General features: G+C 42.8%; 2 protein-coding genes across 3 annotated transcripts; one reads left to right on the forward strand and one right to left on the reverse strand.

Annotated features, from left to right (window-relative positions):
• Positions 1–3,351: 3,351 nt before the first annotated feature.
• On the reverse strand, positions 3,352–36,153 carry RNFT2 (ring finger protein, transmembrane 2). The gene is made up of 11 exons (XM_005147832.3): positions 36,108–36,153; positions 35,168–35,354; positions 32,555–33,038; positions 29,099–29,577; positions 27,908–27,984; positions 26,257–26,357; positions 23,633–23,786; positions 13,325–13,474; positions 9,045–9,110; positions 7,910–8,011; positions 3,352–6,662 (listed from the first exon to the last, which is right to left on the reverse strand). Exons 3-11 carry the CDS (start codon positions 32,635–32,637, stop codon positions 6,528–6,530), a joined length of 1,347 nt encoding a protein of 448 aa, XP_005147889.2. The 5' UTR covers positions 32,638–33,038; positions 35,168–35,354; positions 36,108–36,153; the 3' UTR covers positions 3,352–6,527.
• A 59-nt stretch (positions 36,154–36,212) lies between these two features.
• SPRING1 (SREBF pathway regulator in golgi 1) lies at positions 36,213–42,407 on the forward strand. Of its 2 annotated transcripts, none has more exons than XM_031047870.2 (5): positions 36,213–36,513; positions 36,939–37,095; positions 38,269–38,447; positions 38,921–39,034; positions 40,046–42,407. In XM_031047870.2, exons 1-5 carry the CDS (start codon positions 36,403–36,405, stop codon positions 40,127–40,129), a joined length of 645 nt encoding a protein of 214 aa, XP_030903730.1. In that variant the 5' UTR covers positions 36,213–36,402; the 3' UTR covers positions 40,130–42,407. The 2 variants fall into 2 exon arrangements, with proteins under 2 accessions (XP_030903730.1, XP_005147888.1); XM_005147831.3 differs by having other exon boundaries at positions 38,269–38,420.
• The last annotated feature ends 29,183 nt before the right edge of the window (positions 42,408–71,590 follow it).

A 71,590-nucleotide genomic window follows, 5' to 3' on the forward strand; every position in this document is an offset into this window, starting at 1 on the left:
CAATGTGTTTTGAGCCCCTGCACACATCTTCATGGGTATTGATCCCAGTCAATTCACAAACAGCAGAAAGGGCTATGCTGAAAGAGCAAATTGTTCCTAATGAGTAACCTTGCCCTACTTTAGATTATGTGCAGCGTTGGGAGGGATCATGTAGCTATGTGTAGTTTGTCTATTGATAGAGTTTCGATGGTCTCACAACCATGGGGACCCACAAAACATTTTCCTACCACTTGGGGCCTGATGCTCAGTAATACTCAGCATCCTGTCCCTATCCTGCCTCAGCCTACTGCTGAGAAAAGGAAGAATTCTTGTAGCAAAAGGAGGAGCCTCAGCTGATTTCAGCAGTGTTGCAGGTGCTGGATCAGGCATAGTCTTAAAAATAGAACTTTCTGTAGATCACTCAAACGAGGGAGTGGAATTGTGAGTACAGTGTTGCACAGTCAGGTTGGAACAGGACATGGAGAGGACGGGACAGGGAACTGCTCTACAGGACATGCAGCCTGCAGGAGGCCTTCCCTCCCCTACACCATCCTCCCTCTGCATATGTGTACCCCATGTACCCAGAGGCAGCCTTGTGCCAACCCATCTGGCACAGGATCTGGCTTCCATTTCGCAGTGCAAGACAGAGGCCTCTCTCACGTATTCCTCACCTTGAACAATCATTAGCTCCTGAGTTCTGAAGGTTTAATAAACTTCTCACCTGGAATATGCATTATTCCATTTGCTCTTCCATCTCTGGGCATGCAGGATGTGCTGCTGCTGGTTCTCCTGCTGTTGGGGTCTGCAGTCAGGGGACTTCTTGAGGCATTTTCCTCAAAGAAATTCCCTTGAAACAGCACAGAGAAGGAAGAGGAAAGGAAGTTCTGTCCTTGCCATGAGTAAGGTCCTTACCTTGGGAAAGACCCTTACATCAGTGATCAACCTCAGTAGCAAAGTGATGGGCTCATCTGCCTCCATCCTAACCCTCCATGAACAGGCTTTTTGGTAAAACCCCCAAGCCTCAGAACTCGCAGGGATCTGTGTCCTCCTTGGTGATTCTTAATAGTCATCAAAACCATTAGGAGACACATGCTGCCCATTGCTACTCTTACGAACCAACCAAACCTGTGGTGTTTCCCAAGTGAAAACAAGAGCAGGTCCAGTACCCCAAGTCCTGCTTTAGTCTTGATTTGCTTCACTTTTGTCATTCTAAACAGGATGTTTGGTGTGAACCACGGGTTAAGTTTTGGAGCCTTTCATCTCTTAGTTGCTGGGTCAAGTGAGCTTTGCTAGAGCAGCAGCTTACCAGCACTTCACAGCCAGCATTCACTGTATATAAATTGCATTACTTACTAGAAGGTACATATTTGTCAAAGCCTTACATTTTCTGGTATAATTGCTATTCTTGAATGCCTCCATTTTTTGACAAGGGGTGTTTTTATCCTTTTTAAAGTCCTTGCTTGAACCCTGATTGATGTTTGTACTGCAAAAGCAAGCATGCTGTGTACTCCCCTAGCGCTGTTCTGACTGCATTGCAGCAGCTGTGTGAGATGGTGGTTTCTGGACCGTACTCATGGGTAGGAAACCAGCACAGTTCCTCGCTCGTGCTCCTCTGCTTTCTCCCTCGCAGCAGCCAAGAAGTCATTGATTGTGATGAGCTCTGCAGTTGTGCCTCTGTAAAGAAGGGGAGTGCTCTCTAAATGAGAAAAGACCTCATCTTAGGTTTCAGCAGCCGGTGTGTGTGAAGGCCGAGGAGGAGGTTATGAGATCATAGTCTATACAGAACACCACATAATGTGGCCATGAGGAAAGTCGTTATTAATTTTTAAAGCTGCACTCCACCAGGACAGCTCCCAGCACACACTGGAACTTCACACTGGAATAACAAAGCTGCTGTGCACTGTGAAGCTTCTCTCCCCCAGCCTGTTGTTAAAACAAGTCCTTTGGCCAAATTAATCCTAGGATAGCACCGCTGTCTGCTTGCAGGTTACACCCAGGCCAGGATGAGGCCCATTAATTCCACATTCCTTCATCTTCTCTCTTAGGATTTTTTCTTCAGTAGTTAAAAAAACATGGAATGGGACCAAGCCTCCTGCCATACACTTTCATGTGCCCAGGAGAGGCATCACCCAAACCAGTGAGTTGTCAGTGGGGAAGAGTGAGAAGCCCATTGTGCATCTGATTCAGGCATACAGAAGTGACCCTGATTCAGCTAAGCCCCATCCTAAAGCAGTTTCCTTAAATCAGAAACACCTGTTAAATCAGTTTAATCTGATTTGGGAATTTGCTCTGTTTCTGTATTATGCTAAAATGATGAGAGACTTAAATCAATTGCAGAAGCAGCTCCTTTGAAGGAAATGGATTACAATCTGTTTTGGTCAACCTGAGGCAGTTTTGATGTGCACATGGGCTGTGGGATCAGCCACTTCTCCCTGCTGCCTTGTAAGATGAAACTGGTAGAATGCTGTTTGGTTCTGCAGGCTGAGCAGGGAGAGGAGAATCACACAGGTGACAGGGGAATGGCAAATGGGGAAGCCCAGCTGAAGGAGATCTTTCTCTTCCGCACAGCTGCACTGCATGTACACAATGGTGAGGACAGAACAGGACATCTACCTTAACATCCAATGTTAATTTTCCTGCACGTGGTTTTGAAACATCTGTGATCTTGACAGACATCTAAGATACATGCAACAAACTACCTGTGGCTCCAAATTCAATCCCGGACCCATGGTTTTTGTCCATGTGAAACCCTGGCATCCCTGGCAGTGTTCAAGGCCAGGTTGGATAAAGCCTTTGGTGATATGGTTTAGTGTGAGATGTCCCTGCCCATGTCAGGGGGGTTGGAACTAGATTATCTTAAGGTCCTTTCCAACCCTAACTATTCTATGATTCTACTCCACACAGGTGACCAGGATCTCCACATCTTCCCTTAGAGCAGATTTGCATTCTGTGATAACACTGGGGTGTCAGGTGGTCTGCGTGGAGCAGAGGAGTCCTCATGCGCTGCTCCTACCTTGGCCTTCTAGTTCTGCTCTGCTCTGAAGGTGCAAGCCCTTTCACTCTGAAGGCCTTCTCTGATGTGTACAGGTGTATATCCCTGTTCTCAGGAGACGCTTCGGTGCTTCTTCCCTCTGCCATTCCCACTGGCTTGAACCACGCTCCATCTGCATAACACAGATCTCAGTCAGCACATACCCCACTGCACTGCCTTGCTTGGGCCTTCCAAACCACAGCTCTGCCTGTGGCAGGGTGACTGTTCCAGGCAAAGCTGCAGGATTTCCACTCCCCATCTGCAAAAGAAAGTTACAAGCTACAAAACAGGCGATTTTCTTCCCCCTGATAATATTTATTTGAATCCAAGAGTGAATTTTGATGTTATTCCCATCAGAGTCCTTCAGAATTCACCCTACTCAATACTTGAGGAATTTAACAGGTTTTTCTAATATTTACAGAAAGTGACTTTGGAGCTTGATAAATATTCACTGAAAGCATCTGGGTATTGAACTGCAATTATTAGTTACAGTTACTAGCTTCAGATGCCACCCAAGTAGAGAGCAAGGCCAACTGCAGTGGGATTTGGTTTTCATGGGTACTCACATTTCCCATCAATGTGAAGTCCAAACTTGATTCCCCTCACCTCTGGTCCACAGGATGTTGGCAGCATCTCTAGCCTGCAGCCAGGCTCCAGGAGGTGAAGTGCAGCGAACACACAATGCTTTGACCATGGCTGGTTTGGATTTAAACCCTGGCAGAGTCACTGTGCACGTTTCCACCCTTACCAAAGCAAGAGCAAAATGAAGCTCACTGCTGAGCCGAGTTCAGGAAGGCTCCTCTTTGTGATTGGATGGGGCTTCTCTCTTTTGTAAAAGGAATTTCTTATGCTGAGACTCTTTGTACATATTTATAATGACTTTATTAAAAAAAAAAACAAAAGAAAAATAACTGTTCAGTGGTGAAAAAGGCTCCGGGTTTTCATTTCCTTTCTGAAACTGGAGAGAATAATTCCTTTCGCAGCCATGGAACTCCACTGTGGTTCCTCATCAGCTCTTGCTAGAGCTGAAGCTTCCCCTCTATGTTCTCTGGTCCAAATGTCCTATTTGAGGGTGGAAGCATCCTGCCTCCCAAAGCCACCACGTCAACAGGTCAGGAGCAGCACCGGCTGTTTCCTCCCCAGAACAGGGACTGAAGGGAGTTGTTACAATTTAACAGTTCTATAACAGTGGTCTGTGGTAAATTCCTCATCTTGCAGGAATTAAGGTGATCTCTGTAATGCTTCCAGTAGAATAAACATCCACCATACGAAATTTCACATATTTAGCACTAATTCACCTTAATTCACTTTAGGGAAGTGGAGCACTGGGTGGCCCAGCACTCGAACCTGGTCAGAGGGAGGCACCTTGAGAATGAAGGTCTCCCATAGGATCGCAGTGCTGCATCTTGTCTCTGAGGTACCTGAATAGCAACTCTCTGCCAACTGGTAAAGAACATTCAGTAACATAAGAAAAAAGACTGTAAGAATGCAAAAACTATCCCTCACCTGTCCCTTTGATCACCTTCATTATCACCAAAGGAAAACAAAAACCATTGGAAATGGGATCAACCGCTACCTGTCGTGTTAGGCTCATACTGACCTTTCCATACACTCCTCCAAATACATTTTCCAGGAGCATGTAGGAAAAAGATCAGAGTTAGAAGTGGCTTTTCAAACACTTTCAGGGCAGGTATCACCAACCCTGTAACAAATGCGCATTGCCTTGCAAGCTGGTGCTCAAACCTTTGTAAATCCCTTGCTACAGAACCAGTAATTTTCCCTTTTCCCAGTGACTGTACATCACTACCACACTATCATACACAACGTTTCTGTGCCCACTGAAAACCTTCCTTCCTGACATCTTTTTTGCCATCCCCAAAAAGGCTGTTCCCATTAGAGATGGCCACTGGATTCTTTGGCTTGTTTCCCCACTTCCATGGGATCAATTTGACAACAATCAACTCACTTTCTTTTGGCAAGTGAAGCTTTTCCTCCTCTGCTTCCCTGTACCTCTCAAGCCAGATCTGGACTATCTTCCCCACTCAGGCTCTGCCTCTCCTGTTTCTCCTCTGGATGTACTGAACTACTATTCCCAAAGAAATGTTGAGCCCTAATCCTGTTACCATTAGCTCCTGTTTGCTTTAATTCTCCCTGGGGAGTTTCACAGCAGGAGGGAAGGCAGCAGCCAGTACATACACACAGGCTCATTTCCCCCAGGTACAGCTCTTCCTGATGATCCACTCAAGTGGATTGTAACCTTACAGCCATTTCCATAGTAATGAGCAGGGAAAATGCCACAGTTGCCTAATGAGGAGCTTTCCCTGGGCATGCAGCACAAAGCAGAGGTTGTTCAGTGAAGGAGAAAGCTCCATCCCACGAACAACAACTCTATTTGTGTGGAAGATGCCATGCCAGCAGCCTCAGCAGAGATGGGAACTGCATCGACATGAAGTGTAGTCATTCACCTGTTTACACCACAAGGTATCTCCTCAAAGAGCTTTCCCTTTCCACCACCACAGGTGGATTATCCAGTTTATGTTTAAACCAGGCTGGCTCCTGAAGCTGCTGTGCAATTCTGCCCTCAGGGCAGGCAGCCTCAAGAAACTCAACCTCCCTGATGCCCAACCACCACTGGTGCTGCATAGACTCACATGTTTCCTGGGTTTGGAAGCAGGCAGACTCTGGATGAAGCCACTTAGCCTTCCTCAGGGACTGTACTGAGAAGCATATTACAGAGAGATCTGGATCTATGAGATGCTCTGGGTTAGGAGCTTGACTTTTCACCTGATAAATCTAGCTTGACTTTAACCTCTCTCTGCCTCCCACTGTTCTCCACATATGCTAAGAAATCAGTCTGATCATGAAAAGTAAAGAGGAAAAATACTCCAAGTGTCATTTCCAGTGTCACTGGCATGGTCTTTCCCAAGTTCCTTGAGATTTTCAACCCATGCCATTTGTGTAATCAACTCCAAAACATGGCTGCTGGGAAAGGACATTTCTCCAACACGAAATGAAGTGGGGGCAGGAGGTTCTGAAGAACTTATTTGAAGGAGATCTCAAGGGAAATGTAACAGCAACAGCATAATTCTATGAGGTTAAAGATTCAGGGATGCTAGAGCTAATTCATGTGAAAAATCTCACAGTAGTTTGAGCCAGAGGATAGCTTTTCCCCCATATATCAGTTATACACATGCAATTCACAGTACTCTTGCCTTATACATGCAACATTTAGCTATACTAAAAGGAGAGAAATAAAGGAAACATCCTAGGCAGTTTACAAGCTCTTAAGTTCAAGGCAAAATCTTGGCTGTAGCTTAGTCATGGAGTTTGCCATAACATAAACCACCTCTTCCTTGCCTCTGAGGATAAAGTTTCTGGATAGTAACAGTTGTTGTTCTGTGGCTCCTGGAGAAATAGAGCTGCAAGAAAGACGAAGATAAACCCATGGGCTACTAAACAGGGGCCTTGGGATCACCAGATTTTCCAGCTTTGTCTTCTCTCCACACATGTAATGGTTTTAATACACCTGGAAGTGAGCAGAGGTGGTGCCATCCTTCCAGCAACGCAGGGTTTCAACGGTGACAGAACGACAAAGAGGACAGGTCTTCTCCCGGTCAAACCAGAGGCATAGGCATTCTTCACAGAACACATGCTGTGGAGACAAAAGGGCATCATCAGGATGAGGCCAGGAGGTCCAGCCTTGTCACACTCAATAGGACAGCCATGGGAGCAAGGAATGATTCAGGTTCAAGTGGACAGTGGAGCTGGTTACCAGCATTCACATGATAAGAAATATAAATCCCAGCATTACTACTATTTCAGTTGGCCAAAGCTAGTGATATATTTACTGTTTCTTACTACAGCAGTAGAAACATTAAAAAGGCAAACATTAAAACAACATCTGGGCTAAAAAAGTGGTTGAGAGGGTTTTCTCTACCATTTTTCCATCCTCAGTTCCCTGCCTGTACTTAGCTCAAACAACCCCTTCCCTCCCCCTACTCATTGCATTTGCTTTTCTGGGCTCACACAGAGTCATAGAAAGGTTTGGGTTGGAAAGGGCCTTAAGATCATCCAGTTCCAACCCCTTGCCATGGGCAGGGATGCCTCACACAAGACCGTGTTCCCCAAGGCTCTGTCCAACCTGGCCTTGAACACTGCCAGGGATGGGGCAGCCACAGCTTCTCTGGGTACCCTGTGCCAGTGCCTCAGCACCCTCAGTTTCCCCTTCTCTGTAAATGTCATTTTTCACTCCTCATCTTCTCTCAATTCAACACTGAGCCACAACAGGACTCTCCCTCCAGCCTGCCTTGGGTACAAACAGGGATCAGGAAGGATGACTGCCCAGTGCACACCACCATCTAGCCCCAGGCTGTAAGAGCAGGAACAGAGCAAGAAGAGAGAATTGAGAAGTTATAAGAAGCTGAGACCTCCACAGCACATGTGGAGCCAGCAGAAATGTTACTCATTGGAATCTCAACTCTGATAAACACATACCAAGATAGAATCTCTGGGGCTGACAGCTTGATAACATCTGCACAGATGTTCACAGGAATAGTAAGAGGCACTTTTGATTCACTGTGACCTACTTGCTTTAATTTGATAAGCCTTTTACAAAGCAGATAAAAATGTCTTGTATTCTAGATCCAAGATCTGGACTGTCAACTGCAGTCTTTGGACTACAAGGCTAGTCTTTTCCATCACAATAGCTGGGATCAGTCTCTAAAGAGTGTCAGTAATCTTCAATCACTGCCTGTTTGGAAGAGGGTAATAAATATCCACAAAGACACGGATTGAGTCCCAGTAAATTACTGCAGAAGTACCCAGGCTGACTGTGTTTCTCCCCAGCTGCAGAAGGTGAATGCCAATGGGGGAACCTGGCATGGGAAGCTGGGGTCTTACCTGGCATATCAGGATCAAAGGTTCCCTGAATTCTGTTTGGCAAATGGCACAGATATCACCGGCTTCAGTGCACTGCTGGCTGGTGGCACGAACTCCATAGGTCTGTATGGAGAGGTGGGAAAAAAATGCAGTGTCAAAGGGTTTGAAGATATTCTGGGTTTGGCTGCATGTATATACAGACACTGGTTTTCACACCCAGATTCCCTGCATGACCTGGGCAAGACACCTGTGTTATGACGCTGTGTATGGGGGAGAGAAATCTGGGCACCAGCACACAGGAGTCTGGAGCTCTGTGTTCTGTTTTGTCTTCCCCTCAAGCTGACTCCATCTCTTAGTGCCTCCACTTGGAGCAATGATAATGGAACGTAATGAGCTCAACAGGGAGCTGAAAGGATTAATTCAGCATCATTTACAGAGGTGTTTAGATAGTAGGAGGTATTATTATTAGCAAGTTAGACAATAGAGGAAAGAACAACAGCAGCAGCACCCACAGGCTTCCCACTTGTCTTTTTAGATAAGTGGAAGGTAAATGTTGCTTCTCCTATTGGAACAGTAATAGAGGAAATGGAAATATGCTGAGGAAAACTGCCCAGCCCAAGCCCACAGAATAAGCAAGGCAGCTCCAACAAATGTCAGTGATGTTCTATGTTCTTTTCCTTCACAGGAAAGGAACATTGATTTTACCACTTTAAAATATGCCACAGTATTTCACTGCACGGATCTAAATATCAGGACTGTATAACGTGATGCCTGGGATAATTTCTGTGCATTGCAGCATCTCTTTTAAAGTCACTGCACATCAGGAGCTACATCCTTCTATTCAAATTCTTTCTCATACTCTGCACTGCAAAGTTTTGTCAGCTTCTTGCAGTTTTGGCCTCAATGGATTAATCCATATCACACAGTGTTTCCAATCAAACCAGCCAGACTAGCAACAATCTCTTACCATAGCTGGGACAGGGCAGATACCAGAAAAGATCCCTAACACCCCTGACAAGAGATACAGCTTATCCAGCCATTGGACAACAAAAGACTTCATTCTGTGATCCTGATACACTGAGCAATTTTCAACTCCATCGGTCAACAGTAACAAAGTTCCACCTATGAAACTCCTCTAATGTGTGTGACTACTTACTTGTGGGGTGCAGAGGACCTTCAGTGCCTTCCTGACACTTCCCAGACGACCACAGATGTCAAAAGACTGCAATAAAGACATTCCAGTTTAGATACTTTTCACAGAATGTGTGTGCATGCACTTGTGTGGACAGTCCAGAAACTCAGGAAACAGTGGCTCCAAATGGATACTCAAAGGGAGCAAACATCCTAAGTAACGATGGTGCCAAAAAAGACCTCATGGTGATCATGAAATATGTAATAAATGGGAATTGACAGTGAAGAATGGTGGCCAAAAAAGCTCTGGTTACAATGGACTGCAGGGCAAAGACTTTACCAACAGAAAGAGGAGCAGACAACAGGGGGTTGTGGTGGGGTAAATTGTGCAGCCCTACTAAGTAGGAAAGAGCTAAAATGGACCCATTCCCACCATGAGAACTGAGGACCTGAGAAGCTCAGAAGTGAGCTTAGCTTGTGAAAGAGGAAAGGAAAAGCAGCTTTTTCACATGGAAGAAAAAGAAAGCAGCTTTCCTCAGCCTCTGGGAAAAGGGAACTGCCATACAGCTTGACACTTGAGGGCCCAGATGATACTCTGCCTGTCCTGCTGCTGAGAATGATTTAGGGGAGAGCAGCGATTAGCTGCTAAGAAGAGAAGAATGACCTGAGGAGTGAGGACCAGGACTGAGGCTGGGTTGCTTGCACCCACCTAAAGAGTGAGAACCTTCAACTGCTGGGAAGGGGGTGAGTGTCCAGCATATTGGTGCTTTGCAGATGCCCAAAGATGGCCAAAAGCAGGGGCAACACCAGGCCCTGCTCTTTCCCCCTCCCTCTGTTGCACAGCAAACATGATGTAACTACACGTGGTGAGCAGCCTTCATTCTGGGCTCCTCATTAAACACTGAAAGCAGTTCAGAGAAGGGCAGAAAATGAGTTTGCAGAAAATGATTGCTGAAAAGAGACTAAAGGACATAAATATGTACGACTTGGCAGAATACAAAAGTGGGGGGAAAAGATGATAAACTGCCTACAAGTATCAAAGGGCTGAGCAAGAGAGGAGACACTCAACATTCCTAAAGTGAAGACATGGTAAGTAGCTTCAGCTTCCCTATCTGCTGTCAGAACACAGGGAAGAAGACACTATGAACACTAGGAAGATATGAAGAAATGACAGCCCTGCATTAGTTGGGAGAAGAGACAGATGATATAACAAGACCTTTCCATTTTAAACCTGCCTCAGTGAGAAGCAGGTATGAGGGCAGCGTTGATGTGAAGCAGGACATGCAGAGCTGCACCAGCTCTGCATGTACAAAGGCTCACCAGTACAAAGGCACCAGAATGCCTGGAGTTGGCTTTCTATTGTTTTCCCTTTTTGGTTAGCATGATTAAGTGGGCTCACTGCAGGGAATGCCAATGAGATCATCAGGCAAGAGATGTGGAATCAAATGAAGGCACCAATAATGCTTCCAGTCAGCACGTAAAAAGGCTCCCATGGTCCTTCTAGTAATGTTTCCAGTCAGCAGCTAGCACTTGAGGCTGCCCACTACAATGCTTTATATCATCTAACAAGGATAAGGATCAGCTCTTCCCTACAGCCCAATTCAGAGCTTTTTCTGGTTGCTTTGCTTATAGCATGACTTCTAACATCCCTGCTCTGGCTCTGATGTCTCCTCTTTTCCCAGCCCATTTATCCCGCTTCAGTTTCTTTTCCTCTGGAGTTTTCTGTAACCCCAAAAGATGCATCTTTCAGTTGTCTAATATCCATTTATCACCCCATGCACTGAAGCTGCATCAGTCATCTTTCTAGTGATACGACTGCAGCAATTGGGTTCACAGTGAGTGTTTCTGTTCAGGACAGGAAAGAAATAAAACCTGATGTCCTTACTGATGAACATTTGGGATTTCCTTGTCAAAATCACAGACCCGTGCTTATACAGTCCAGATAGAGACACCAAGACAGCTCCCATCAGCTGTGCTATATACACCCTTCTCCAGGTTGAGCCTGCCCTTTGTGTAGGGAAAGGGGATGCTGAGCCCTGGATTTCTGCCAGCAGCACAGAAGCTCTGAGTGCCAAATTGGCTTCTGTGGTTTTTCTAATGTGGTTTGTGGCTTTGCTAATGTGGACTCCTCTGGGTATACTTTCAGTGTCTAAGACAAAGAATTAGACCTGCAACTCCCGTGATTGTAGATGGGATGCACACACCTAATGTTTCATGATCTGTATGAGAAGCGTGCTCCCACTTTTCTTCCACTTCCAAGTGAAGTCTCTCATGTGCAGAGGTCTAATCCTAACCTGGACACATGTGTGGTACTCAGCAGTTGCCACATAATGACCTGGGACATGTTCCTGGACCTTACACCCTTCAGCTGGCCTATGTTTCTGTGGACATCTTTGATGAACTAGATGAATTAAAAAACATGAATGTCAAAGGCACAGGCTGTAGCCAAAGCACTTTCACAAAGTGTGCACCTCAGTCCTATCCTAAGGTATAGCCAAGGCTGGTAAATAGCTGCCCTCTCCTCTTCTAAACAGCTGATCATCAAGACTTTCCAAAATGGGGTTGCTTTTCCAGTCTCGATCATCACAACACCACCTATGAAGGCTTCACAGTACAGAAACACCAAGTTAAACCATAAAGAACTGCTGGCACCTATGTGTCAGGGCCCCGAGTGCATTAATAGGCCTGCATGGCCCTGACAAGCCTCACCTGGGGTACCCACCTACCATCCCTGCCCATAGGGGCAGGAGCTCTATTTAAGCTCAGCTTGGAAGCACCAGTTCATGTCTGAGCTATGCTATGTAAGTAGTAGTTTCCAGTTCATCCACAGCCATAGGTGTGCCAAGCTACAGATTCCGCTGACCTGGCCACCCCAGCATGTGGACTGACTTCCTACCCTCACCTTGAGACAAGGAACAGATGGCCCTCACTGCTTCTCCACACTCTAAGGGCTTCTCTAAGTATCAGAAATAGCATGCAGAACTACAGGTAAGAATGCTTTCTCCAGGTGTTGAGTAACTCTTACAAGAAGGGACACAATCTCTCTTTGTAATTGTGATCTGTGTACCTGACCTCACAAGCTAGAAGGGTTGGATATTGTCCAAAATGGAGCCAGGCAATGACATCTATGAAAGGGGAACAAAAATCTCCAGCAGGACAGAGTACAGACCAGAAAATATACAGCTGAGAGAATGGATGGGGGTGTAGGGGATTCCTCTGGCCTCAGGTTCTTTCTGTTCTGGCATAGTTTGCTGTGCACAGACCTGCTGTGACCAAATCATTTCTCACAACTTCTTCTGCCTACCTTGCTTACAAAAACTATGTTTCTTGGCAGCAGAGGTTGCAATGTTCCATTCCTATACAACATATAGATGCAACTCCAGGCACATCTTGCGTAAGATCTATTTTATGGTTTAGTTATGACTCAGCAATCCATTAGCCTCTTTAAGCTGTTTTCAGCTCAGCTGTCTTCTGTTCTTCAGTCTGCTTCTGCAAAGCCATAGCCCCTTTTTCCTAGGTACAGACAAGTATCAGGGCTGCAGCAAGCTTGAATCATCTGGCCTTTCTCAGAGATGGACAATATAGATATAGATCCTTATTCAGCTACTGCTTTGCCTTTAGGCAGGGTTCAGTACACACAATTAGACATACAACTATTTCTAGACCTCAAACTCAGGACTCTAAGTAAATCACACTTATTAATTTCCAATTGTACAGCCAGACTTTGTGCTCTTAATGCTTGTGAGGAAACATTACTCTTGTCCATTGCTAAGATCCTGGACTTGTATCAGCCAGAATGGGGCCAGAACTACCTCTTTTACTTCATAAGGATTTGGATGACTCTTTCCCTGTTCCATTGAGTATTGTGACTAACAGAGTACCTGTCCTGCCTGAAAGGCAGAGGAAGGCTTTGAGAGAAACATTTAACTGTCTGCAGTCCTCCTTCTGGTGTTGCATCTAGAAGTTTAGTGACAGTTAACATCTCTTCCAGTCCTGGTCCCCAAGACTCCACTCCCATTCTCTTCTAGCTTTTATAGAAGGGTATTAGAAAGCAGCAATGACTTCATAAGCCTGATGCAATGCTACATGAGGACTCACAGATTTTCCTCTAGCTCATCAGTGCCCACATACTGGTAAAGCAAAAGGCTTTTGGCAACTAAAGCACATGGTGTTCCCATCTGCTGCAGCTTCCCTTCCTGCCTAGTGCTAGCAACAATCAAGAGGTACATTTGCTCCCTTCAGCTGTGCTTCTCTCTCTGCTCTTGCTACAGCTCCCATAGAGGTTATTAGGGAGGTGCTACTTACCTTGCAGAGGCTGTATAGGATAATCAGGATCCCACCAAGGAAGTAGCTGCTGGATGGATCATCTCCCATGATGTATTTATACCATAGCTGGATGGGGACAAGTGAGCGGAAGAGCTGGCTTATCTCCTCTATGATCAGGTAAAACTTCCCCTGTAAAACCCAATCAAACAAGGGGCACATCATTACTATCAGGAAGGCAAAACAACAGCACTTAGGTGATGTAGGGCTTGTGGTCCCTGTCTATCTGCACACTGCTAAATGGTGCAGAGACCACTATTCATGACATGTAGCTTTCTTTGCAGCCATTTAACTTGGGGTGTAGAAAGGATAACTCCATTGTTTCATAGTGTTCTTCTTGCTCTGCCACTTACACAGCTATTCTACACTTTTGTGTCTTAAAACTCTTAGAGCAAGTTATGGATATAAACCTTATTGATGACGTAGACAAAGCTAAAGAATGCTAAAAGCAGGCATTAAGACTTACAGGAATTAATATGGCATAAGTTGTAGATACTGTTAATGCAGGGTAGGTGTCTCTGATCCTGTACCCCTTCTGAAGCTACAGGGATTAGATGGAAGGTGGCACTGCTCTTCCTGACAACTTTCTAGACCATGCCAAAGAATCGAGTTCATTATCTATTTGCCAGCATCCTTCCACTCAGGTGTGTGCTGGTGCCAAAGAATCAAGTTCATTATCTATTTGCCAGCATCCTTCCACTCAGGTGTGTGCTGGCTCTTGTGTCTTGTACAGCACACAGATAAGACTGGTGCCGAAAGAAAACCCAAACCCTCAAGACATTTTAAACTCGAAGACAACAAACCTTCCTGAGGGCCTTAAGGAAGAAAAAAGAGGGGGGGGAAGAGGGAAGTTGAAACACTTCTCTCTCAAAAGAGTCTCAAAGAATGGGTGTCATCCTTTGTAAACCTGCACCAAAGCTGTCCCTGCCATTCTGGTGTTTACGCCCATAGAAAGCATTCCTTCCTTGAAGGACACCTGCAGGGTAACAAACTCCCTCCAGGCTTACACAGCCATGAGATGCAGCAACTGAAATGGCTCTTTATTACCACGTAATTTCTATTAAAAGCACATAAGATTAGGAAAGCTGGCTAAGTAAAGCTCTAATTTAAACACACTCCAACCCCCTACTCCTATTCTCAGTCTTAATGAGGATCCTTTATGTTCTGTCCCACACTGTTTAAAAGGGAGAATTGGTGACAGGGCCCCAGGTCAGGGCAAGCTGTGAATGCAGAACTAGGCTTAACCTCCACTGACACTATTAGGACTGAAAGATTCGGTTTTAACATGGCCAAATTATTTTCTTTAAGATCATGGAGCAGGGGAAATTCCCTTGGAATTCTGCTGTGCTGTCCCAGTCAGTACTGTCATCAGTGATGTCATCACAGGGCAGTTGTTAACTGGGGAGATTTGGAGTGGAGATTAAGTCCTGTGCAGCCCCTAAGCAGCAGCGAGTGCCCTTCCCCAGGGGCTCAGAGATGAGCTCACTCCTCAGGCCGTCCTGCTGCACTGAGCAAATCGAATCCTTCAGAGGGCTCTGGCATGCTCATGATCTCATATCCCCCCAGGGACAGGGAGTGAGGTCACACCAGCGGTTGCTAACGGACCTGGGCTGCTTTCTTCTTCTCTCCCATCCAATCCCCTCCTCCTTGTTAATCCCAGGTGGCATCACATAGCAAAAATGGAATAGCAACAATCTGGAGTCCTAAATGCAAGCAATTTATTAAATTAGCACAGAGGTCTCTATCCAGCCTCATGCTTCAATGCAATCATCGTTTATTTCGGGTGCCCTTGTGACAGAGGGTCACAGTCTGCTAATGACTATGCTGTCACTTCCTTCCCTTCACACAGGCAGTTCTCTGCCTCCCCCTCCTCAGCCAGCTCTGATGAAAGCTACAGCAAGTTAAAGGCAGCAAACTGCTTTCTCTGACTCGTTCCTCCCATCAGGCTCACACTCATCTGCTGTTATTCAGCCCTGGTTCCCTGGCAGGCTGGGCTGGGACAGGTCACTGCTTGCTTTCTCATTGCATCAGACAGAGCTTCTGGATGCAGGATTTGGGGCATCAAAGCTGAAATTCTTCTACAACAGAAGCTTTTGAGGCATGTAAACACCAGAACCCACAACAAAGCATATGGAAAGATGGGTCACAGGCAGCCCTAGAGGTCCAGACAAGCTGCACAATTGGAAATGGCAGTGTGCGGCTCTAAAATAAATATGCAACAAGCGACACACTTCAATTTTCTAACCACAAAATCTCCACCCTTTACAACGCTTTCAAAATCCCTTTATCTAATGCAAACCTTCAGTTCTCAGTGGTAACTGCAGGGTATCAGAATTCCTTGGCAGCTAGGTACTTATTTACACTGTCACAAGAGTGAAGTCAAGCTTTAAATGGGTGCATCTCTCCATCCAGCCCCTTAAAACCAGCCACCTGACCATTGATAAGCTTGGAGTGATTACAGCTAGGAGGAGGGAAGCAATACAAAGGAGCTGAGCATCATTTAGAGAAGTAGTGCTACAGTAAGTACTTCTAAAAATGTACTGTCCTGCATCTCAGTCCTCAGAGCAACACACCAACCCTTTTTTAAACCAGGAAAGGTGCCTAGAAAATCAGCATTAATTCTACAGTGGACTGCAGCAAAAATAGTTTTCCTTCTGAACCTAAAGCTTAGAGAACAGCGATTATTCCCTACAATTCCAGCAGCAAAATCTAGCCTTCTGATAGCAGTAACTTAAAGCAGATGGCACCCATCACTGGGTGGAAGCACACCCAGTGTACCTGTCTGTCATCTGCTTTTCAACTTTGTTATATCTTGGATATCTAGGTTGAAGCTTTCAAAGTCAAATCTTTGTCTCAAGCTGTTTTTTGTCTGAAAACCTCAGCTAGAAGTACTTCAGCTATTTCTCATTAGGATAAGGAAGAGCTGTCTGTTATATTAAGCACAAATACGACTATTCCTCCCATACATCTGACTGTGAATGAAGCTTGAAATAAGGCAAGGCCTGCTTCTGTTAGGTGACTTCCTATTTCATAAAAAAATCCATGTGAATTTGGGAATCTTCTCTTGTATACACTCTACAGAAGTTGAACAGGTCTTCAAGATCAGCAAAAGCTCTTTTTTTGAGAGCCTGTGAGCCTGCCCAAGTGCATGACTGGGCTGTGCAGGAGCACACCTACCTTGCTGGACTACAGAGATTAAATAGCATGTTACCTGGAAGTATACCTGGATGGAATAAAGCCACATACCAGAGAAGTCTCTGTTCTGCTCTCATCAACCTCTTGGAACAGGTTGGAGTTAAGCCTGGCTAAAAAGGTAGTACACTCCTTACCCTGCTTCCTCAGTTACTATAAAAACTGACAGTCATCTACTACTGTTAGCAAACACTTCATTAGCATAAGTGGCAAAGGACTGTGCTGTGGATCCAGTTACAGCTACTCTGATGGGCCTTATGATACCATGTGGTGAAACTATGATTTCTCTTTTTTTCCCGGTTACAAACTAAGCCAGTAACTTGTGTACAACCCTCTATTTTTCTCTATCTCCTTCAGCCCATAAAGACCATTTTTAGCCTTTAAAGCAAGCACTTATTATGAGAGCAGAATTCAGGATTTCCATACAATTGTGATTTTTCTCTCTGTACATGCAATACATTATGGTCTGTAACAATGTGATCACTCTATTTTTTCAGTGTGAGTGGTACTAATTAAACATATAACTTGTGAGTATGGTTTCCCCGCTACTTGAAGGCAGATCTGCATCCTATTGCTTCATGTTACCTGAGCATTAATCAGAGTAGCCTATCACTAAAACATCTTCACTCTCTTTATGATACCACTGCAGTAAAAGATGTTTTAAACCCCCATTACTTTCACATTGTTGGCTGACATAAGGGACAGCTATTTTCTCTATTTTCTAAATGAGAGCTCAAAACACACAGACTAAGGTTAAGGTAAGTTTTTTTTGGTGTCTAAGTTGAGATGTCTGGGAGTAGACTTTTTATAAAGCACTTAGTTTTATAGCTCACATTACCATTAAAAGCTAAAGCACTGACTTCAGTTTGCAGCTGTACATGACTCTTCTAGAATCACACAGGAATTATTTGGCAAATGAAGGATGGAATTGAATTCTCCAGTGTAGCATTCAACTTTAACTTGTAGAATATTCCTCCTCTTCCAATGGTCTCTTTGTTCTCTATGCCTTCCAGTTTCTACAACAGCTTCTTTCAATACCTCACCTTGCTTTCACTGGTGATGGACAGAAGTCTTACAGAAAAAGAATACGGATTCACACAATTATAACTTGAATCACAATTTAGAAACATCAAAGGGGGCAAATTACAGCTGCAGAAGCACTGCTAATTCCCACATAGTCTGGGCACTGACTTAGTGGTCCCTTTTGACATAAGGCTTTGCATACGTGTGCTCCACAGAAGGAAACAGGCATGCTAAGGTTTTACGCAGCGGAATTAAAATGGGATGTAAGAGAAGTGAGAGAAGTTGCAATGAGGCAACTGTAAGTTGTGATTAGCACTCAAGGGAAGTTCCAAGTCTCACTTGTTCTGTTGCCAGCAGCATTAGGACATATTCTGAAACAGGAAGATGCTAGAAAAACAACTTTTGAGACCTGCTGGCAATTTGGATGAGAGGAAAGCAGGCTCTGCTGAGATTTCAGGTCATATTGCCAATATAAGGAAGTGTTGGGTAGGAGCAGTAAACAGGATTGTGGCACAGCGGATGCTGGTGAAAATCCATGCAAGGCTAATGAGGAGTAATTCCAAGGTGGGATTAGAGGGGAAAATGAGATTTTTACTTGGTGCACAGCATGTCTGAAAGTTGCATCTTGGATGTCTCAAACTGGAAAGTCAAACTTTGCACATAGGAGCAACGATTCCTTTAGAAAATTAGTAGCAGTGACTTTCAAAGTGTGATAGGGAGAGGGATAGAGAAGAGTCCCAGCTCCCCAGTACCTAATCCTATGCTTTAGTAAGTATTTTTCTTTCAGAAGTAATAAATCCCCCACTTCTGACTCTGGCACATCACATCTGTCCCAGGCTGTAATAGACAAAAGTCTCTGCAGAACCATCATGTAGCTCCTGTGGCTCCAGAGGATCAAAACTAAGGTTGTTGCCCAAGAAGGCTAATCTATTTGAGTGAGTTCTCCCAAATAGCATCCAAGATCACCAAGAAGAGGGTACAGAGAGGACAGGCCATTGCCTAGCTCGAAATGCCACTTTAGCCACACTATCAGAGAAGACTAGGATTAACTTGCATATCACACAGTACAAGAGAGAACAGACATGGAGCAGGAAGGTCTTTACCCAGATATTCTGTAGTACATCTATGTGCCTGCTCCCATTGATTGTTTTAATATTTCTGAGGTTTTTGATCAGCATCTACAGGACTCCAATGCTCCAAGAAACCTTGTTTTTCTCAGGATGGAAAAAAGTACACAAATTTCACGTAAAATGAGTGATAACTATCTAGGTGCATGATGAAAAGGCTGCAGGGACATTAGAAGGCTGCTGCCATCATTGCAATTAATATAACTTCTCTCTGGAACCTTCATTCCTCATGTGAGCTGCCTGGAACAGGCTGTGGCCTAGAGAAAATACTTTGGCAGAAGCAAACTGCTCCAACTTGCTCTTCTTGTGATGTAGAACAATCATACAGAATCATAGAAAGGTTTGGGTTGGAAGGGACCTTAAAGTTCATCCAGTTCCAAACCCCTACCATGGGCAGGGACAACTTCCACTGGAGCATTTTGCTCCAAGCCCCTGTGTCCAACCTGGCCTTGAACACTGCCAGGGATGGGGCAGCCACAGCTTCTCTGGGCACCCTGTGCCAGTGCCTCAGCACCTGCAAAGGGAAGAGCTTCTGCCTAAGAGCTCATCTCAATCTCCCCTCTGGCAAAACCATGCTAGGGAACATGGAATGCACCTAGGAAAGGTATCTGGTCCAAAGTCCAAGTGCAATGCCATATAAAGAATGGGTCCCTTCATATAAGTAAGTTTTCTCCAACCAGATTTGATGAGATGGTACTGTAAAGAAAACATCAAAAAAACCCGATCAGCCAAAAGTAAGTCTTTCCAAAGAGGCAGTGAGGAGTCCACAGTGCTAGTGTGGATGAGTATTTGTACATTGCCACTATTTATACAGCACCAAAAAATATTCACAAGAATAATGCCAGTCTTGCCACAAAAGAAACCTCATTTGTAATGATCCAGCTTTCAAACACAACTGACAAGTCAAAATACTGTGGGAGATGTTTGGGAGGAGTTTCTGCCAGATCTCAGAGGAAAGATATTTCTCCAAAGGAAAAAATCATGTCAGGTAGTTTCCTTGGAGGAGTCTGGGGCTGTTTCCCTTGATCTCAGGTCTCTAAACCAGATGTCAGAAGACTCCAGGATCCCACAGCAGAGAGCTTCTGTTATGAGGAAAAAAAAAACATTTTGGGTACCTTCCTTGGAGGAATCTGGGTCTTCTGTTTGGGATCTGGGGTCCCTACAGTAATTTTATGCTATGTTTTCAACAAACAAATGCTAGTGTTTTCCTTTTGAATTTTCCATCTTCTGGAAATGCAGCTCCTTGTAACTTGGCTGCACATCTGCACTGAGCATGCAAAGAAAATACTGACATGTCTGCTACTAAGGCTGTTGGAAAGAAGTTTGTCCTTGGTATCTTTCTCCCCTGTAGAAACAGGGAGATATAAAACAGAACCTGGGTACCAGTTTCTTCCAATTCTTTGGGTTTAGTTTTCCTTCCCCCCTCTCTCCCTTCATGTTTCACTCCATTCTCCAGCACTAGACTGTTGACAACAGCATGAGGAGGGGATGGGAGACTTGCAGGCACCCGGGATTTCCTAAAAGGAATCTTTGGCAACTGTGTCTTTTTATTATTTATTTCCTTATTTTTAATTCCACCCCCCTCAAGCTGTCATTCCTTAGCAGTGCAAATGAAAAGCTGCTGTTTATGTGTGTACAACAATGGAGGCCTCTGCAGGCCACATGGCTCCTGCAGTTTAATTTACTTTAATTCATTTTCTATTGAACCAAATGATCTTATTTGCCTTTCTTAATGGAGAGCCTTCAGCATGCAGGGTGGGAGCCAAACCCCCCTTCCAAAGAAATGATGAGCCCAGCTGCTATTAAAACTTGTTCTCAGCTGGATGTGCCCCTCAGCTCATGGGGATGAAGGGACAGCTTTAGGCACAAGTATGCTCCTTCTCCCACAACCTCTGATTGCAGAGGTGTAAGGTTGGAATCTGATGCTGGGATTCCCTTCCTTTTTCTACTTTTGTCTCCTACTTGCAGGTTCTTTCTCTGCCTTCCAGCCCAGTTGTAGTCTCACAGCCTCTTGGCATCTCTGTTTTCTGAGCTGGTTTGGAACCTGGGAAGGTCTGGGATTAAATAGTCAGATTTCCAATCTCCATTCTTTGGAGGGGTTGCTTGCAAAGATATTCCATTTAAATAATTCAGTCTTGGAGAACTCTGGCTAGTTGTAGCCTGATAATACAGCAGTCCTTGTGCTTCACATTTCAAGCACTCATGATCGCATTTACTGTTGTCTGTATTCTGATTGCAAAGACGGACTCTTTCTGCCTCTCAGATCATAAATCCTATGCTAAAAATCCAAGATGGATCTTGATGCCGCCTGAAGTCAAATGTTGCCCTTCCTGTGATGGTGTTATACTAGGAATACATGACCCAGTACTTTATATTGGGAGAACTGAGTGCTTTAGCCCAAATTCCTAGTGTTTACTATCAAAATGAAAAGATGAATCTAACTGGAGGTAAGAGTGGAGTACTAGTCACTCTTTTCATTAGTGTCTTCATGCAACAGAGTAGGCCTATCAAATGTACAGCTGACACTAAACTGGAAAAGGCTGTAAACACTGGGAAGAAGGATTATAATCCAAACTCTTCTTTATAGGCTGAAGAAATGGTCTGGAAAATGGGGGGGACTGAAGAAAGTCCAGAACAGAATTGGATCTGGAATGAATGATCTCTGAGAAAACACTCAAAACTGGTGGTGTCCAGTCTACAGAGAAGCTGAGGGGAGATGTGAAGACTTTGATGTGTAAAAGAAAGAATCTAATCTTGTTCCATTCACAATGGATATGGAGAGGTAAGAGTCTTAAAAGAAAGGACATTCAGAGGGCATGCCTTGTACTAGAAAGGCTATGAAAGCATCAGTGGAAACCACATGCTATTCACAGCAGACCAGAATCTCAACGAGCAGCATGAAAAGCCAGATTGGCTTTGGAATGTCTTTGAACTTCCAAAATGAGGAGCATGCCCAGAGGTTGAGTGCAGAATGATCAAAGTACTGCAAGGAAGCTCAAGATAAAACACCTCTATCTCATTCTAAGCTGTGCTGAACTCTATCCCTGACAGTGCAGCAACCTCCACTTAAAGCTCTGTGTTACGGGCAGCTAGAAACTGCAGTTCTGGCTGGTTACATCAGCAAAATTCTCTGTGTCTACCATGGAAAAATCTTCTAGCTCTATTCAGAGTGTAATTTATTTCTCCAGCAGCTTGCTATCTACTGTGATTATGTGTCAGACATCCAGAAGTTCATAAACTACAAGCTAGGCTTCAAGCAGGAACATTACTACAAGCATATGGGGAGGAAGAGAAAAGCTTTGTATCTGGCAAGTATTAAGATAGCAGATAGTAAATAAGTTGATAAGAACTTGGTCAAAGATAATGTGCTTAAAGTGCAATAGAACTGTTCTGAGAAAAAGCTTAAAACTCATCTGAAACTAAGATGTGTAGCACTGTGCTGGCCTTAAGAGATAAGCTGGGTCACCCAGCTCAGGGAAAGAGCTCAGCTATGTGGTTACCAATTACAATTTCTATGGTATCCTGTGGTTTTCTTGGAGCATTCCCATCCCAGTTTGATCTTGCTTAATTTGTAACACCAGATCTCATCCCTGGTTGGCTTAATGGATGCCTTGTAGAGAGAGGAATAAAAATAAATCCAGATCCATAGTGGTAGGTAACAGCAGTTTCAGATGTCAAGGGACAAGAAGACCATCAACAACATCCTAAGACAAAAAGACTCAAAAAAAGTGAGAAATATTGCTATCCAGAAAAAGGTATTAAAAATGAAGCATCTGTGCTCTGAGTCATTATAGGCCCATGACAGATGTGATCTTACCAGCCTCCCACTGTAGCTGCAAATAAAGCCCCCTTCTTTCTTCTCTCCCGACAAGGATTAATGAGTACTTGGGATAGCTCTCAGACAAGCAAGCAAAGGCTGTGAACCTTTTCCAACACTGCAATTTATCTTGGGAAGACTATTCACATTGCTTTTCCCTCCCTCCCCAGGCTGGATTATGCTCTGACCTAGCACATTAATCTCCCAAAATATAATAATAATAATAGAAGAAGGAAAAAGAGCTGGACAATTGCCAGAAATAAATTAATAAGCATCTCATAGCCCTGCTGTGCAGGAACAAACTGCTCAACTCCCCTGCCACCCATGTCATTTCTAAGCAAAACTATTCCCAGTTTAGACATCCCCTTAAGTGCCCTGCCTGAGACTCTCAGCAATGAATGATGGTATCTGGCATCTCCATCCTGCCTTTCATCCCAACAGCTGCCAGGAAGATTCTTTACCAAATGCAAACAGTACACACTGCTACATTTGCCACTCAAATGTAGTTGCCACCAAGTGGAGGAAGAGGCACTTCATGTGCATGTCAAAAAACAGTATGAAAAGGGCTTTCAAAAGAGAACATAGTGAGAAAGTTTCAAAAGTTAGGCCTAATCTATATATGCTTTCCTAAACATTTGTTAGCTATTTAGTTAAAGTATTTCTCTGCCCATGGTCACAACTGGTGCTGTCTTCTGTGGCATCAGAAGCTTACATTTAATGCTGTTACTTCTTTGACCAAAGTATAAAGCCAAAGAGATAAGTACTTGCAATTTCCTCCCATAAAGTGAAGAGATTGGTGGTTCAGAAATACTTCCTTGCAGAGATTACTCAGAAAACAAGATTTAGAACAAGATCAACCGGAAAAGCCTTTATCTCATTGCTAGTAACTACTCCTTCTCAAGCAATGTTTACCTGTCTACAGCTGAATTACTTGCTGGGATTACCAAACCTCAGGCCTGTGATAGCTCAAAAGCCAAAAAGCTGACTCACCAGGTGACTTTCCGCCCAAATTTTATCAAAGGTTTTACTATTTTTATTCTTCCACCCATATTTCATGCTGGAAACATGTTGCAAAGGTATCAGGTTATCAAAGACAAACATCCATATAGCAAGAAGAAAAGAGACTCCTACCTTTGACTTGACAGCAAGGATGATCTTTGGCAGGGCAACAATTAGGCATTTCAGTGCAATGGTGAGGTATTTGAGTACAAAGTCTGCGATGCCCACAATCCACATCAGGTCGAAGAAGTCCAGCCTCTCCAGGTTGGGTTTCAGAAATATAAGGCTGAAAGGCATGACACCAAGGCTCAGATACCAGCAAGGAGAACCTCACTTAAGCTTCCTGATGAGCAGCTCTATCCACTGCAGGCTAGAGAAAGTCTAGGAACTCCACTGAACTTCAGTTCCCAAGGGCAATAGGAATAAGACATGCAGATTAGTCCCATGGTTCCTCTGGGCCTCCTGACTTTGGTCTTGCCCATTCCTACTGAGGTCAGCAGGTTTGCCCACTATCACAAAACAGGACCCAAACATGTATGAAACCTATTTTGGAAGACTGCAATCCACACTGTGAGCTTTCGTCTAATGGCAGTGCCTTTAGTCCACAGGCTTGCTCCAGCGGATCTGACTATAAAAGCTTACCCTTTGAAGTCAGCAGTAGTTATGATTCTTTGGGGAAGTCAAGACCACTGTCTCCTCTGCAACTGGCTTGCTGCAGGTAGAACTGCTGCAGGAGCAGCAATCTCTAAAGCTATCTATGCATGTGAAACATGCTGGTGACAAAGGAAGCACTGTTAATGTGCAAAGAGATCAGGAATTGAGGTGTGTTATGTCCTGATAGTAGCTTGCCACTGTCTGAAGCAGAAGCTGGACTGTGTTAAGCAGTAACTCTTATCAGAAACAAAGATCCAGAAATGTAGTTCCCTTGACACAATGTTATTGACTGGGCTGCACATTTGCCCTTTAAAGAGGGGATTCCAGGACACCAGAACTTCATAGAGCAATGGGCAGGAGCTACTGACAGGAGCAGCAATGAGACTGAAACACCAGGATTCCTCTTCAGAAATGTACCTACTAAAGCCTCGTCATAGAAAGCAAAAACTTAGACTAAAACAAACCAAAAAGTAAAAGGAAAATAACCAACCCAGAACAAAAAGCCTGAACATGAATTTAAAATACTCACAACACTGGCACAGCACAACAGGTAAAATTACACCCTAAAAACAGAAACAGAATCAGAGACTTTACTACTATCTATGCACTAGGAAAAAAAAAGCAAAAGGTAAATAAATCAGAAAATTAAAAATAAGCCAGAAAGAAACAAAAGCAAAGCAGCTATTTCTGATTTCCCAAGCCTGTCTTGTGAATAGTCACAGGTCCCCACACAGCAAGCAATAGATACACCAGCCCAAGCATGACTCAGCAGGCACCTCCACAACACTGGGAGGAACAGGGCTTGCCACTGAAGCTGTTGCCCAGTCTGTTCGCTGTTAATAACCCATGGCCTAACCAGTGTGTAGGATGGTCCCAATTTCCTGAAACCCTTCTATTGATCTAGCCTTCATTTCAGACTAGTCCCATTCATGCTTTTAACCTTAACCCTCCCTCTTCCTTCCCATAAGCCTTCCCATAAGTAGAGTATCCCATGGTTTACCATCTCACACCTGAACCCACACATACACCTCATCTCTCCTTCTTCCTAGAAGCACTTACATACACAGCTTCCCAATAATCAAACCCAAATACATTAGGGGTAATTCCAAAGGATACTAGGGGTGTGGGCAGACCTTGATTCTTCCACTTATTATACAGTATAAGTGGGAAGAAGCAGGGAAGCAATGAAATAAATGACAGAAAAAACATAGGCAAGAGCCATGTAGCCACTTTCCAACTGATGCATGTGACACACATTGTATTTTCAGTCTGAAGTTCTAAGTGGTCTTCAGTGGGACAAATATATTTTTCATTGGGAAGATAATTCCTATCTTTTTAGCTACAAATATAAAAACTTTTTTCTCACATAACTAGGTTTGACATTGCTCCATTCCTTCCTATTTATTCTACTAGCACTCCCTTGCTTAAGTTCTGCATCTTTGCTTCCTATATGTCATTTAATCCCTGCTTTATAACAGACAGGGATAGTACTGAACCAAATCCCTGGGTACTTACTTGCCTGTATATGAGAACTGCTTCAGTCACAATCTGAAAGCAGAGGCTATCTTAGTTACCTCAGATCCAAATGCCTCCAGGCCCAGAGGACACAGAAGTAAAACACTATTATTTCATCTCTAGCTTATCTCCTGTAATAGACTCAAAGCTTGATGGACTGAAAAGGAAACATTAGAGGAAGTGGAAAATCAGTGGGACAATCTCTTACCTGCTTCCAACACCTCTTTATGTTCAGTCACAGTAGTAAAAATTCAAAGCCCCACTATTAAAAAGTATCCACCCTGCTTTGATATGTAAGACAACTGCAAGTGTCCATGTTTCAAGCAGCAGCATGGCAGTGCATCATCACACCCTGACCCATTCAGACCCTGGTTATGTCATTCATTGGCAGGAGCATAGTCCACTGGTGGGAGTAACACACAGACTCTTTTCCTCCATTGAAAGGTATTACAATGATATTAACAAAGACAGCAGATACCTTCATTATGCACATTTCCTCCCAGAGTGTGGAGGAAAGTGGGTTTCCCTCTTTTCCTCCCTGGAAATTATCACTTCCTTCTATCATTAACAATGGAAATGTTGCTCACCTGTTGTAGAGCTGCTGAGAGCTGAATGTGTAGAGCAAGTACAAGGTGTTTCCAGTGAGAAAGGCCAGGATCCACAAGACAACCAACACTGATCTTTTCTCCTGAGCAAGAAGAAAGAAGCAGAGAGGATAAATTCAAAGTCTCAATGACTGTGCTAAGTCTTTGACTGCTGAAAAATGCAAGGCCAACCCAGGGGATACAAATATGCCACTAAGTGTTCAGTAGTTAATTTACATAGGACTAGGGCTCAGAAACAGGCTGTAGGTAAAGATACACAGAAACACAAGCAGAAATGGCTCTCACTGAGCTAACATTTTAACAAAAAAGTAACTTCAGAGAAAAGCAAATACACCAGTGACGATGACAGCCTTACTTGCAGAATTCAGTTTTCAAAGTTGTGATCTTTCTTGGGACATCTAAATTCTCCTGATATTCAAAGTGCAGTTTGACAAGAGGTTAAAACAAAAAGAAAGAAAAAAGTCCATATGTTGTCCTATAATTCTGAGCTGTCACCTGTTTGAAAGGACGCTTTGTCAAAGGGGTGATTTACAAACAGACCTGAAGCCACACAGAAGGCTTAGCTAAATCAAATATAACATAAGCCATCACTGCATGCAGCACCTGCGAATGTGATCTGGATGCATGCTGGTTCTAGAACACGCATTTTTGATTGAAGAAATAATTGAAGGTCAAAAGAAGTGTAAATTTTCAGTTTCAAAAGACATGGAACATTACAGACGGAAGTGGATGGCAGAAGATCTTGTCCTGGGTCTTGGCTTGGTGTAATATCAGAGTAAATTTTACTCCTGGGAGGAAAAATCACAGCATTTTTCTTGGGAGCTGATTTATTATGAAAACAGATCTTTGCAGCTACTCAACAGCCAGGGATGTTAGGGTGAGATTTAAAGCAGGTGGATTAAGGGGCACACTGCCTGAAAGACAAATGTGCAAAGGGCAAGGCAACAGCAATCTATTACATGATTGTGCAATTTATCTGTTCATTCAGCACTGTATCACGTTTATTCCACTCCTGCTGGTGGATAGAAATATACACTTGTGACACCCATGTAATTTTTATCAGAAAAGCAATTCTTGTCTTGTGCTTTCAGTGCTGTTGAAGTATTCTGCTGACACTGATTATAAGGCCTGAAAAGATCTCCTGGTTTCTTTATATTCTAAGCATATTACCACTAGAGCATTATCAAGATACTAACAAGCAATACAGCTACAAAATCCTTCAGCTGAATGTCTCAAAACAGTCTCTAAATGCTAATAAATTAAATATCATCATTAACTAGTGATTAGGTTTCAGCACCTCTGTGGTACATAATGGAAAACTGAGGTGCAGAGGAGTGCTTGAAGATGCACTGACAGCAGTGGCAGAGCCAAGAGCACATTATAATATCCCTGACCTTTCCTCTCTTATGAAAGTGTAGTATAATAAAACAAAAAGAGCAGGATATAAACTGTGGGAAAGCATCAATGGGGAGAAGTAGGAAGTGGGGATTACAGCACAGTACTCTTAATCTGAGAGATATGTATTTATATAACAGCTTTCAGCCCTACATTGCAAAGGAAGGTTCAACAGAGACATTGTTTTGTGTGCAGTGATGTTTCCTGGCACCATAGGAGAGTAAGTGCCTGTACTGACCTTCAGAGTGACCTGTTCCCGGAGTGTTGAGTTGGCATATGCAAATGTGCTGGCCATACCAATGCACACAGCAATCCCTGCAGGGAAAGACACTGTCAGAGTAAGCAGGGCTGAGCAGGAGGATCTTCAGCCTTAAGCCATTTGATGTCAGCATCTTAAGCTTAGAAAAAAAATACTGGGTCATACTCTGGTTGAACTGAGTGTAACAGTGATTAAACCAGGGCAGTGTGGACTCTATAAAGTTACAATTCAGTCCAAATGAAAATGAAGCTACTGCAGTGAGCATTTGCCACACCATCCAACACAGACACTCCATCCTAATGTCACATTCTGTGCTGAAGAAGTGTTGCAAGTTGTGGCCATGTTGTGCAAACAGAACTCAGCTAGATGACAGTGTTACAATATCAGTTCAGCAGCTTGCTGAAGACAAGGCACACTATCACAACCACAGAGATCAAATTCAAGGAGCAAGATGCTTCAGACATGAATCAATACCTGGTTTGGGGAATACTGGCAGAACTGTAAAGTGGACTAAAGGATTATTGGCATCCCTGTGATGATAATCTCAACGTATTACTCCCAGAGTGAGTAAGGATCCTCAGACAGGCCACACATATAATTTCATGTAAGAGAAGCATTAGAAGAATGGATTTGACATGAGCAATGAGAGGCTGAAAGACTTGCCTCCTATTAAAGAAACCTATATAGACACATTGTTTAGGAAACTGTAAGACATAATTGCTGATGCTGTTTGGCTTGATTTCACAACTTCCATCTTTCCAGCTAGAAAAGTGTCTTGTCCCTCTGAACCCTTCTATGCCACACAGAAGCCTTTGCTAGTCACTAATGTAAGCTTTCCCCACCTCTCCTGGAGAGAGGTCTGAAGGAGAAGCCTTGGTAACATCCTCAGCCCCTACAGGAATTTCAAGGAGAGATTAGGAAAAGGAACAGAACTGGTATCCCACAGGCCAGGACAGGAAAAAGATGGGACTGACACAGATGAAAACAGCTTGGACTGAAAGTAGGGTGAATTTATCAGCTGCATTAATGCATGCATTTAAATATGTCCCCTTCATGCTAGACTACCTCTAGACACTGTTATGCAGATAAATGTCTCAGACACCACAGCATGCTAAAGCTCCCTAACCACTCTCTAATACACTTAACAATCCAGAAAGGGTAGACGCTTACCAAGCTTGTGCTGGAAACAAACTTTAGCCAGGAGGATCAAGATGAAGGGAAGTCCCTTCTGCAGCCATCCAATCACAGCTTTTAACTCTGAAAGAGCTGGGGCTGGAGTTCCAGCTTGTTCATCACTGCCTTCGTCAGCGTGCCCATGGCGGTCCCCTCCTGCCATGTGCAGCAGAGATGAACCCCGGTGATGGCCATGGTGGAAATGATGGGATGACTGCCGGTGGTGGAATGGTGCTCCCTCAGTACGACTGCTCCCTTCCTCCCTTGGGGCTGGCATCTGAATGAATACTTCCCCACCTCCTGCTGAAGAGCCCAGGACCAAACCTGACTGGAACGGGGTGGCTGTGATGGTGCCTGAGGGGATGCCTGCCAGGCCTGAGAACAACTGTTGTGGTGAGGAAGCTTCAGCCTTCAGACTTTCAAAGACTCCACTTTCATCCACGCTGGTCTCAGAACTCACTGTCTGGCTCCGGTTTCTGTAGTGGATGGACATGAAAGTGATTAAACCAACATGAGTGCCACAGAACTTCTCAGTCTTATAGCCCAGTCCTAACTGTAGTCTATTAAGAGTTCCTCACACGGTATCAGAACATGAAGGTCCCAGATGACAGACGCTTTTCCCTCTATTTGCTGTTGGAAAGTCAGAGTTGCAGAACTAGAGGCCAGTAACCAGATTATAAGATCAAGGTACTTTGAAAGAACTGATTACAATGCTAAGTTCCTTCATAGAATCATAGAATGGTTTTGGTTGGAAAGGACCTTAAGATCATCCAGTTCCAACTCCCTGCTGAAGACAGGGACACCTCACTTTAGACCATGTCACCCAAGGCTCTGTCCAACCTGTCCATGAACACTGCCAGGGATGGAGCATTTACCACTTCTCTGAGCAGCCTGTACCAGGGCCTCACCACCCTCACAGTAAAGAACTTCTTCCTTATATCTAACCTGAACTTCCCCTAAGTTCCCCTAAGGAACAGAGTTCCCAAACACCCCCTTTACTTTTGGAGGAACCAAAGAAATAACACATCTGATACCAAAATCAACATCGTCTATAATGATCTTAATATTTCAAGCAAAACATACAAAGCCCCACGTAAACTGACACAGCACAACCAAGACAGGTCATGTTAATGAAGCTAACTCAAAGAAATGGCCTACCCCCCAGATTTTCTGATTTTATTGAGGGATGATCACTACTTGCCCACTGATGAGTAACACCAAGAAGACACAGAGTCAGCTAGGGAAGAAAAACATTGAGACCTGCTTGTGTGTCCCTGACCCAACAAGTATTTTAAGTGAAGGATGTGCTTCTGGGTCAAGAGAACTTGTTTCATTTTGATATTCTTGGCAAAAAGGACATGGATGTACCCAAATTACTGGGCACTGGACAGAATTAGATCTGGCACTGATTCTTTCCTGAGCTTGTTGGATTATAGCCAGATTTCCAAAAGAAAGGCTTAAATACCTTCCATCCTAACGCCAGAAGAAAATAGGCTTTCTTCAGCTGAACTCAGTGGTACTGAAATGAATACACGTGAAGTTTAGATCACAGGGAGCAATACAGGTAACCATAGAACAATCATTAGGCAGACAGCAAACACCTCTCTAACTTGCAAAAGGAGAGTGAAGGATAAATAAAGCTCAGCAAGAGGCAAAGCCTACAAATAAGGCATGTTGCAGAGCTTTGGTCTCTCTTGATTTTAGTCCTGGGAGATCTCTAACTTTAGAAATAGTTGTCCTAAGCTGAGACAGCACATGCAGGGCCCTTAACCCTCTCTCCCCTATGGGTTCCAAAGCCTCCCCAGGCATCTTACAGGGCACAGAGCACTGCCTTTCACCTCACTCTGGAGATTGCTTCAAACTTCTCTGGGAATACATCCCACTAAGTAAACTTCTAATAAGGCTTTTTATAGTGACACCCCATTCCCAGTGTCTCTCCACAGGCTTCAGCAAGGAATCAAATCAACAAGACATCACACACCTCTTTTTGGTTTAAAATATTCGTCAACCAGATCTTGGATTTTACACCTAACATTACAATTGAGGGATGTATACACAAGACAGGGACACAATGTGACAGGACTTATGTCTGGGAACATAACAAGTTGGGTGGGACCCCGTGTCACAGATAAAGACACAATTGTTGTTTGGAACAATACTTCCAGGATACATGACTCCACTTTCAACAGGAAAGAATTCATCAGGGCATATTTAAAAACAAATAAACGAGGATGAAATAGTGAATTTGTTGAAGTTAACAGAAGTGAAGACCAATGGCAACACACTTTCATTTGAGAGTTAAGAAACTTCCAGCCTATGGTACTGCCAAGATGCATTTATGCTGTTAAGAAACAGAAGTATTTATAAAAACCAATTGAGATTACTCTGCTTATCCTTTGCACTCAGCAATAGCACCTATCCTGAATATATCTGAACCATTCAAACAATCCTGAAGTGCCTTACAAGTTTGCACAGACTCAGAAAGCTCTATGTTACAGACGAGAGGGCCCATAAACCCTTACGTGACTCTCAAGCCCCAGCCTTGCCTGCTGACATAAAACCCACAGCCTGCAGTGAGGCTTGGGCGGCATTATGCTGTAAAAGTTGAAGATGTTTTTCTTTTCCCCTGAAATTCAGAATGGGGACTAGAAGTGGTCATGACACGAAGCTTCACCTCTACTTGCAAAGCCAGTATGAAATACTCGTCTTTCACTTAAAATCTAAGTTCAGCCAGAGCAATGAAATTCATTAGTTCCATCTTTGCCTTAGAGCAATTAGATTAGTTTCTTCTCAGGGAAAAAAAAAACCAAAACCAAACTAGAAGTCAAGTTCTAACCCTGGGAAAGCACAAGGGAATATCTAGTACCAGAACAATAACAGTGGCAAGCATCCCTTGCTGATATTGTAATTACAGAAGTGAATTAGAGGTATTTGTATTCTACTTCTAAATATTCATACACATGAAGCTAGATACAGATTCTGGGATGATGTAAAGGATCACCCAAATTCTTTATAAAATACTAAGTCATAGTAGTTGGGAGTTTCAGAAGAGCAGACTTGAAAAATACCTTAATAACAGTATAAATAGCCTCTGTTTACACAGATGGATTTTTTTGGATTGATAGCACCCAGGATCCCCACAGGACCATGCCATCAATCACTGTTCTAGAGTCCCCAAACATCCTGCCTATGCTAAGCCAACTGTCTCCATATGTGCCACACTGGACCATGAAATGTGAAACACTGCAGGTAGTAGCAGTCACTAAGTGAAATGTAGGAGAAAAGTAAACCTGTTTCTAAACTCAAGCAGAAAGCCTGGCCACACTACATGCACAGGTCATATATGCTTTCCTGAATTTTGAGCTTTCATTTTCTAAACCACAGCATACATTTAAATCAGAACATTCCCCTCTGGAGAGAAAAATGAAGGGAAAAAGGAGGAAAGAGATGTACCTTTCAGGAGGAACGTTGTCAGTGTTGCTGCTATGCCGTCTCTGCATTTTCCTCAAAACCTTAAAGCACAGCACACTCAACATTAATGTTGGAGGTCAACAGATCCCAGTGTGACTAACAAAGGCCCACAGAGTCACAGGGTTGTGAGACCCATTCAGCTAGTGACATGGCTGGCATAAATCATTGGCTTCTCTGAAAGGGCACCTCGAGCTTGCATTTGTTTCTCAGCACACTTGCAAAGGAACAGCATTAAGCTGGCAAATGGAAGCACATACAAGGGGTCTCCAAGCAGGGCAGGAACTAGTCACATTCCCTTCTGCAGCCCATGGCAGTCATCACAAGGAGTGTGCAGGTTTGTGATGAGATGGTCTGATAGCGAACTTGAGGACAACAGAGAAGCTCTTGATGTGACATGGAATCAATTTCACTCTGGAAGTGAAATCCCTTCTTTCTCTTCTGAAGAAACTTGCTTTGTAAGGCAAAACTGAGAGGGATGGAAAAAAGAAAACACATAAACATTTTAAAGGAAAAAATACAGCCAGGTCAGGATAATATCGTTTCAAATAAGCAACCTATTCCTTTTAAACCACAGAAATGCCATTAGCAAACTCTGCACAGTGGTCATAAGTAATATACACATATGCAAAAGGTCACATGCTCCTGCTCCATTCATTCTGGAACTGTCAGCATAAAGTAAGGTCCGGAGTGGGAAATCAAAAGGCATTGAAACTGTATTAACTTCAGGAACTTTTTCTAGAACAAGGAGAGAAGTTCTTCATTGAGTTACCTCAATCTCTGCTTTCAAGTGTCTAGTTTTAAGGGAACAACCTCAAACACATTCCACCTTTTAAAACTAAAGTTAATTCAAAAACAAAGAACACAGAATCATCATCAAGGCACAGCACAGAGTAACTGGCAAATACTTAGACTGCTTAATATTATATTAGTTACATAAAGCCTAAGGAATGGGCTGGTTTTGCAAGAGATTTGTCCAGATTCACACAGGCATTTCATAGAAGATTGAGAGAGATATCCTATAAACATTGAAGTTTGATCCTACAGAACCCTAGACTACAGTAGCTATTGAATAAAATGTAAAAGACTCTAAATACTTCTGAATATCAAAAGCTGCAACATTACTTATTTCATACTGCACAAATATAGTAAATAAACGTGTAGCCATATATCTGTATTCTGAAAAGGTACAATGGCTCTGAGAACATCTACCTGTCTGTAAGCAGAGCTATGGAAGCTGAGACATAGAAAACACAGAATATTTATTTCTGGCTCCCTCTCTCCACACTCTCTGCCCCCGCCCCATATTTTCACCTTTTCATTCATACTCTTTAATTTCAGTGACCCACTAGCCCATGCAAAACTGCATTAAATTCCTTTCTTATCCATTAATAAAGCCCAAACCATGCAGTTCAGAGCTCATAAAGAGACAGCTGTGCTCACCATGTACACCTGCAATAAAAAGCATATGGAGTTTGTCCAGCCCTGAACATAAGTTACAAATCAGTGACAGAAGAAAGTATATTTCAGTTAAATCACAGAAGTAACTGCATCAAAGTTGTAAAAAGATGAAGATAAAAATGTTCACATTTACAAAAAAAAGAGAAAGACTCTTGGTTTGTAACATCCAGTCTTGCAGAACACCATGAATGAAGTGGGTGGAACTGAGACAACACTGGATTTGAGTCATCACTGACAGAGAACACACAGGTTTTAATATGAGCTGCCAACTTTGAACATCCCCTTGGCAGTTATATAAATACACAGCCCTATATAAATAACATTTTGCATCATCATATATGACAGGAAAAAGACAGCTTTCAACACATTTTAGGGAGAGGACACCCTAAGTTACCAACACTCTTTACTACAGATTTTGATCTTTAACTCCCAGCAGTTTTTTAATCTCTAGCTGTATGCTTCATGTTGTGTTTTCAGGACCAATTCATTTTTCAAGGATCTGTTTTATACAGTAAAAACACAAAGATTTTCTTTTTTTCCAGATTTTTTAAATCTGCATTTATAGTAACAAGACTTACTACTGCCTTCCCTGCAGTAATTGTTATTTGCTCCTTGCCTGACAGTATCTCTGTCAACTTAATATATAATATTATCCGTTTTTAACCAAAATGATAATTAAGACATGATGAAAAGGCCAAGCCAGGCTGACCCATGCAGGCAGAGCTGTCCTACCTGTGAACAACTTTGGGGTCACTGCTTATAAAGAAATCTGTCCATCTTCTTGTGCTACATGAAGAGAGTTAGAGCCAGTGTGGAAATAACTCCGCGACTTAGTAAATCCTCCACCCTCTTCTAGGCCATTAGAAGTCTACCAGATTGTAATGTGGGGTGAAATCATGTTCTCTATGGGGAGAAAAATCTTTTGGCATCAGCCATTAAGGGGACAGTGACACGAATGCCAAGTACTGAAGACTCAGGACTTCATGAGATGTATCTGTTCTGCCCAGAGACCTACAGATTTAAGAGGATATAAGCAGACTTTGCTCCAAAAAACATTCAGCTTCTATACCCACTGCTGCTGCCTTTCCTAGGTTAAGGAGTTTCATCTTGCAACACTTCAATGTCTTTTAACAGTACCTGAAGAACAAGTTTAACCAGAGGTGCAAGGTGCCATCATGGGAGAGAGGGAAGCTCAAGAGGATGCAGACATCTCATACATGGAGTGCTTCAGATAATCCAATATGATCCAAATTTCAAAGTCATCACAGGTCCTTCAAGCTGGGTGATTGCAAGGCACCTGACCACAGTGCTCAAACAGGCACATCTGTAAGAAGCACATACGTAGAGTCATTTTCACCATAGCAGAGTGAGTTTCACCTCTCCATCTCCTTGGGAAAGATGGAGAGAAGCAGGAACCCCTGGTGCTTCAACTCCCGCATGTGTGCATGATACAAGAAGGCCATTTCCCTCTGAGATTGGGACCTGCAGCCCCGCTCACTGCAGACACTCCCTGGGTGCCTGCTGGGCTTCGCTCTGCCTTCACGGTGTATAACATACACACACTCATGTTCATGTGTGTAATCATAGAATGGTTTGGGTTGGAAATGACCTTAAGATCATTCAGTTCCAACCCCTGCCACGGGCAGGGACACTCTCCCCTAGAGCAGGTTGCTCCAAGCCCCTGTGTGTCCAACCTGGCCTTGTACACTGCAAGGCATGGGGCAGCCACAGCTTCTCTGGGCACCCTGTACCTTGCCACCCTCATTGTAAAGAACTTTTTCCTTATATCTAACTTGAATCTCCCGTTGAAGGTTACACCTATTATCTCATATCTCAACCCCTAACGGAGAACATTGTATATATACGCAGACATACAATATAGATTTACAAATGCAGTAACATACACACATATATATGTACACACAGAAAGAGGCATAGGCCAGGCCTTTTTTTTTTCCAGTTCGGTGGGGTAAGGAGATTCCCGCTGGAGTCTGTAGCTAAATGCCCACCGGGGCCGGGAACAGCCAGGCCTAGAGATCAGCACACCCATCCCAGGAGGCCGCAGCCCGGTACCTACCCGTGCGGGCCGCGGTACCAGCACCGCCCTCACCCGGCGCGGCCGCACCCCCTCAGCGTACGCACATCCGCGGCTTCCGCTTACCCCGCCCCGCGGCTGGCGGAAGCGGCTGGGCCTCGTTTCCCGGGAGGGAGGCAGGCCGGGCAGTGGCTCGGCTCGGCGCGGCTCGGCTCTCCGCCGGAGCCGGTGATGCCAGTCCCGGATCAGCGCTGCCCCCGCCGTTCCTCTCCGTCCCTGCGGCGGGCGAGCGCGGCGGCGGGGGGCTGAGGGCCCAGCCCGCGGCCTGCCCGCCGCTATGGTGCCCTGGGGAGCGATGCTGTGGCGGCGGCTGCTGAGGAAGCGCTGGGTCCTTGGCGTCGTCTTCGGGCTGTCCCTCGTCTACTTCCTCACCAGCACATTCAAGCAGGTCAGTGCCCGCCCCGGAGTGCCCTCCCGCCGGCGGCGTTCTGCACCGGCCGGTAAAACATCCCTATCCCACAGTAACTCTTGTTCCTCAGGTGTGGAACTTGCAGAAGAGGAGTATGTGTACCTAGGGTTATTTAATAGAACACGTGCTGCTTCTGTGGTGGCAGTGACTGAACCCAGCTGTGTTAGCTGAGCCTTTGGTGAACTTGTATATCCCCCTGGTTTATTGGATTGTGCTGCTTTCTGTCATGCAAAAAGTAACCTACTGCAAGCGATATGTTTCTTATACCACTGACACTGTAGTTTCCTGTTCTGCAGAGTTTAATACCACTAGACATTTTTAACTGTGGGAAAAGCACATTGATTGGAATGGCAGAAGGAATTGCATGTTTGGATGTCTGTCTGCATTACCGTCTTTCCTTGCAGGAAGAGAGGATGGTGAGAGATCGGAATCTCCTCCAAGTGCAGGAGCATGAGCAGCCGATCATGTGGAAGGTGAAGTTCAGTTCGGGAAACAGCAGTCAGCTGAGTAACCAGTGCAGGAATTCTGTGCAGGGGAAGCTCCTCATTACAGATGAACTGGGTATACTTGATACTAAGAATTTATTCTGCCTATTGCAGTGTTCAGTGCTGCTTTGCCTGTCCAATTGTTGATGGCCCTTTCAAGTAGCAATTGCTTCTTCTTGAGACATTCTTACTGCATCATCTCAGCTGCTGGTGCTCTATCCACAGACTGGATTCATATTGCTGTTTGACTGTGCACAGCAGGCGTGGGTCTGAGGGGATCAGCATGCCATGGGTGCGGCTCTGCTGGTTCCAGACCCATCTCAGTTTCAAAGCACTCCAGTTACCTCTGCACAGAACTTACACATGCTTGCAGAACTGTTTGTAGCTCCCTTTTCATTCCCACAGTCAGCTATATTAAGGAGAGTAATAGGGGAAACTTGACTGACTTTGCTTGGAGGGAGCACAGGAGTAGTATCATTAGTGGTCAGTCATAGTTAAGGAGCTCATCTGACCCTTGTAACCCAAGCACATTAGCCACTTGTTCTCAGGGCATGGAGCTCTTTCCTGCCGAGTGAGCTTGTTGGTCAGGCACTGGAGCTTTCTCATCCAGAAATCAAAGCCGTAGAAAACCTGCCCCACCTTGTGTGATTTACACTGGTTTAAATTTAGTACCGCCTCAGTTATACTTACTGCCAATTCACTGGGGTCTCTAACATCACAGAGAGCTCCGAGTTTAACACTGGTAGCATGGTTCCTGTAAGGGCATATGCTGTGGTTCTAAACTAATAAGGATTCAGATGAACAATTGATTATTACAGCTATCCTGTGTGGATAAATCTAAGTCTCTTTATACTGAACTAAACAGAGTTATCTAGACATAGGCCAGTTGGAAGAACATATTTTTTTTTCCAGTACAGTCATCACTAATTGCCTTTTCCAATCACAGCAATGAATCATGCCAAAAAGAAATCTGAGCTTACATGTTCTGCTTTTAAATACTTAAAATGTACATACAATGTATTAGGTACACAGCAGTTGTGCCTATTATTTCACAACCAGGCTGTTGTGAAACTTGTCCCTGTGTCTAAGTGTTATTGCTAGTTAGGACTTGAGTCAAATTGAGGGCAATCATAATCTACAAAATGATAAATCAACCTCCTCTCAAGTAATGTGATTATTACTATAAATTTCTATAGAGCTTACAAAGGGGTACGTCTTGCCAGTTGTTACTACTACTTTTGTTTTTCAGGCTACATCTGTGAGAGGAAGGACCTACTGGTAAACGGCTGTTGTAATGTCAATGTGCCCAGTACGAAGCTGTACAGCTGTGAGAGCTGCCTTCCCAATGGCTGCTGCAGTGTCTATGAGTACTGTGTTTCCTGTTGCCTACAGCCCAGCAAGGTGCAGAGTTGTTCTCCTGCTTTTCAGGTGTTCTTGGCTGTTCGGGTTCCTCTGTGCCTTAAAGTGCTTGTTTGTGAGGGACTTTTTCCTTAGAGGTGACAGTTCCTTTTCTCAGAAGGATGAGGAAAACCTGCATATGGCAAGCTATAAATAAAGCTTTAAAAAAAGTTCATCCTTCCCACCATTGAGAGGAAATACTGGGGCCTTGCAAGATGTTTCAGCTCCAGGGGGATTGTGTTTGTTGGAGGAAATTGATTGCAGAAAAGGTATTCCAGCCAGTATTAGTTTTGCAATTGGTACTCCCCTGTGTTCTGTTAGCTCCTCTAGACTCTCTTCCTGCTGTTGGTTCTGTGATGTGTTAACCTTTCAGTGCTTGCTAGAAGTTCTAAGTGGAGTTGCTTACTATTCCTCTGAGACTTGAGCTGTGTATGTTAAGATGAGCTTTGGTTACTCCTTGTTGAAATACAGTTTTTTGTTATCTTTTTTGCTTACCACTTCAGCAACATCTTCTGGAACGTTTCTTGAACCGGGCAGCTATTGCTTTCCAAAACCTCTTCATGGCAGTGGAAGATCACTTTGAGTTGTGTCTGGCAAAATGCAGGACTTCATCACAGGTAAGACACAAATGTGTGTCCAGTGCTCAAAAACGGAAAAATACCCTTTGAAAATGGGGCTTAGTTCTGTGAATGGCTGGTCTGTTGCGCTTGCGTGCACACGGGCACTTTCATAAACACTGAAGCTATGTCTGAGAGCTAATGTGAGGCAATATCCTTTGATTTGTAAGGTGAAATAGTAACACCAGCAGTAAATGAAGGGCAAAGAGCATATTTAGAGCAGGATGAGTTGCACACTCTCTTTAGAAAAGAGCTACTTAACTAAAAGAGACTAGCTGGGTTCAGTGATGACTGAAGATCTTGAATGAGTTCTGGGGAAACTCATAAGGATGAGAACAGTCAGAATTGTTCCCAGTAGCTAAAGGATGCTATCTACTTTATGGTACAGTTCTAGACTTACCATACACTGACAATCATCTGCATAGGAACTCAAAAAGTATGTTTTAGTTTATTTTTAAGAACAGATGAACTTCTGTTACGTGTGGGATTTTATTGGAAGCTCTAGTCTAAGCAAGCTCTCAGATAGTGCTGTTGGAGATGTCATACAGCTTGAGTATTTAGTATAGTAATAGGGATGGATTGCAAACAAAGGACATAGTTCCAATGTCTCCAGAGTTGTTGTATTTTTACCCATAGTATCTGAACTCTAGCTTTGTCAAGAAAAAATGAACGCATCTCAAACAGCAACTTTATTATGTCTTGCTTGCTTAGGACATTTGACAATACTGCCTAAGTATATTTAATACTGCCTAAGTATATTTTAATACTGAAGCTGTTCCCCTGTGCTTGGGTAGTCTCCTGAAAAGGAAGTTCTGGGTGTGGTTCAATATTAAAGCACTGTAACAAAGAACCTGTCTGTCTTTTACATGTTAGGAGTGCAGTGTTGCTTAACTCCAGATGACACTCATACTGTGTAGAATGTGTCTCAATGCTCTGGGTCTGGCCTCAGTGAAGGGTTGTGTTGTTTAAGTATGTGTGTTCTGATAAAGCTTCTCCTCCTCTTCCCGACAGAGCGTGCAACATGAGAACACCTACAGAGATCCAATTGCAAAATACTGCTATGGTGAATATCCCCCAGAGCTTCTGCCTGTTTGAAAGCTGCATGATCTATGCAACAAAGGGGAGGAACTGGAGACTAGAATCCAAAAGAGCAAGACAACAGTTCTTGCTTTACAGAAGCCTAAGTGTAAATGGCTGATGTTTTTTCTGGGGATAAATCCAGGGGTGTACAGTGTAAGCAAGAGACTCCAGGATTGAATCTTGTTTTCTTCAGTTTGTTATGCACCTGCTTTAGGTACTAGTGTTGTACTAGTGCTGTTTTTGAATACTTCCTGTACGTTTTAGGATGCACAGAGTCGATCCAGGCTATAAAACATCATGAGAAAAATACCTAATGTAGCTTTTCAGCTGGACATGGAGGTTCAGTTGTATCTCTGCAGCAGTCCAGAGGCTTCCCAGTGTGACAGTAATAATGGGAGGATTTCTGCTTATAGAGAGTAAAGCATGTTTGTTGTGCTTCTCTCTCTGGAGCATTCCTTGACATGCATCGTGTACACTACATATGTAATTATGAATTATTTATTCATTTTCTATGGATTACTAGCTGAAAGTATTGATGCTTTGCATAGCTAGTTGTTGATGCCTTTCAGTCCCTGTTTTATTATGTGAGGTAGAAAGGATATTTTAGATCCTGGATAAAATTGGTTTTTTTTTCCCTCCTTAGTCTAAAGGAATTGTGTTGGGATTTGTCACTAGAGTGGTTATGTTCCTCTTAGTGAGTTTAAAGTATTCAGAACTCCAATGGAGTTGTTATTCTGTCAAAGTCCCATAGCATGAGAGAAGAGCAGGGATCTGCCTAGGGTGGGATGTTTATTGCCTTTAAACATTTTCCTTGTTACTCTGCAACAGTTTCCTCAAAGAGGAGTTTTACTTTTGTAAACAGCTCTCTGCTAATCCACTTTCTGACAGGGAGCACTGAAGATTTGTCTGCTTGAACTTGTTCAGGCCTCAGTAGTTTAACTGTACTTCACTCCTGGTTGTGCAGGAGGCAAAAAGGTGGAGTTCTAGGATTTCAGTTTAATGATGTCCTTGTGCATGGAGTAATTGGAATGTCAGAACATGGACCAAGCCCTCCTCTGAGGACAACTGTGTTGCATAAGTTCAGTTAAACAGCAATGATGGCTTTGATTTGCTGGTTGATATGTTTGCTACTCTGGGATTTCAGTCTGATCAGAATGGCCCTAGAACAGGGGTGGTTCTCCCACAATCTCTCCTAGCGCTTTAAGGTTGCAATTGAAACTGTCTCCTTCTTAAGGCAACACAGAGAAGATGGGTAGAGAACCTGTAAAATGCTGACTAAATTTGTGCTCCCCCTGCAAGTCACTGCAAAGTCCAACTGCCAGACAAAATTGGGCTGTTATTTTCTATATGCAGAGCCTCATTTCTTTTGTTTTAACCCTATCCATCTCCTCCATGATTTTGACTTTGTGGGTGTGTGTTTGTTTGTTTAAACTGGTAGTTCCATTCCCTAACTGAAATAAAACAATATACAGAAGCTTAAACCAAACCAACCCAAGCCAAACACACACAACCCCCCAAAAAATCAAACAAAAAAAACACGGTGGTGCAAAAAGATCTGTAGAATACTATTGCAAGTACATAAGATACAAACAAGTAGTATTACAGCCATCTGATAAAATCTACTTGCATTGTTTTCTTTGTTCTTTCCCAGAAGTAATCAAGTGAGATAATGGTTCCATCAGCATATTCTCTTGAAAATCTTGTTTTTCCAAAAGCTTAAAAGCTTTAGCATTAGCAGTTTATCCAGCTGAAACTCTGTCTCCCCTTTGCTGCCACCCTATGGCAACATGCTGCAGCAGACACGATAGTGTGAAGATGCAGTGTGAAATGCTGTCTTCAGAGGGTAGCAGAGGTTACTTCTCTTCAGTGTTAAACATTCTTCACCCCTGTTCCAGCACTTCCTAACTGCTTTCCTCAGGAAAGGCCATCAGGTTGGTCTATTCTATTATTCCTGCTGAGATGTATTCCAGCACTTCATGCTTTGCACCACTACTGATAAGATGAAGATACTGATGGCTTGTTCTTGCTTTCTTTTCCAACTTGGTATTAAGTCCTTAGCAGGTGATACCACTGCTTGGAGCAGCAATTGTAATAAATCATAAGTACCAACCTAATTCAGGAAACGTTAGTGGGAATTCCTGGCCTAGAAAAACAGGATGTGATCAGAAGTGCATTGTGATCATTGTTCATTCAAAGGAACAGAAACTTCATCTTCCCTCCCTGGTTGCTGAGCTGTTCAACTAGTGTCTGTTATACGTTGAATCATTAAAAATGTATCTGTGTTTCCAGACTACAGCCTGTTCTCGTGTCTTTCCTTGAAGTAAAAGGCAACTGTACCAAACTGCAAGTTTGAAAAAATTAGTGGAGCAGAGAGGGCCACTAACTTGAATATATGTAATAAAGACAAGCAAGTAGAGGCAAAGAGATCCATTTCAATTCAATCTAAGAACAGAACATGCTTGTCTCAATGGTGCACAGAAAGATCTGGCCCTTTGCAAAAGTGGATCAAGCAGGGAAAGGAACACAAATTATTGCTTCATGTTGTGAAGATATGGTGGGAAATGTCAAATCTGTGTTGCCTGGTAAGACTTCTGTGTGGTTTAAGTGATGTGCAGCCCTTTTGCAAAAAGGCCTGGTGATTCTGTGGTTGTCAGATAAAAGATTCAGGTTGTTGGCTTGGTTTGGCAGGAGATTTAATGAGAACACTTTATCTGCAGAGGTCGGTGCCGGGGCTCTGTGCTCCTTGAGTCCTGTAGTTTACAGAAATATTAGTGCTAGTGAAAAATGGTAGCAGCTGCCATCTGATAAGGAGCAGGTATCATCTGTACCAATCTGGAAACTAACCTATGGGATAAGAGCAAAGCAGTAGCTGCAATCCTTGCTGAGTTTAAACTTGAGCCACTGGCCTTGAAAGAGCCTGTCATACTGCTCCTTTGGGATGGTACATGGAGAATTGGGTAAAAATTCTTGTGATGGGCTGGAGTTCTAAAAAGGTAAAAGCAGACTTCTGGCTTGCGGCCAGCACCAAACAGTTGATGAGTTGGGATCTCTGTTTCTGCAGTCTTAGAATCTCACTCATTGTAGTGTCAGTTCTTCACTCTCCTGTATGTGTTCAGGCTCTAATTACTTCGAGAGCTTTCTAACAAACTGTATTAGGAACCAATTTCTAAATATAAAGCACTAAGCACAGCAAATCCTAAACATAAATAAGCCTCTGTTCTGATATGCTTCTAAAAAGCAAATGCTTTTCTTCCTTGTCAATAAGCTGGACAGGCTTTAGGATTTGTTCTGTCTTGTGCTAGTCATTTAAACGGCAAACACACTAGATCCTTTTACCTAGCACCATAATGTGGTATTTGTTCTTCAGTTATTCTAATCAGGCAGAGGTGGGGGAGGAGGTGAAAAGGAATTTTCTAACTCAGCAAGTTCCACAAAAGATGTTGTTCAGCAAATTATTGGTGCTTTAATAACAGCCCTCTGCATTTCTTTACAACCCAAGGCAAACAAGTAACTATATGCAAAGGGGGGAAAATGCCAACTTCAAAACCTGCAGGGAGTAATGGGAAAGTACTTAGTTCTTCATTTTTGATCCATGTCTAATTAAACAGACAGTTCTATCTACTATTTTTGCTCAAATAAGATCTGACATGTAGCAACATGCATATTGTCTGCATGATGTTTTCGATTTTCAAGGCAGTCATATGGCTGCAGATTTTTTCTTAAAAATCAAGGTTTAGTAGCTTAGTTATCTTAAACAAGTGTTCTCAGGATGCATTCAGACTGAAGCATGTTTGTTGCTGTGCTCTGCTGTTTCACCTATGGTAAAATAACACAAGGTTGCAGAGTAGAGAAAATGAAGAAATTAATTCTGGCTGAAAAGCTTGCCTTGTAGAAGCTGCTCTGATATGTATTTCAATTAAGGGGATAGAAGACCACAGGCTATAGTTGTAAATGGAAGGGTAGGCAAGTATTAGGTTTTCTATAGAGGAGATGACAAATTTGTTTCTACTGTTAATGGCTGAAATAAGGTCTAGCAGCTGATTTCTTGCTAAGTTAATGAAAGCCAGCTCTCATTTATCCTGTATGTTTTCTGTCTCTCTGCATGCACCTACAGAGTAAGGTACACTAATAGGCATCAAAGTGAACGGGAATCATGTCAGTTGTCTGCATTCTGTTCCTACCCTGCACAAAATCTGTTTAATCTCCTTAGAGCAAAAAGATAACTTTACATTTGTAGTTCCTATGGCATCTCTGACTGTGGCCTCATGTGGAGCCTTTAATGTACCTATTGATATGAGTCATACCTATCTTACACAGATATGAAATGTGGCCATTTGAAGAAGTGGGATAAGGGTGGGTGTAAGTCCCAGATGTGACATGCTTATTTTAGCACACACAAAAAAGCAGCATCCTAAGCTATTTATTTTATCCTATGCATAAAAACACATCCATCAGGTGTGTAAGATGACACTGGGTAGGCATGTACATATCTTCCAACTGAAAAATGTAGATTAGTCACAAGCTAGTTACAAACCTGCTTAGTAACAAAAGTTGTGCTGAGTAAGTAAACATGTTCAGACACGGAGGATCAGGGGCCTAATTTATCTGAATTGCTACTGATTTTAAAATACACGTTAAAGTATAAAATCCCAAATACATACGTAGCAAATACATGCAGAAGTATGAGTAAGCAAAGGAAAAATACCTCTTCCGATGTGTTTTTGTCTAATCAATGTGTATCAGCCCACAAGCTTACCCCTAACGCGCCTCAACCGGTGTAACAGCGAGGCTCAGCCAGCAGAGGTTACCACAGCATGTGGATAGAAGCCGGTCTCCTCCCTGGCAGATGGTCCTTAGAGCCGCGTTTCACTGGCGAAAAGCGGGCAAACCTGCAAGGACAGAGCACAACTCACTGCATTGTTCTAGGAAAACCTGTGGAGACTCTGGAATTACTGCTGCACCTTCGGACGGGCAGCCCAAACCCACGGAATTAACTCACCTGTGAGGGCTGCCTGGGTTTTAAACCTGTTGGGCAGTCGTGGGTGCTAATGTGGGAAAACAGCCGTGGCATTGCGGCAAGCTGACTGACAACCATTATACTAAAATAATAAAACAAGATAAAAAATCCCGTTCTGACCCTCACAGGAGGGAGAGAAATAGGAAATCCCTGCCCGCCTGCTGCTGTACGTGTCATGGCGGCTCCCCTCACGCCACGGGCAAGCTGCGCTCTGACAACGCGGTGATAAGGGCTCCTCCCCACCAGGCTCCGGAGGTGCGAAGGGGCGGTTCCGTCGTCCAGCTCGAGGCCGGGGCTGGCCCGGAGCCGATGGCCGCTGAGGAGCGCTGCCGCGGGGGCCCCACCGTGTCCCGCTCGGCGCCATTTACCGCCCTTTTCTCCTCACGCCACCCCGCGCCCTCCATTAACTGCTCCGAGGGGAGCCCTGCTCTGAGGCGGCCGCTGAGGTAACGGACCGGGCCCTGGACGAGGCTTGTGGCTCTCAGAGCGGTCTCCGGCCGTTCACGGAGCTCCATAACCGCGGCCTTCAGCTGTAGAGTCCTTTCCTCACCGCGTTCCCCGATGGCCGCTCTGACCGGCTAAAACGAGGTGAGGCAGTGTCGTGATGGCTGCACCAGCGCGTTGCCTGCACCGTGTTGCTGCTTTGTGTCAGCTTTGTCTTCTCCCTTCCCCCTGTTTTGCCTTGGGCCTTGTCTGTAGTTACTGGAGGCTGAAATAGAGGAGTGGAAATTCGCCCTTCTCACAGAAACGTTGCTTTTCTAAGTAGGGAGAGGCAGTGCTTTTGAGATGAGAGGGCATCTCACTATGCTTGCCTTCTGTTCCTCTTCAACTCCACTTTGGTGCTAGCTGTAGCTTTCCAGTGCCTCAGTCCACCATTGCTTTGGGTATTGATGCCAAATTCCATACTGCTGTGGTTGTAGCATGTGTCAAGAGTCAAAGCCATCTGAAGTTTCAGGAGAGAAAACTAGTGTTTCTCAGTGTGAACTCTTAGATTAGAGATTGGGTGATCTCTTTTGCAGGAATAAGAGTTGCTGTACCTATTTGAAAGTTACTGAAAACCCTTAGTTTACTGAAGAAAACGTTTGCCCTAATTGTGATATCCTAGCTTGATGCCAACAGCAGATGAGGCTTGCTTGCGGGAGAAACAGGATTTACAAAGAAGAAAGGTGTAGGTTGTATCAGACTTCATAGTAAAAACATTACACTGAGATTTGTTGTAGTACCAAAAATAGCACCAAGATCAATTAATTTTTTGAGTAGTTAATATAAATTTTATTACTTCAAAATGAGCCTAAATGGGTTGTACCCATGAACCTTCATCTCACTGTATGGAGGTACAGCCCTGTACTGGAAAGTAATTCTAAGGAAATAAATGAACAGAGAACTCCTTTGCTTAGTGACACCTGGGAAGACTCAGTGATCAACATGCCCTGTTCTGCTAGTTTGTAAATTCAACCTGGGTTCTATCTGTATTATGCATGTTTCTATTTATAATAGCTTTGCAGTTAGAAGTGAGATGATTTACTGGTGATACATGAACCTGACCAGTGGTATTGAATGCTGAGAGTTCTCTAGCTCTTAAATGCTCAGCAATCACAAGCCAGGTCCACTCATACAATACCTTAGTGAGAACTGTGCTTATTTATCACCTGAAAGCAGAATAATGAAGTTTCAAGGGTCTGAGTTCCCTTCTATAACAGTAAAGGTTTCATTTCTCTTTCTTGTGTAAAATCTGAGGTTTCTGTGTAGCCACCTTCATCCAGTGGCTGCAACTGGAAAAAAAGCAACCAGTATTATAAGGCCCATGAAAACATAGTGGGAGTTGGTGACCGACAGCGCTGTGCTTTTCTGCAAGATGAGTGAAAGAAAACCTCACCTTACAGGGACTTTGTTGCTCCCATATATAAAATAGATATTAATTCAGAGTTTGGGTTTTGATGTACAAGTAATACTCCACTACAGAAGATCTGTTAAGTAGCCGTACATTTTGTAAAGTCAGTTTTTCTGATCCCAAATCCTACAGCTAAAAAAATGGCAGTGGTGGTTAGTGGAATTCCTTTGGAATTTATTGAGTGCTGTAAGTCGGGTAAGGAGGGAAACTTTGGACCTCATCAGGATTCTCTCTGGCTTCCCGCCAGCTGGCTTTTGGGTAGGTTCTGTTGAAAGAGTTGATATATTCTGTCCTCAAAACCAGAGGAAATGCTGTAAGGTACCAGGCTATTAAAACAAATTATTTATTTGTGAGCATCAGTGAAATATTTTGTGATATTACACTATGTGCGTTTGTCACAGTCCTGCCACATCAAGGTTAGAGTGAGAAGGTGACTGGCTGGCAGTCAATCAGATGGAGATGCTGATTTCTCAGGTAACCCAGGCAGGGTGAGGCTTACATGCTCTGTTGCTTTGAACAGCCGGATAATGAATATGCTTTCCAGAATTCATGTTTCTCATAGTGGAAGCAGCAGCTGTGTGTGATCTGTGTTGCTGTCAAAGGAAAGTGAGATGTAGTTAATTCAAGTCTACACAACAAAGACATATTGATCAGGGCTCTTCTTGCTATGGTTGGATATCTGCAATAACAATGACTAAGACAATGAAGCAAGGCAGTATGGCAAAACCAAATATGCTTTGTCTTAATCCAGTGGGTGAGAGGATTTACCACCTGCATTCACTGCTCAGCATCAGCAGTTTTGGAGCAATTCTGCTCCAGTCTGTAAAGGATCGGTAAGATAATGAAATCAAATGAAAAGGCACATCTTGTTCATGTCATTGTAAATACACTTCGTTTGTAGTGATAAGGTTAAAATCGTGGATTCAGTACCAACATCTTGCAATGGATCAGTTCCACATGATTAAAAAAACCCTTGTGTTTATGGTGTCTGGATAAAGTTATACTGAGCTACTTACAGAGGTACTGAATGTTGCAAGAATTATATGGAGTGCATGTAGACATTATGTTTCCTCTGTTCTTTCTCCACTAATAGTACTTGCATGTGGATGATTATGTGCTATGTATTTAGTAGAGTTATCACAGTATGTATTTTTTAGTGCAAAGCTAAAATTCCTCATATACTGGTTTTGTAATGAAAAAAGTAATTATTACTTTTATTTCTGCAGAGGTACCCAATTCAGTGTCTGTCTTCCCACTTTTTCTTCCTGACAGTTTCTTTTTACAGCTCCATCTGCTTTTCTTTTGTTGTGCATAAGAAAAATAGGTGCTAGTAGGTTTGCTAATTACTATAAAACTCTTCCCAGCCCTGTTCTGTTAGAATCATTCTATTAGCTAAAGTAATGGAGTGCAATGGCATGATGGCTCTCACACTTGTCATTTATATGAGGTCTTTCTGGAGCAATATGTTACTGGGATTGTCTTCTGGTGCTGTCACCAATTGCTTTGGATTTCCTGCACCTGCCATTTTCTTTTATCTCAACATTTCTTTTTTTGCTGCTCCATTAATCTTCCTTATTCTTCCTAAACGACTTTTAAGGGCACAGGACTGTTAGCCCCCTGCTTCCTCAGTTTTTTGCTAGGGAGTAGAAAAGCTGAGTGTTGGCATATTCAATATCTTGCCAGGCAGTCCTCTGACCAGTGTCAGTGCATTCACATCAGTGCAACAGTTCCTGTCAGTTTGAAGTTTTACTACTGTAGCTAAAGGCAAGGTCTTTGCCCTCACTGCATCATTTTGCTGCTGACACCTATTTTTCCTTACCTATCAGTATTGTCAATGTCATCTTCTTCAGCAGTATTTTATGGCAGCAGACTTTTGTCTCATCGCTCTGATTATATTAGCTTCAGTGATTGTACTTTCACCTCATTACTGAAATAAAGTTAACATTAATGAGAGTCATGCAGCTAAACCTCTGCTCACCCCTCTGGAAATTTATTCTAATGATGAAAAGGAGATGCATGTGGATCTATTTAAAAGCAAGCTGGCTTTTTTCTCCACCCCCGCCTAGCTACATACCAAACTCAGTGTTAAATAAAGTCTCTTGTTATTAGGAGCTGATGATGCAGAAGAATCCAAATACATTATACAACATTAATAAGGACAAATGATATTGGTTAAACGCTTGTCTATGTGCAGGTCTGCTACAGAGTTCCTTTATGATCCAAATTTCTCTGTTGTTGCTGCTTCTGGAAAGGGTTTCTTGTGTCTGACTCTCACAATAAATTAGTCATAAAGCACTTGGGGGTCCTAGGGGATATGCTAGGAAAGTTCGAGATATTATCAAGTGAAACAGTAATCACACGTATAAATGAGATAAAGCACAGAGAGAGGTGGAAATTGTTTATAGAAGACACAGGAAGGCTTTGAGCTGAAAGAAGTAATATAATTTAGATAAGCAAAGTTAATGAGATAAAATAAATATACAAGATGCATGTGCCAAGCAAAGAGGCTCATGAGATCTTCTGATCAGAATTTGGGTTTGCAGTAAGAGCAGTTATTTTGCTGGTCACTGTTAAGGAAGCCTTATCAGTAGAGGTGTTTTATTTTGTTTGTTAGTGAAAGGTTGGATAATAAAAATTCACGTTTTATTTAATCTCCTTACAAGCAACTACCATGACATGGCCTCAGACAGGACTGAGACTACTGTCTGCTGTAGCAACACAGGTTACTACATCCTCTAAATCAACCTTATTGTTTGATGTTTTTCTTAAGTGTTACCACTTCATCTATGGAACTAGACTGAACCTGGTGTAGTTTACGAGGTCCAAAATGATTCTTGCTAAAAGTTTGTATATATTTTAAAGATCTTTTATTTAAATAAAGCTCACCCCACAAAATGTTGTGAGCAAACAAACCTCCTCTGTGTTCAAAGATACAAAGGTATGGCTTTCTAAAAATACTGCTGGCCTGTGCAGCATGTGGCGTGTCTTAGAACTTAGGTGTTCTAAAACAGGCTTTCAAAGAAAAAAAGTAGTTGAAGGATTACCAAAATGTGGTTGACTCAGAAGTGGGAGTGAAATATTACTGTAATGGTAATCATGCTTTGACCTATTTTGGATTCTGGGGTGTAGAAGTATTTTTCTCCCTTAAGCAGGTTTGTAATTTTAACCACAGAGTTCCCAAGGAAGAGTATGTTCACTTGTTACTAAAAGAGAAGCTTTCTAATAGGAAGACGGTTTAAGTTAGCCTTTTCAAATGTCAGAATCCTAACCGAAATAGATCAAGTTGGATAAAGGTAACCCTTTGCAGAGGCTGGTGAAATGATGTTATCGCCCTGTGGCAGAGGGAGAAATTAAAACATAATATTTAGGAGACAGCTTCTTGTCAGATGCAGCAGGAGTGGGTTGGGCAAGCATCTAAAACTGGCCCCTGGATTGCTGCCCTATGCTGCCTTCTGGAGATTTCTACCTTCTCCTGAGATTGCTGTTGTGCCCGGAGATGGCAGTGACTCATGTCTGTAGTCACAAACTGAGTATGCCAGGTTGAAATGTGCCTTATGAAATAATTCATGTTACATTTAGTTTGAGAGGTTTTTACAAGAGTCTGTCCTAAAGCAGCTTTTGTTATAGATGCAACCAAAATTAAATACTTTATAAGGAGTGTGAATTAAATATTTTTCATCTCACGTTTTATGGTCATTCCTATAGCTTTCTGTAAGCATGCTGGTTCAGAAATAGTCTCTCTCAGCTGCAGGTATTTACATCAGTTTGTTCTTTTTCCTTCATGTGCATGTCCCCTCTTCTCCCACCTGCTTCCCAGCTTGGCTTTTCCTCATCTTGGTGCCCAGGATATGCCAGTGTCTAGTTGAATGAGCTCTGCTATAAATCAAAGTGTCATCACTTAGCTGGTAGAAGTGATTTAATTAATGCGTCATGCCATCCCCAGAGCCTCTCCCCACCTGACGGCTAATCAACCTGCAGCAGCAGGAGGAAAGCATAGCCCTTCTTGGAGTTTGCAGGAGAGACTGGAGGAAAGACAGTTAATTGCAGCTGCATGATCAGCATTGTCACTTGTCTAATCTCTTGTCTGCTTCTTGAAATACTGCTGTCCTGGTCTCTTACAAGCCATGCTTAACTCCATTCAGACAGAAATGATCTAGTATCATATCAGCAATCACTTTCTGTCAGAAAATGTATTTGGCAGGTGACATTTTTGAAAGCACCCTATTGTGCATATGAATATTGCAGCAACTTTCACAGCCCAAGTACTCTTTTAGCTGGAATGATACAGTTTATGCATGAACATTCCAGCGTGCTGTGGACGCACTTCATAGGTGGTGCTATGCAGTTAACCCAGCAGATCACTGCGCCAAAACTGATTGTGCCAGTGTGGAATTACAGGGCACATATTATCAAGTGGTAATGTGTGTCAGCTGCTGAATAAATAATTGATGATTTTACCTTGGGCATATGTATCAGAATAATTTCTGTGCAAGCTGCAGCACTTTGTCCATTTCCGTTCAGTGGCTTCCACCACTTAGGGCAGGATATGTGGCAAGGGAAGTCTCAGCCTCCATCTATTGAATAACATGAACATAAGAAGAATTTAAGGAGTGTTGTATTTGTGACTATTCATAGTTATATAGGTACCAAGATAAATATGGAAAATAGCATTTTATGGGAAACTGTGTTTTCTAGTAGGTAGAATTGAAAACTAAGAGTCAGGATTTCTGCTTTTTAGGCTTGACCCCTCCATCTGGCACAAAGTTGCCAGATGACTGTGAGAAAGACACTCAGCTAGATTTTATCTAGGTTTGCCTCAACTATAATGTTTGCTAATGAAGGATATATTGTACTTACAGGAAACACTCTCCTCTCTCTTTCCATAACCACTGCTACTGAAGCAGATGGGCCTGCACCACTTTCTCTGGAGATGAATGAGACTCACCAGTAAGATGAACAGCACTGCACACAGGGTTGCTTCAAGGTCCACAGACTATTGGGATAATAGTTTCAGCCTTAATACTACAGGTATTAGGGAGTACCTGGATGCTTTTGGAGCCCAAGATGATGTTTTTGTGTGGCTTTTGGGTGAGCTTCAATGGGCAGTGGGAGAGGAACTTGACCTCACTAACTTTCAGGGTGGGCTAGAAACTGCCACAAGCTGTGGGGTGTGTGAGCTGGGCCACATCATGTTGCTTCTCACATCCCACAGCACCTTATGATGATGCCATATGGCCTCTATCCAGCCTTTAGTCCTTCCTGGAAGAGCCTACTACACAGTCAAGCCAAACACACTGCTCTGTCCTGTTCCTTAACCTGTCTTGTGACAAACAATACAGATGAGTTGGCCACAAGCTCTGTGCAATGACACTAATTTGGTTCCATCTCTACGTCTCTGGTTGTTACAGGAGATGGGTGCCCTGAGCCGCAGCCTCAAGGTTGGGCGCTCTGCGATCTGACCAGGGTAATTACCATTATGGTTAAGCAGCTGTTTCCTTTGTAAGTCCCTAATTTTGAGAGTTCATTACATGGGCATAAAAGTCCTCTCCAGGCAGAGATTTGGCAGACAGAGCCCAGCCAGGAGCTGTTTAATCATTTGTTAGTTTGTTTATTTTTGCATCTGTTGGGCAATTCTTCTGATATTTTGTATACAAGGCAGCAAAAGATACTGCTACAGTCATTTTCGGTTGCTTACCAGTAAGGTCTTCAGTGATCTTTATTTTGCTAAATCAGTTATGATTTATTTGAAGAAATAAATGTGTATCACTCTATTAAAGTGTTTACTATGCAGTATTGAAATACCAGCTTTTCTGACACTTCACTGATTTCCTTGTTTAATTTGTGTGCTTTGTTTTACTTAATTTCCACAAACTCTGCTGCTCTTATGCTGTTTCAATTGGTCTATACTAGAGTACTCTGTAGAGAAGTAGACAAATGCTGTGTTCACTGCATAACTTTACTGCTATTTTTATTCTTTCCCCATCTTTTGTTTGACAGAACTGAAAATCTGCAACCAAGCTGCATAAATCTCTCTCTTTTTGGTGATTTAAATGGAGAAGAACTTTTAAGGTAGTGAAATTTCTGTCTTTTTATCCCAGTGCAATTAGAGTTTTTGCCTACTGAGGAATTATTTTTCTAGGATATGCTGTTAAATATAACATCTGTAAATTTGATCCCTGAAGAAAGCCATGTCCTCAGGCTTTCTAAAATTCCACAACATCCCTTATTCCTACTGTTTAAACCACACCTGAACTAATTTAAAAGCAAGATGCACTGATATCTATAGCAACCGATGCCAAATAAAACTGGCTGCTTTGTAGGATTTTGCTTAGGGCACAAGAGTGAATAGCTGGCCATGTAAGGATTATGCTGCAGGTGGGTGAATAGAGCCATTCTTTAGCAGACAGTTGGATACTAGTGAATCTTGTTGCTGGCAAGATGCTGTGCTTATAAGTCCTATGGTTTTTTTCCTCTTAAGAAGCCTTGACAGTACCTGATGACTTCAATCTGAGTTGTCATCTGGCCAGTTTTTGTCTTGCATTGAAAAATATTGTAATGAATTCCTTCACAGAGGGAAAAAGGAGCAGTGAGTATGTTTTGATCTCACACTTCTAGTTCATTTTAGCACTCTTGACAGTCATGTCTGTGCACCAAGCAGGTCACAGAATCAGGAAATATATACTGTATTAGCTGTGCTGCCCTCCAAACTAGGAACATCATCTTTTGTGAGCCTGGACAATATCCTAAGACAAGATTGTACTTACTTTCCTAGTGCTAGGTGCTGGGAAGAGGACAGGTTAGTAATTCTTGTATGTCATTACCCTCACTCACTGTCTGTAGAAAGGAACAGTGAGACTGGACTTACGTGACCAGAAGACAGCATGTGAGGGAGTGCAGTTGTGGAGATGTGTGCCTCAGCCTCCTGCATGCTGCCAGACCTCTTCAGCTGTGTCTGGTCCTCCTCTACTAACACCTCCTGAAAATGGGCTGTTCCATGGGAGAGCAAAGCATGTGCTTTTAGAACAGACCGACTAAATTCTGTTATTGCTAGCGTGACAAATACAGTGTTAGCCAGGAAGTTCAGAAGGACTTAGCAATTCATTTGTTTTCTGGAAAAATGTCTCATCAAAAGCTTTCTATCCTTTTTTTTTTCCCTCCCCAAAGAAAATTGGTTTTGATGACATGAAAATACTAAGAGGAAAAGTAAATTTTGGTTTAAGAAACTGATTTCTGGGGGTAAAAAAAATGGTTGCCTCAATTGAATTAAAACCTAAACCCTTAGGATATTTGGCATTTTTCCCTTAACATTTGTATGTGATAAATTTTTTCACTTACTCTGAGTAAAACCCAAACATAACAGAGTAAGTCCTTTCCAATGAAAAAAACTCCAGATGAATGAATAGTGTGCAATTGTCTGGGGATTGGACTGGGAGCCTGGTGGGAAAGCTGCCTTTTTTGTGGGGAAAGGAGGAGAAGAGGACTGTAATTTCCAAAGGTATCAGAAATGCATTTTTTTTTATTGTCTTCAGTGTTCTGCCTCTCATTCTCATTTTTGTGTGTGTGTATTAAGTAGCTCTTGCTGAGCTCTGCATTGAGATGTGTCATTGTGATAAATCACTTTCACTGGAGATTATATTTTTCTTCCAAATGAAGCTGCCAGCAAGACACAGTTTTAGCAGTTGCAAGTAACTGCAACATTTTCTGTCACCTTTTCCCTCTCTCAAAATATTATTCAATGAATTCTGACTAAATTCTTTGAAGACCATGTTTTCTAATGGGAAAAAGTAACAGAGGTGGCAATTAACAACTGTCAGCACTAGTCAAGGTTCTTTGTACATGTGAGTAAATCTGGTTTTCTCCCACCTTGGTGATATTTGAGGAGTCCTAGCCCGCTTATAGCATTATCCAGTGAACCTCCCTATGAAACAGGGAGCCACACAGAGGTTGAGTTGTCTAGGATCAAATACTGGACTCACAATGTGGCTGTAAAGAAGACTCATCAGGTGATTTTTTGCTCTAGCCATGTGAACTTGTGCCATCAAGTTCAGGTACCTGATGTCAAGGTCGTACAGTGTCTTCGGTAAATCTACTGTCTTTTAACAAATAGTTGTGCCATTTTGTCTTTACTGCAAAATCACAGAATCAAGGAGTGATTTGGGTTGGAAGGGGCCTTTAAGATCACCCAGTTCCATCCCCTACTACAGGCAGGGACCCCTTCCACTGGAGCAGCTTGCTCCAAGCCCCTGTGTCCAACCTGGCCTTGAACACTGCCAGGGATGAGGCAGCCACAGCTTCTCTGGGCACCCTGTGCCAGTGCCTCAGCACCCTCCCAGGGAAGAGCTTCTGCCTCAGAGCTCATCTCAGTCTCCCCTCTGGCAGGTTAAAACCAGTCCCCCTTGTCCTGTCCCTACAGGCCCTTGTCTAAAGGCCCCCTTCAGGTTTCCTATAGCCCCTTTAGGCACTGGAGCTGCTCTCAGGTCTCCCCTTAAGGAGCCTTCTCTTCTCCAGGTTGAACCAGCCCAGCTCTCTCAGCCTGGCTCCAAAGCAGAGCTGCTCCAGCCCTTGTAGTATTTCCGTGGTCTCCTCTGGACTCACTTGAGCAGTTCAGCATCCATCTTGTGTTGGGGGCATCAGAGCTGAATGCAGTACTCCTGCAGAACTGGAAAGCTGTTAGAGAACCTCATCTGTCTGATGGCTAGGGAACCTTTCCCCACTTTTTCTCTAAATCTGTTCCTGGCTGGTTCCTATTCACTTGTTATGCTGATGTCAATGTTGTTTTGAATATTTTTTTAGGGGATAACAAATAAAGCAATAGTGTATCATGTTTTTAGTAAAAAGGAGTAAAATAACGTCCTTAGAACAAAAAGAAAGTCTAGATCTTTGTTATTTTAACCTGCCTTCCAGTCGCTGGTGCTTTATCTGGAGAATGTGGACCATAACGATTTCTTGAAGTCTTATTGGGGTTACCAAAACCATTGCAAAATTATTTGTTTGTTAATAGGTTTGTTAAGTCTGTTCGTAGGTTTTGACTTTTTTTTTGAGAAAATAATATTGAATGTCAGAGTGCCAGTTCAGATGCAGTTCTGAGTCACAAATGTTTTACACTCTTTTTGGTGTGCTTGACAGTCACTCAGTAGGTTGTTTTTATTCCCCAGGAAACAGCTGGTTGAATCCCAGCTGGAACCTTAAGGCTAGTCAGGGAAATGGGAATTAGTTCTTCATAGAGATGTAAAGTAAACATCACCTCCTTCCAAAAGTGTTTGGTTACTCAGGTGTAAGATTAAGTCCCATGATTGGTGGAATGGATGGTGTTACTGCTTGGGCTTCACAGGCAATATGGATAAATGGGAGCCAAGTTCTCCAGTTTTCCCAGCTCGTCCCCCTTCTCTCAGGACCTGCTTTGGTTTCTTTCCGCTGAACTTTTCTGAACCCACTTCCATTTTTGTTTTCTTTCCAATTTTTTCCTTTCAGATGAATTCCACATATTTTTCCTCTTCAATTCCATTTATGGAAAGTGGTTGTGGGTGAAAAACCTCTGCTGTGGTATATTCCTGTGTGAAAGTCAAATAGTTTAAGTTTTAGTACATCATTCTATTCTCCTTTCCTTTTAAGCTTTAGATTGCTGATGGATGCTCAAAAGTTGTCTTGATTTATGATTTTCTTTGGGGTTTTCTTTTTTTTTTTTCTTGAAAGAGATCTGAGAGAACACCAAAGTTACAACAGTTCCCATAGAAACTTCTTTCTGCATAGGACCTGGACATTCACACCGTTCTATTTACCAGCTGAAACTCACCTCTCAAAAGCAAATTTCTTAGAGAAGGGGGAGAAATAAGCTGGGTTTTTAAAAGCTCATCTCTAAATGTTAATTCCAGCTTGCCGATGCCAGACTTCTTATTTGTCAGTGTCCTACAATAGTCATAATGCACAAAAATACTGACTGTAAACCAGTGTCTTGGGTTGGTACTAAGACAATTATAGCAAAGATAAGACGTAGGCACAATATATAGTCCCATAATGATGCAGGCTTAGTTTCATCATGGAGGAGAGCCCTGTTCCTCTGTGGTTACTTGATAAACACTTTTAATTATCAGCATTGCCATTTGCATAATGGAATTGTACAGCTGGCCACATGCAGCGAGTGGAATTCCCACATGCTCTGTCAGTACTCCTGCATAGGAAGAATTGCTGGAAGGATTCTGGCTCTGAGCAGAGGGAAGTAAATGTGGCATATCATGAACATAGGTAGGGACTGCCTGCAGAGGAGGAAGGGGTTAACAGAGAAATTATGGAACTCTGTGGCAGCTCAAGCAGTACTCAGAAAGGCAGCAGTTTGCTGGCCTGTATCAAGAACCACTTTCTGTTGGTTGCAGGAAGCTGCTTTAGGGTAAACTGTCTTTGTGTTTTTATTTTCTTTTGTCGTGGCTCAAAGCTGTAAGTTTAGAGAACGGCTTTTTGACAGAGGTCCAGGCATCTCTCTGTAATGGTCAGCTGCACTTTGATATCCTCTAGTTCTGGCTTTGCCTTTTGCTTGACTGTAGCATAGCTGAGTAGACACTGCATTTCACATTCTCCTGTACCAGGGTACACTGAAATAAGAGCAGGCTGTGAGGAAAGATGGATGGCTTCTTTACCTTGCAGGCTACAGACACAGCTGCGCAGATCAGCAGATGGCAGACTACTGCTAGCAATGGGCCACAAACAGTGTGAACTGTTCCTCTACTCTGTGCTGTTCCAGATGGGAGGCCTCTAAAGGGAAAATGGAATATGCTTGTTTTGCAGTGGTCTTTCCAATTCTGCCTTCCATACCCTTGATTTGCTCTTCCCTTCTGGGGGATACTTTTACCCCAGTGGCACATGATTCAAGATGAGCACAGCCAGCCTTGTTTATTGTATTGGTTTATGACTCTCTTTGACCTTGTAACATACACCCTACTCTTTAAGCTATCACCAGTGTTAAATGTAGAATAAGATTCAATAAATACCAGCATTTCTGACACTTGATAGAGTTATGAGTGAAGATTTTGGACTATAGAATGAATGACATTCAGAGAGAAGGAATGCATCATAATTAATCTGCTCCATCTGGGGCAGTTGGAGCTTGGCTGCCAGTGCAGTGAGTAAACAGGATTGCATCGTTCAGAATGACATAGTATTTGGCATAAATGAGTTTTAATTTCATCTTGTTGCTGACGTAGTTAGCTCTGTCCATCAGCAAAAACTGTACCCCAGGTGCTGCTCTTCTGTGAGTGGGTGATAGTAGAGTTCCTGTGCATGGAGCAGCATCGGCAGCTTAGGGTGATGGAGTATAAGAGAAATAAATGTTTTTTTTGAGTTATAAAACTTGATTGTTTACTTACGTCTTCATGGCATCAGGTGTCAAGAGTTTCTCAGTGGTAATCTCTGTGATGTGAAGAAAGAGGAATGAAGTACTGTTTGTCAGCCTGTGCTGATATCTGCCATTAACAGATCAGGAGTGCTCCATGAAACACCTTGCTGATATCCTGCCAGTGGTGTGCTGGGAACATAATGAGTTGCCTGAATGTCTTCAGGTTCTGACTGAGGGCTCACAGATTGAAATCATGAACTCTGAGGAAGGATTTGGCAAGTCAGTCATCTTACCAGCAAAACCCTTTCCCAAAGAGTTGTTATTTTCCAGATAGGAAAATTTTTCTGTAGAATGCTGCAATAGTTCTCTCTTACACATGAAATATTAAGAATCGGGTTTGGTTTACATTTTTTCTGTTTCCCAAGTGCTTCATAAATGAAACAAGAAGCAGAGGATGAATACTCTTATCAATCATCTTTTGTTTGTATATGCTAGTCAGGACCTAAAAATCCACTTGGAAAGAAAGAGGGGAAAACACTGGAGGCTTTCTTTCATGTTGCTTCAAAAGTAAATGCTTCCAGTTAAAGTCCTCTACCCCATAAAATAACTTTGTCAGCTGGCTGCATGGTGGCATAAAACCAAAAGAGACTGCCAGTCTGGAAAGTTGTCTGCTCCATGGCTAACGGGGCCCATAATTCTGCCTTGACACATGGCTGACCCCTGATTCGGCTCAGGGCTCCTGTACAAGTTTGGGAGGGAATGTGAAGCAGCCACCAAGGGTTGTTTTAGAGTTTTCATGTCACATAAGCAATTGCAAACATCCTATTTCTAACCACAGCCAGTGAAGATGCTCTGATATAAAAATGCTACAGCAAACCACTCAAAATATTATTCTCCATAGAAAACTTCCTGCTAGATTAAAACCAAGGATTAAAATCAGGGTTTTCTTTTTCTAGAATGATTTCCAAGTTTGACCAACAGTATTTTTTTGTGAACACATCTTCAGAGGGACTCTTGAAGCCAGAACCTCAAAAAAAAACCTAAGGAGGACTCTCTAATATGAATTTGTGTGTTGTCTGGAATCTTCACTGTTTTGACACAAAGATAGCATCTGTATGACAGCACTTAGAACAGGAGGTTAAATGTGAAATTTCCACGCAAAATGCAGTATTAAGGTAAATAGCTGTTATTAATAACTGTGTCTTGCCATGAAACAAAGATAATAATTGAGCATTCTAGGGCTTGCTATTGAGATTGACGTCAGAAATTTATTAATGATCTGGGAAAAAAAGGACTGTAAGTGTTCAAAACTTATGAATAAAGGCTATGGAGCTTGTAATGTCCATGCAAAGATAAGTAAATCACTGGGATAATCATTATTACAGTAGATGACATTTTGTTTGGCTGTGTGTCAAGTACCACATTCAGGCAAGAATACTGAGGGCATTTTCAGTGTTGTATGCTGTTGGCCTTCAAGCTTCCGATGACCTGTAAGGAAATACTGAGCAGTCTGTGTCAATATTTACTTCAAAAAGATACCTGCCTATTAAACAGAATCTGCAGCAAAGCAGTTAGAACTCCTGGGAGCATAGTACATGGGACAGGGTGAAAGAGAACAGGTAGATACTGTATTGTCACATCAAGTATTCATTTTCATCTTCTGTGACCTATGGCTGCCCATAAATCTGGGGTTTGTCTCTGTTTTACTCAAGCTGTGTATTAGAGATTATTGCCCTCTCTACAATCTCATCTTTTACATTACCGGTGCCTTTGGCACCTGAGTAGCTGTAAATGCTACAAAAATGGAAGTTACAAGTAGGCAAAAGGGTGTATCACAACAACCAGGTTTGACACATGCATTTGTGACTTTCAGTTCTACCTTGTGTATAAAAAGCAGCTGTTTATCTACTAACAGCATCTCACTGCTTCCCGATGTTGATTTCCTAGGTTCACTAGCAGAACTCAAGCTCTCTTCCTCATATTCATCAGGGCTTATGTTATGCCTTAGCTGCTGGGTATCACCGTTATAGGATCACAGAATCTGACTGTCCCGGTGGCATACAGCTGCTCTAGGATTAGACAGGAAAACAAGCTTTCCCAGGAGCTGCAGGGAAACAGATTTGTGCCTGGTGAGATGATGACTCTGAACTTTCAGGTTTTAGAGCACGGTAAACAACTGGTTTGCATTGCTCAATTTGTCATCAGCTGCTCATCCATGCTGCCACATCCATACTTGCTTTTTGTCTTTTTCCCTTGCATGCTGCTGAAACCCTGGCATTTGATCCTTTTAGAGACATGAGAATTGCACAAGAACAACCCTAAATCAGTTAGCACTGCATTAAATACAAGTTTGCATCATCCTACATGTTCCACTGACAGTTTGCATGAAACTTCTAGTGAGCACAGAGGTTTCCTTTCATTTATATACCAACTTCTTTGGGTTTTTTTCTGTGGTGTTATTCTTAAGTTATTTTGTCATGGATGTTGAATGGTATGTTTCAAAAACTTTATTTGTGTACCAATATCACAAACCAGTAAGGCTTCATAACTAGTGATCTATGTCTTGTGAACAAGTACTAGGCAAAGCTCTCTAAACTCTGTAAAGAGTTAGTGACTTCTTCATTGCCATTGGTTTGTGCCACCTTGGCTTAGAGCAGTCTGTCTATTTTGGGAGTGTCTCAGATGAGCAGCAATAACAGTGCCTCCAGGTAACAGGCACTGAACTATGCTACAGCTCTAAGTCTGCAAAGAGCTCACATCACCACGCAGTAATGATCTATACCATCTAGAGAAACAAACTCTCCAAAATATTTTTAGGCCTCTCTGGCATTTCTCAGTCTAATCAAGGTAGAGAAGAAATGCAAGTTTATCCATGACCATTTTGAAAATCGTCTGTAAACAACTACAGTAAGTCACAAAAAGCAACCCATCAGATGTGGTGGGTGCTTGCCTAAAGATACTGCTCTGCCCGTTGAGGAGTAGGTAGTGGAAAGAAAAGGACATGGATGCCCTTTAATACTGTTACATCTTGCAAAGACAACATCAAGTAAAGGTGACATCAGAAGATCAGGAAAGAGGCTGAAACCAGAGCACACATTCTGATTACTAAACTGATGTTGCAGTAAGCATCCTAAGTAGTCCTATGAATTCAGACTCGCTGTTTGTTATAGATCCATACCTTAGCACTTAGAAAGACAGTTCTCCAAACATTGAGATGCAGAAATACTTCTAAAGACTAGCGTGCAAGACACTAGTAAAACCTGCTGGTGTTGCCCAAGTGTACCAGACAATATCCCTTTGAAGCATAGGGCTGGCTAATGATGACACAACACACTGTGTAACAGCAAGGGTGTGGCATTCCTGGGGCAAAGGCTGCTTTAAAGGTGTGTGTAGCTGTTCTTAACAAAAAACTGAGTTTGCTTTGCAATGCCCACAGCTTTTGAGACACAGAAATATAATATAAAATAGGCTTAATTTTAACTTCTGTAAACAAGCTAACTTTGGAAAGGTAATGGAGGGACTTGGAGTGTGGAAGTATTATAGCTGCTCTTCACCTAAAGGAAAATGAGCTACTTCTAGCCAGCCAGGTGTGGTTTAGGCATCTGTAGCTGTAGGTTTAGCTACAGGCTTATTGATTTTGGGGAAGATCCCAAATGCATTCATAGCTGTAGGGTTCCTGCTCAGGCTATGGCTAATGTTAAGGGATCATTCCAAAGTTTCCTACCAGCTGGCAGCCTGAAACCAAAACAGCTCCTCTTCCCAGCTGCCAGCTAACTGCAGCCAGAAAGGAGGGCTCTCTTCTAGCATGAGAAATAGTACATTGTTGGATGAGATCTACTCTCATTGTCAGTTAGCACTTGAGATACTCGGACCATTAGTCCCTGCAAACAGCTGGAACTTCTCATAGCTAAAAAGTCTGCCTCCAGAAACCCCTATCCAGCTGCGGCGGAAGAATTGGTATTGCTGAAAGTGTGTTTATTAAGAAGCTGAGGCTTAGCTTCCTGGGCAGCCCCCACTCCTCTGCTCACCCAGCAGGCAAACACATCATTTCCCCATGCAGAATCTTACACCAGTTAATCCAGTGTCCCTGGTTATTTTATGCTGCTTGACTTCAAGTGCTCTTAGCTTTACTGAACGTGCCTATCTATACCGTTTTAAGTGTCTGCATAGTAAGGAGGCTAAATTCCAAAAGCTGTTTTGCTGTGCCTGCTGCAAATGCTTGGATGTGTTCCAAGGCCTAGTCTGGCATTTAAAAGGGATTTTCCAGGATGTTACAATTCACCCAGCACTATAAGTGTGCCAATCCAAAAGCTTTGCTGCCTTCAAAGCTACACTACTGCATGTAGTAAAAGTGCGTTCCAAGGCACACAAAGCATTAAAAAGATCAGCTCAACCAATGGCTTTATTGGCATAGACACTAAACTGTCCAGAAAGGCTTTCTCTAAGCCCCTTTCAGGCTGTGTGAACTATTCTTTTTCAGTGCTGCTGTGTGTATAGAGTTTATGTGACGAAGCATATTCTTGTGGCTGCTCCTGCGTGTATGTGGCTTGCCTAGAGAATTTCACACAAGGGAGGAATGTCTGTTTCCTTTTCCCAGTAGATTACAGCATCCAACCCCAAACATATAGATCCTCCTTGCAGTCTCAATGCTTCCGTGGAAGAGAGGCATGGAACATGTGGCATTACAGGGAACAGCTCTTTGAGCAAAAGGTAGTTCTATTTATTAGGAAAATGGAAAATTTGGGATTCCATAGTGGCATTATGTTGTTAGAAACTAAAAAACACATTTAGCAATGAATAACTGAAGTAGTTCTGCCCTGGACTGGGTGTTTTGCGGTGGCTGATTTAAACTGAGCCTTTTGTAATGAACAGATTGACTCTATCTCTACACAGAGTACAAAACTCTGCCAAAGTGAAGTGAAAAAGTTACAGTTTAAAAGCTTCAACAAACCAAACCAGAATAATTCTGCAAAATGGCACATACATTTAGAACTGTGTTGCTGCAGCCACTGAAGATTTAACATTGTTCAGATGAAGTTGCCTTGCACTGATTCCCAAGATCCCAAACACTCCAGGGAGATCTTATTGTGGCCTTTCAGTACTTAAAAAGGGGCCTCTAAGAAAGATGGGGAGAGACTTTTTAGGAAGGTGTGTTGTGATAGGACGAGGGATGATGTTTTTAAACTAAGACTAAACTGAGACTCAGGCTGGATGTGAGGAGAAAATTCTTTACAATGAGGGTGGTGAGGCACTGGCACAGGTTGCCCAGAGAAGTGGTGGATGCCCCATCCCTGGAGACATTCAAGGAGGCTGGAGGTGTTTGGAGGTGGTTCTGGGCAACCTAATCTAGTTGAAGATGTCCCTGCTCATTGCCAAGGGTGGACTGGATGAGCTGTGAAGCTCCATTTCAACAGAAACTGTTCTAATTCTAAAGCTCACACTTTGTTATGAATGTTGAACAAACCTTTCTGGAAAGACATAATTTAGCCAAACACAAGTTACTAGGCTTAAATGTATGGTGAGTGGCTGAAATGTAACTGATTTTAAAAGGTCAGATAAAACTACTTAAAGGTATACACTGGCCCTAACCTACATGCATTTTGGTAAAATTGGATGTTTTAAACATGAGAGCCTATGTATCAAGTACCTGTGTGAATACAGTTTCCAGCTCAATGGTTGGGGATGAGTGGCCTGGCCAGTTTCCTGGTGTCCTAAATGGAAGTTTCCAGTCCCAGGTGCCTCAGGAATGCTGCAGGTGGCTACAGAGATCCAACCTCCTTTTCCACTTCAATGGCCCAGCTCTGGCTGACAGGAGGCTGCAGCCACCCTGAGCTGATTTGCTGTTGTACTACTGGGTATATTATGTTAAGCTACAAGTGTTCTATGTCCTAATAAGAACAGCAACATGGAGAGTGGTAGTTTGTCAGGACAGACAAGCCAGTTCTCTAGGATATAATTAAGTGCTGACAAGCTCAGACATAAGACACGTAATAAATTAGTTATAGCACCTGAGTCAGAAGGATGAACTCTGCCGCAAAGGCAATTATAGAGAATTTCAGCCTTGGGACCACTTCCACACATTCATGTGTGTTGGGAAATCACATATAAATTTTTATGCGTCTTTAGCAAAACTGAGAAATTATTACCATAATATTAACATAAACAGATCTATATTTTGATGTCCAAATGAAATCGAGGAAGATTGTTGCGATAGTACCTGGTTTTGACAGTGTCGTCATTCTTCTGGCTCTAGAAGCAAAGCAGCCAGTATGGAAAGGCTCTTAATCTGCTCCTGTAGAAAACAACTGCACTTTTAATTACTGAACTGATTTTATAAAACCTCAGTGATCTGCTATTAAAAACCTGGGTTTTACAAGATGCCTTTTCAGAGATGATGAACATTCTGGCTGTATTCAAGTGGTTTTCAAGCTCTGCAATCACCACAGGAGCTACTTTAAAAGTTACATTTTCCCATTTGCTCTTACATTAATTCTTGCTTTGTTTTTCATCCCTTCAGGCCACATTCACCTTGTATTTAGCATATTCACATGTTTATGTTGGAGGATAATTTTACTCATACAGGCAAGGCAAATAATTGGACTTTTATATCTTCTGTTTTAAAATCCATTTCATGGAGGCTGGAGAGGTATGGGAAGGGCCCTGAAAGAGCTTCTGGCCCTTAAAGAAGAACTGTCATTTCACTTCACAAGGCAACTTGTCTCCTGAAAAGAATTGCCTGCTATGCTTCAAAAAATGAGGAACACTGTTTTATTTGCTTTCATATAAGCTGCTGAGCAGCTAAGATACCAAATAATTTACCTTCTCTTATTATACAAGGTCTGCAGCTATTTTCCCTGTTGGCTTGCATTGAAGTTTAGCTTGGATTATAGGTGTTAAAGTGAGTAAGCTATGTAAATGATAGGGGATCAAAAGACCTGAAAGAACAAGAATAGAAGATGTGTCAGGAGTAATGGTATTTCATACTAGCTAGTGTCACTGGAAGGCACCAATGTCTGGGGAAAGAAGGTGATGATGGAATGAGCATGCTGTGAATATTAACCATGGGTAGAAACTTAACCAAGAATCTACCCATTGCAGGGTGGGATGGAACTATAGAAGGTCTTAAGGTCCTTTCCAGCCCAAACCAGTCTGTGATTCTATGATTCTATCTGAGGCAAATGGCTATTCAAAGCTAAATGCACTGCTGGATCTTCAGGAGCAGAGCAGATGGGGTTTCAGCTTTTCATATCTAAGCAAAAGTGTAAGTGGCAGAGAAGAAGATTCCAGACAGACAGTGTCAAATATAAAACACTTATTTGTAAAGCTGAGCAGTGCAAAACTTGACTGAGAAAAAACAATGATGTAATCAGAATTACATGAAGCCCAGGACATTATTAGAATTAGCATCTCCATTGCTGAAATGAGCTGCTGCCAGCAGCAGCAGTGTTGCTGGGCTCGGTCTTGTCCTCTTGTTTGATGTTTTAAAAGAAAATGATGAATGTCACCAGGTAATCTGCCATTATTTGTATGATATAATGTAGTTTGCTTGATGGATTTCACATCCCCATGTCAAAATATTTACATCTTATCTTATTTGGAGGCAAGTTTGTTTCCTTGGTTCCAAAGCTTGTCTGTTTATACCTTGAACTAAATGAACAAAAGTCCATTTTGATTTATTCTGACAATTATTTCAATGTAAGTCTGTGTGTCCATATCTCCTTTGGCTATAGTATCTTAAAGCTGAGTTAATCCTACTTAATGTGTAGATGAGCTTTAATTGCCATCTTCCCCAGTGCTTTCCTAATGCCCCATGCTTTTCACACATTCTGAAGGCAGTGCAGCTGGACACTTGGCTGTAGCTTGCCTTTCAAGAAGTGATCTTCTGGTTTGTGTCTGGCACAAGGATGATAATTCTTGTGCCAGAGAGGAGGCAGTGGCTGCTCGCTGCTGTGTCCTGGCAGAGGCGCAGGGCACAGATTGTGAGTGACCTCTTGTGGAACCGAGTAATTGTGATGGAGCTGATCCAGTCATACAAGGGCACACTGCATCCTCCCTGGTCCTGGCTCTTCTAAAACATCTTGAAAAATAAAATATTCAGCTGATAATAAAGCCAAGTCTGCTACATCTAACCTGGCCAAGTTTACCAGGCTTCCAGTATAGCATTAACCCTGTGAGCCTTAACAATTAGAAGAAATTGGGGTTTATTACAGTTTGTACTGACAGCAACAGCTCAGCTTGGGAGTTCCATAGTATGCTTAGGGGATTCTGTTGAAGAATACCTGCTTAGCTGCTGGGAAATGACAGCATCTTCACAGATGTCAATGTGCTGCAGAAAGTCTCTGGAGTATGCTTTCCATTATATATCAATGTCGCTTGCATTGTGCCTGCAGCATGATGAGAGGCTCGGCCTTACTGACACTGCTTTTCCAGGCTTAGGCGGAGGGACTGCTCATGGGGTTCATGAGAAACAAGAAAATAGGTTTCAACATGAGTCAAGTCCTTGGATTGGCAGTTCTCAGTGCATGTAAATATCACCTGTCTAATGGAAACTAAAGACATGATAAACAAGTAGGAATTACAGCCAAAGACTATATTCTGTTTAGAAGTAAGAGCCTGTGCCCCACTGACCACTCAAGCACAGGGTTACTGCTTCCTCTCTTTAATAGTATTGTCTACAGCCTTACCTGTACTTAATTCTTCTGCTTTTAAGTTCTTGCCCATTAGATGCCCATCTTTAAAATCCACCTTCCCAAACAAGACTTTATGCCAGAGACAGTCATAAACCAGAGGTTAGAGGACTCGGGCCACTCTTCCCTCAGCCTTCTTCCTGCTCAGTAGCCATCACAGCAGTGTTCCTTCTGACAGAGGTGCTCTGTGTGAGGCTTGTTCTGTAACCTCCCAAACCCAGTCCTGTCTGAAAAGCAAGACTCTCAGCAGCATGCACAATGCCCCTTTTTCCACAAGGCTGAGGATGTAGTGGAATTACTGTTAATGCTTTCAGTTGCTTTGCCTTGCTTAGGCCACAAGCTGCTGTTTTGTTCAGTCTTCAAAAGCCACGCTATTTCCAAAGATAGGACATTGCATCACTAGAGGGCACCCTGCACCTCATCCCACAGCCCCGCCAGCAGCACATCCCAGTGCGGCGGAGAGGCAGGCAGGGTCCCTCAGCTCCCTCCTGCACTCTGCACTTTGTCTGCACGGAGGTTTTCTGTATGTAACACTGATTGAATAAGGGTGCGATTTTTTCCTTATAAAACAGTAATACAGTCTGTTCTGTAAATGTACCAAAGTGTTCCAGACTGTCAGGAACAGTTATTAGTGTAAATCTTCAGTATTATACCAGTGGAAGTAGATCTGTGTACATGTACACATGCATAGGTGGGTAGCAATGTTCCCACTTTACTAGAGTAAAATAAATAAAGCAATATAATATTTATTATCCACTAAAGATTGCACAATAAAAGCTTTTTCTCCCCTGCTTTTACTCAAGTTTACTAAGACTTAAAAGACTGTAATTTGTAAATTAAGGAGCACCCCTTTTGGATTCCAGCTCTTCCTGCAAGAATCCAGGTACACGCTGCCTACATCTTGAGCACTGAAGTCTTAAGCACTGTGGCAAAGAACACAACAAAATGTTCTAAGTGGAACACTTAAAAAAAACCCAACCAAAAATAGATCCCAGTAATGCAGCAAGAGGGAAGGGGGAGGGCGCAGACAGCTTCGTTTTACAAATGGCTTTGTTGAGACAGTAACTGGATACAGAAATCCAAGTCACAGTGGGATTCCAAGAGTGCACATCTGCCTCCCAGCCCTTGTGTTTCCCACAGCTATGGTGGTTAGTGAGATCTTTAGAAGGTGGTTAGATATGTCTGCCTCTGAAAGCAGATTTTCAGGTCCACTTTTGGGTGCCCCAAAGGTAATGAATATAGTGTCTGTTTGCTGATGCTGAGCAGACTACTCTCCAACAGGGACCTGTTTCCATATCTCACTGTTCTCGTACAAGAGAGATACCAAGTTCACTTTTTTGCATCTAATTTTACTAAGGTCTGCTCTACAAAGTAGCTCTGGCTTCAGGGAGGCAGCCAGGTGGGGCCCACTGGCTGTGATAGCAACTAGAGGTTCTTCAGCAGAAATTTATGAAACAACATGCTTTATACCCCATGGAGAGCCAGGCAAAACTTATCATGAGCTGGTCTTAGGCTGGAGTCTGTTAGTTGGGTAACCTCTCTGTTGGAAACCAACTGGTGCCAATATCCCGGACTCTCCGGGATTTCTTTGCTGTAAATGTCTGCAAAGTCTAATTCTTTTATTTCCTGTAACTCTATGTTATTATGCCTTGGCTTCCCTTAAATACAAGCTTTCTTTTAACAAAATTTGGTCAAACAGCAAGGCTGTTTTCCAGTAGCCGTGTATGGATATCTGTGTTGTATCAAAGGTATCTGTTTAGACGCCGTAATTACATTAAGCAAACATATTTTCATGTGAGGCTTCACACAGGTTTAGTTCTCACATGAAGCCTCACCACAACCATATTGATTTGCTTTCTCTTCTGCCTTTGCTATCTTTACATCAGGCTCAAAGGACTGTACTGAAGAAATCTAAGAGAACTTGCTGCTTTCCCATGCTGTCAGTTGTCTCCCTCTCCGTTCTGTACCCTCTCTGTTAGTACTCTGTTTCTCAGGGCTTCTCTGTACCATCTCCTATTACAAACAGAGGCCAGGTCCACCTTTGCGTAGCTGAGCATCAAGGTTTTCCAGTCTTGGAAACCCTTGGTTTTGTGTGCTCTGATACACTGTTCTCCAGATAGTAGAGATCAACTCCATTTATTTCAACAGCCATAACAAGCCTTAGCAAAGGCAAAGGCTGGAGCTCTGTGGCAGTTCTTGGCAGGATTCTCCTTGCATAAAGCCCATTAGGGCATCAACAGCTGAGCTTCCCCTTAACAACTTGCAGAGGCAGATGAGAACAAATTGTTCTTGTGGTTTGTTGCTTGTGTTGGGTTTTTTTAAACACGTACTTTAAGAGTGAAGTTTAGTGCATGCACACACTCACTACTGAATCATTTTAAATAAGAAAAGCAAAAGCAGGGGTCAAAGAGACACTAAAGAAGGGACACATCTCAGTTCACTTTAGCTTTGGCTCCAAGGACAGGCAATACCCAGACCCAGAAAAATCATTCTTTTCTAATCCAGTGATAAAGGCCCAAGGTCCAAAACTGATTCTGGGCAATTTCAGACATGCAAAGGAGAGCCAAGTGCTCATGTTGTCTGTTCAACTTTGTAGGATTTGAGTTCTTTTAACTGTCAGTGGTGTCTCTGGATATCTCTTTCTCCATGTTTGTAGCAAGCAATAAAATTCCAAGCAAAGCTTTGGGGACTCCCAGGAATTTGTCAGCCAGGGATGCTCCTGAAGGAGCACTGGCATGACACAAAGCATCCTGTCACATGTCTGTGCCTATCCCCTTGTTAATAGGAACATGTGTAAATCTGAATCCTGAGATACAGCTATATCCTGAATTCATAGATATTTTCTCTTTAACTATATAAAGTATTTTTTTTTACCTTGTTTCTTTCCCACTTTATGGATGTGAGAACTGATAACGTAAAAATTAAGTGGTTCCTTAAAAGTTTTCTTGACTATAAAGGCAGGTAAGTCAATTGCACAGGGCAGAGCTCAGGCATGTTATGTATATGTCTGCAGTGTTACATTTTATAGATTGTATGTGTCAGTGATGAGATTGCTCACATCTCTGGCAACTTAAAGTTGTACATAAGTGTATTCAGACTCTTCGGCTTTCTAGCAAATTTCCTGTGTCATCCCATTCATGTGAATGGGGAGCTCACCTCAGCAAATGTGGAAAGTGTTTAAAACAAAGGCTGTGTGTAAATGTCTGTATAGGCCAGCATACCCCATTAGGACCAAAAAACCAGAAGTATGACATGTTCTGATGTAGTAGTTGAGGGCTTTGGGGAAGTTAACTGCTTCCATGCTAGGATGGTGGAAGCCCATATCCAGTGACTGTATTATAACAAACATAGCAACAAGCAGTAGAGGGTAAGAAACACATTCTGCTGGCCAGACACTTTGCATAGACAGTGCATCAGAAGGGTTAAGTATAGTTGTTCTCAACAGTGTTTGGCCTGGCTGAGGATTAGAGCTTATTTTAGCTGTTCTTCCTAAACATAGCAAAGGTCACGAGGGAACAGGCTTTGTTGCTGAGTCTTATTGGCCTTGTTCCTTGCAGGGGTTTTGCAGGAGGACAGGATTGTCTCACTTACAGGGATAATAGTTGACAAGCTTGGTGCTGATTAACCTCATTTTAATTGATAATTAATTTTAAACCCTATTTACTTTCCCTGGAACAGCTGAGACTTGAAGGGAATCATAACAGAGGTGAACAAGAACTGACATCTTCCCCAAGGAAATGATACAGGCAGGAAGAAGAGGCAAAGATAGACATATTCACATTGTCAGTTTGGATCTTCATTATATTTATTGCTTCTGAAGATGGAGGCCCCTCACCTTTGGTCGCTATTCCCTGTGCTTTCTCTGCTAAGGCATCCCAGCCTTGTTCTGCGAAGATCATACTCTTGTTCTACGCTTCAAATCTTGGGTCCTTCCTTAGCCCTGCTTGCCAGTCAACCTTCTTTTTACTTTATTAGAACTCCTTTTGCCTTGTTTCTGAGCCTGGCAAATGGGTGGAGTGGCCTGCTGGCCATCTGGGAGCATGAATACCCCCTTTATACTTGAAATATATGTGATGCTGTGTAGTTTTGAAGTAGTGAAAGCTTTAGAATGTGTGTAAAAGGTCATTTTTATTCACAGCCCAACTCTTTGCACATTCTGGACTCAGTTCTGCAAATGGGAGCCTTCCAGGATTAACAGCTGCATTAAGTTTTCTAGCAGTGCATTCCTCCAGGAGCTTTCCTTATCAGAGTTAAAATCTATGGAAAGCTATAATGACTGCAGTAATAAACCTGCCCTTCTACAGCACCATCTAGAGAGGAATCTCAAATCATTTTATAAACATTAAGGAGTTAATTCTTTAACCACCTTTGAGATGCATGTCATCCTTATGGCATAGGCTGATAAACTGGAAGTCTGAGTAATTTATTCAGGTCACATAACATCTACAGCAGAGGCAGCAGCTCCTCCTGGCACTAGGAACTGCTTGAAACTTATTTCCAGGACAACGTTACAACATGAGCCACAGTCTAAATTACCTTTTATACCAAGATTGCA

The sequence above is a fragment of the Melopsittacus undulatus genome, chromosome 12, assembly GCF_012275295.1.
Source record: "Melopsittacus undulatus isolate bMelUnd1 chromosome 12, bMelUnd1.mat.Z, whole genome shotgun sequence".
In the NCBI taxonomy this organism is placed as follows: Eukaryota; Metazoa; Chordata; class Aves; order Psittaciformes; family Psittaculidae; genus Melopsittacus; species Melopsittacus undulatus.

Bases quoted from the DNA above. Each gene is read 5' to 3' on its own strand.
- RNFT2 (XM_005147832.3), bottom strand. From the start codon at position 32,637: ATGTTGAGTGTGCTGTGCTTTAAGGTTTTGAGGAAAATGCAGAGACGG. The intron at 26,358-27,907 runs GTCAGTACAGGC...CTTCTTGCTCAG, and splicing joins GGGAACAGGTCACTCTGAAG to GAGAAAAGATCAGTGTTGGT. The intron at 23,787-26,256 runs GTGAGCAACATT...CATGCCTTTCAG, and splicing joins TCTCAGCAGCTCTACAACAG to CCTTATATTTCTGAAACCCA.
- SPRING1 (XM_031047870.2), top strand. From the start codon at position 36,403: ATGGTGCCCTGGGGAGCGATGCTGTGGCGGCGGCTGCTGAGGAAGCGC. The intron at 36,514-36,938 runs GTCAGTGCCCGC...CTTTCCTTGCAG, and splicing joins TCACCAGCACATTCAAGCAG to GAAGAGAGGATGGTGAGAGA. The intron at 38,448-38,920 runs GTGTTCTTGGCT...TTACCACTTCAG, and splicing joins GTTGTTCTCCTGCTTTTCAG to CAACATCTTCTGGAACGTTT.